This window comes from Phyllostomus discolor, chromosome 2 (genome assembly GCF_004126475.2).
Source record: "Phyllostomus discolor isolate MPI-MPIP mPhyDis1 chromosome 2, mPhyDis1.pri.v3, whole genome shotgun sequence".
Taxonomy (NCBI): Eukaryota; Metazoa; Chordata; class Mammalia; order Chiroptera; family Phyllostomidae; genus Phyllostomus; species Phyllostomus discolor.
The window spans coordinates 148,512,785-148,584,873 of NC_040904.2; the positions used below are offsets into that span (position 1 = coordinate 148,512,785).

Here is a 72,089-nt window from a genome sequence, read left to right on the forward strand (position 1 = left end):
AGATTCACTTAAACAATCTCGGTGATATTCATGCATTGTCCATATCAGTTTTCCTAAAGCTATGCATGATTTTATTTTAAAAATACACACATTAGGTATAATGTGAGGAGAAATTCAAACCAAACATGTTTACATGCATGAAACAGATTAAATTCTCTAAGCTATACAAGAAAGTCAGTCATCTTAATTTAGGATCTTTTGTTAAAATATTTGCAAACCACATAAGTTAACTACATGGGAAGGATAAATGGGTCACATGACCATCTGAAAAATACATCGAATTAGAAGTTTCAACTGATAAAGCATGTTTCTTCTCCAGGCCTCTTACAAGCATGGTAAAACAGAAGTTCTAACTTCCGCGCTAAGCTTCCATAAAGTGAAGTTAAGTTAGTTACAATTGTGTGCTAGAGTGAAATAAGATGAAAATTCAGGAAAGTACAAACAAAATGGAGCTCCTCAAATTGCCCAGAAACATGGATAAATACTTGTAGATCTTCCTCGCAGGGCCACGAGACACTATGCCCCAGCTAACTCCAACATTTGTCTCACACCTCATAATGAGGTTCTTTCACTGCTTCAGCAACTAATTCTTCCTTGGCCTTACATTGCACTTTAGCCCCTTGGATCTACTGACTGTGTATGTACCACACTCCCGACTCTCAAAAAACAAGGCATAAATTTTCAAATGTGCTAGCATTTTCAGTTTACTACCAAAGACCAACAAAGGCAGACAACTGAAATTGAGAGGTCTAACAAATGAGTTCGTAACAGCAGGATGTGAATCCTGACCACGATACTCAAATGAAAACAGTGCAATTGTTTTTTATTTATTTGGATAAACAGACTTGTCTACAAGACTAATAAAAGTGACAACCTGAGGTTATGATTTAAGATAATTTCATGTTTTTTTCTCTTTTCTGTCCATTCACTGTTTCTCATTTGGGGTGCCCCATCAGGCGCTTGCAGAGGTTCCTTTTAGCAGTTCTTGGTATATATGTTAAAATGGCATAAAAATTCATTTGAGTTCATGTGGTGTGAGGATTTGCTTTGAATATCCCATTAAATACACTGCAAAACCAGAAAGCAAAAACAAAACAGCAAAATTATCGTGAAAAATTGAAGAAGCTAAAAACTTAACACATTTTTCTAAAAATGTTTGTCAAATACTAAGAATTTGGGGACACTAACTTCTACCCAGTTTTCATCATTAGGGCAAAAATGGTGAACAGCTCAAGTTCCAGTGTTTTCCAAAAGATAGTAGGGGAATTCATGATAGCATTAGCAAAAATTGTGACTATAAAAAATTTGGAATTCATCATACAAGTGCAAAGTAGCTGGAAGTATCTGTGTAATTTACTGATGAAAGAGAAAGACAACTGAGGGAGAAAGGGAGAGTTGACTCTGGAAAAGATATTAGTTAACCTTGGTAAGTAAAGGTCACAGAACTGATCTCAACCTTCCCTAATGATGTTAAGGCTGCCTTTAAAATACTGTCAGCATAAGGCATTATTAGGCTGATATCCCCAAAACTTCATTATTATTAAACACAAGCTCTTTTTCCTTTTTACAAAAAGCAGTGCTTGGCTTGTTTCTTTAGCACCACTACAAATACTTTGATCCTTTGACATTTTGGATTTTTGGCTATTAATACTCCCAGTCCCATATCAATTTTTATTTCATTGCACCCACCCATATTCCCAGGATTTGCTATCAATAAAAACAGGTAAGAATCATTATCAGATTGTATAAAGCTCTCATTCAACACTACACTTCATCTTAGTTTTGCATTTAAGGAACTCCCCTCAAATTATTGATTTTAGAGAAAGGAAACATGGATTTGTTCTTCCACTTATTTATGCATTCATTTGTTCACTCTTGTATGTGCCCTGAACCAAGGATTGAACACGCAACCTTGGTGCATAGCCAGTGCTTTAACCAACCTAGCTACCCAGCCAGTTCCTGCCCTCCTTCAATTTTTATGAATCATATCCCTGCCACACAATCCATAGATTGTTTGCTTTTATGAGAATTGTGCTTTTATGGCACACAGTGATTACTTGACAAATAACTCTACATCATGTTAGTAATTTTTAAAATTTTTGATCAAAAGACAGCAGTGCTCCTATAGTTCTGACAAAGCAGTGAACCAAATGTTGAGAAATTAGAATTATCAAATGTCACTGGAAGACAACATATCAAAGAGAAGTACTCAGTAAATTAAATGCTGAATCTGACCATCTTCATTCAAGTTCAACCAAAATTATGTCCTTCATCTGTGATTTTTCTTGTTCCACTACTGTTGGCCTTAAAATCTTCGAAGGGAGAAACTATTCATGCCACTTCTTCAGTAAAAGAACATTTTCAGGTTTAAATGCATCAATATGGAATTCTGGGGTGGGGAGGAGGAGGAGCTTAGATTACATATAGTTTTTGGACAAAAGTATAATTTTGTCACCCCGGACACAGCCAAAAATTTTCAAAGCATCTTGCTCTTGCTGTGTTGTTTTTCCTTTACAGGGCTTTTACATTTTGAAAAACTGTCACTAGATCTTTGAAATTATTCACCTTTTATGAATTAGTGCAGGCGAATTAATACAGATAAATTTGTTACTTCTTAGTAACTAGCTCAAGGAATACTTTTATAAAAAAGCCAATGATTTCACTCTATTTTCTGCCCTAAAAGGCCGAGGCGATCTAGATGGTATTACCTATACTAATATGTGGTAATTAAAAAGATATCCTTAAACCATACTGGAAAGATTAGCAGAAGACTCATATTCATTAAGCTATCTTTCTGGCATGTCTCCAATTTCAGGTAGGAAAAAGAGGACCCCAAACTCCCAAACTGGAAGTTTTCTATATTTAGAAAATCACAAATTACACTGTTACACTCTTCCAAACAGTAATGAATTGTTTCTTGGGTTACTGTCTAGTGACAATGCGAAGAAAACATCTTGTCAAAGGCACAGAGAGCTATACAATTGCTTTCTCAAATGCATTTTTTTCCTAGGCTAAAAAAAGATCAGCTGTCTAAATAACCACAAGGCATTTGTTTCTTCACTATTATCACAAAATTTGGAAAAGCAATCTGGGCCTGAGGACCACTTAATTGCCCCCTTGAAGCTAGAAAACAAGTTATTCTATTTTAGCCTGTCTGGAAAATTATTTGCAAGGCTTAAAATCATCTGTCCAGCTTTACCTCAACTTTCATTATCAACTTGAACTACTGTCATCCTAATCACCCCAAGTCTCACTGGCATGTATCTGATCAAATACTGAATGTGAATATGTATTAGTTGACCTCATACCCACAGATAAACTACTCAAATCCTGGACTATGAGCAATGGCTCTCCAATTTTAATCTCTAACTATAAAGGGCACTGGGCACACAGCAGGCACTGGATTAAACTGATAGAAGAGGCATGAAAACCAGAATGTGTTAAGTTTTTTGAAAGACCATCCAGAAATTATTAACAAAATCATGGAGTTGTGCAATTGCTGTTTTCATTAAAAGTCAAATATGAATAAAAGTTTTGTTCTGGAGAACATGGTTAACTTTCTGTCATGGCACTAACATGCTAAGGTACTGCCTTGACAGTGCAGAGAAATACCTAAAGTGAGTGTTGGGGACACGGCAATGACAAGTAAGAAAGGATGCCGAGAATGAGCCCAACCCAAAATTACATGGGCATTAGGAAGCTTCACTTGCAGTCCTTTCTCAGCCCTTTTCCTACAAGGGATAGAAACCAGTAACGGTGTGAGTTTGCCAGAATGTGTTACTCCTTAAGATTAATTTATGATGAACACAAAACATCTTGAGAGTCAGTTCACTTCTAGTTCTTGAACTGTCACCACTAATTTTACTTGCTTTTAAGTGGGACTCTGGTTTGTTCTTGATGGAATTTGACGTAGGGTAAAAGTTGGCTTTCAGGGAGTGAAACACAAAGGTCAGACATAAACAAAAACATTTTTATATAAGAGACAAACACACCTTAATTGTTAACAATGGTTACCTCTAAAGAGATACGTAGGATGGTGGGGAAAGATGAGCTGAAAAGGAACTTTCATTTTTTACTCTGTATTAAAGGTACAGATAAAATGGAAATTTAAATTTTTGGTAGCATGAAGCCTTGCACGACTTAACTACTCCAAGTTGAATCAAGACTTGTTTTAGTTTATACCGTATTTTCCCCTTTCTTCCTTCAAATAAAAACCTATTCTAAATAAATAATCTGTTAAAGTTAACTCCTAAATTTTATATATTAATCAGTCAACAGTAGCCCAGAAGTCATGTACTTCAAATGAATTGTAAGCAGGTACCTTTTTAATTTCCTGATTCACACATTTAGGGAGACTCTGATTCTAAGCAAGCACTGGTTTGCCTTAAAATTTTATGATTCAAATGAAGTCCACTAAACTGACCAGATATCTTATGGGAGGTTTCATGGTCAGTCAGAGGTTATTAAAAAAGGCAAAACATGCCCACAGAAATGTGGGAGAAAATAAAAGTCTGTAATACAGACATAGGAGCTCCTAGGTGGGTTGGTATGAGAAAAAAGCAAAAGTTGCAAAACATATGTATAGTAAGAACACTTCATGTAAAAATTTAAAACCCACAATACTATGTCTTTCTACAGGTGAAAATGTATATAAATGCACAGCAAAAAGGTAACTGAAGAGTATGTATTAGAGACTGAGAGTTATCACTTGGGAGGGGTCCTCAAGGGCATATTTACCATACCTGTATTTTTATTCCCTTTCCTAAAATACATTCTTACTCAGATAATTAAATACAAAATGAAGAACTTTACAGTTCTAGGAAGTTACATATTGTTTCCTTAAAATAGCTCACTGCCAAATACAGTTTAGCAAATACCACCGTTGTCTAGTTTTCAACATTATCATACTTCATTCCTATCCCTAAGCTTTCTCTCATTGCTCCACAAAAATTCAAATTTAAGGAAATCATATTAGCCTTTTCTTGAGTATTTGATAATGAAGAGATGACACAGCTGCCAGGAAGTATTAAAATAAAGGTAAGAACTGATACAATGGGAATAAAGTTCATTTAAGTAGGCAAGCCCATCTTTTGGCTTTAATGTGATGCATTTGGACGTATGTGCAGGCTTCTGAAGGGGGCAAGAGACTTTCTTACTGGGTTTACAATGTAACAGTAACTTGTGATGCTCTTTTATCTACCACAGAGATGTTGTTGCAGTAGAAAAGTTAACACTCAAAAGTACACCCAGCTTTTCAGAAAAGAGATAATATATAAATCCCAGATAAAGTAAAGTGATACTTGTTTAGAAGTGAAGCATTTTTGCTTGGTATTGAAAACTCTTAGGAGTATTTAGAAATTATTTTCTTGAAAAAGGAAAAGCCATCAAAGTAAGACCTATGTGTAGCATGAATTTTGGCCAACAACACCAAATACATTACTCTGTTTTAGTTGATTAAAACTACAGAACAGCAACGTACTAGAATCAATGCCTATTATAAAATCAAATAAATGTATATGTTCAATCATTTCCAGCTTTTAATTATTAAAGCGTAGGTAATGCATTTTGTCATTTAGAAAACAATACTGAAGGATTCATGCAGTCTGTATATTTTTAGACATTATTGTGAGGCTACGGCTGGTCACTACTTCTACTCTCTTGTGTAGAAGACCCCAACATCTTAAACGGTCTCCAATTATGTATTCCTTCTTTATCACATTGTATCTATAAAGGACCTATGAAAACTGTAATGGCAAAGAAGTTAAAAGATAAATTTGAAAAATTAAAGGCATGTATCAAACTACTTCTGAAAATAGGTGGTAAGTATAAGGGAAAATTGTATTATCTGGAGTAAGTCAATGATCTAGACTCTTGGTAGCATTTATAATACAGATAATCAAAAACTATGTATTAAAAGAAATAATCAGCATCACAATTCAGTTTTTAAATCTCTGAATAGTTTGGCACGATGCATAGCTTGCCTTATTTAGGAACTATGTGATAAAAGTAACATATTTTTCAAAATTATTTTAAAAATTGTCAGGTTACAGTTTCAAATCTACTTAACTTCCATTCTACTCTTCACTATCCCTTCCCTAGTTCCCAAATTTTTGTATTTTCTTACTAAGAATCTAAAAATGAATATGACTCATTTTTCTTAATGAATTAAAAGTTCATTACTTAAGTGAATTACTTAAGAAGTAATACATGGCTAACAAAAAAAAGATTTTAAATTAGCTCTAACAGACATAGATCTAGGGTATTTTCAGGAGACATCCCTAGAACAAAACAAACTCAAACACTCTTATTTAATCCAATAACATGATGCTTTTTTCTTTTCAGATTACTGTTTACCCCAAAATTGTTGTGTAATATACATTTTAAAAAACAATAATCTTCTTCTGTAATCACCTAGCAAAACAAGGAGCAGGATAGCCATTAGCATTACAGAAAAGATTATATACTTTTAACATAATATTCAGGTATTTTTAATGACTATCCTAAACCAATTTTTAAATATACTAAGTATATACACTTACCATTTGAAAAATACATTGATTCTACCTACCTATTACTTTTAATACATAACATGGTAGGTACTTTGTGTCTTCTTCCTAATAGCACAATTACAAGGACAGGAACATAAAAGATATATCAGATATGGAGAAAGTATCAAAAGAACTTCCTCATCCTCAGTCTAACATCTCTTGACCTCTCCTTTGGAAACATACTATAATTGATCAGTCTTTCATTACCATTTCACCCTATTGTTACCTAAAGACTTTTTGGGGGGTTTTCAGAGCAAAGACAGGTATACTATATTATCTACTGTTGCTATTGAATTTAATTACAGGATAAAAAATTAATAAAATGCTTGAGGTTAAGAAAGATACATAGAAACCAGGAAAGGAAGGAAAAAAAAAACCCAGCAAGAGAGTGGTTATAGCCCACCAATAATTATGTGGCAACTCTGGAACACAGGTTCCTATTTGGACTTGAGTGTCCAAATTCAGAATACAGTTCTCCAATTATTAGGCTTTATTTTTTTGAATAATGCTCAATTTCATCTCTATGTTAGAAAACCTATTTCACTCCAATGGAAAAGAGCTTATTTCCCATCTACAACAGTAGAAATGGCAAGGTTTTTTTTACTACCTCTGAAAGGCAGCCAAAGTAATTTTCTTCTATCGTCCTCATGATTCCCCGCCTTCCCCAACACCCTGCATAAACACTTATTTCACAGGAAACCCAGAAAGTACACAGAGTACAGTTACCCCATAAAAGACAATTTTAGCTTCTTTTCCCTGACTTTCCCACCCCAGTATCCCAAACACACACACAGAGGTCAGTGTGTTTAGTTTGGCAAGGACAATAATTAAAATGGTAAACCGAGGGCTCATAGAACTCTTATGCTAAGTTAAAATTCTAACATCATAACATTAAGGTGTCAATTCATTCAATTTTTAACTCATTTGGGAAAGTTTAAGCTTGTTAACTTAAAATATGGTAGTAATTCTTTAGTAACTATAACCTCTTTATATCCTCGTAACTGCTCATGCTAACAACTTTATTGCATACTATTGCTTCTTATAAGAAGTAAATCCAGGGACCATTACATTTTATCTTAGACATACATTTACTAGTTTTCCAAGCATGACAGAAATGGAAAAATATATATATTAAAACAAGAACAATTTATGTTAATTTCTACAATTTGTATTTCTTCTGTAAGCTGTGCCTGATTCTACTAAAATGAACAAATTTAAGTTCAGTCCTATGCTTAAGGAAAAAAAATCTAATGAGACTAATTTACGAAGTATATAAGAATATAATTTTATAATAAATCTTTCCAGTGTTCACTGCAACTGCATTAAATGAAATGTTTCCCTTCACAGAAACTCCAAACAGCTCTTATAAAATTAAACATAGCTTTCTGTGTTCACCTCTGGTAAGCACTGAACGAATACAACTTGCTCACAAAGGATCTAAAAGTGCTGCCCTGAGGAGCATAAACTACCACTAACATGCTGCATGAATGAGTCTTGGTGAGTGGCTTCTATCTGGGACCTCCTCTCTTCTCACACCAGTGAACCCATCTCCTATGAAGCCTAAGAGAAACTAAAGCCATTGAAGAAGTGAAACTCAGCATGCTCCATTCAAATACTACTAAGATAACCATTCTAAAGCAAAATTGGCAGAAGTCACCTCTTTTATAATTAGGAGAACAAAACAAAACAAAAAAAAACCCAACCCAAACCAAAAGGCAAATGCTGCTGTTCAATCATCAGATGTACTTACAGAGGCAAAATCGTGACAACAGCAATAATTCAAGTAAAGTATATGTGAAAATTTAAACACGCCACTTTCAAATTAAGACAAAAGTGAAGGGAGCTATGATCTTTATATATCAGAGTCAAAAAGCTTAGGCATTATCATCAAATGTTAATCACTTTATAGTCATCAATGAGACTACTGTATATACTTTTGCACCTTGCGCTTGTAAAAGCAGATAAAATATTTAATATGTAATGTACAATGTATTTTACCAGCTCAGCATACAGGATGTATATAGATTATACCAAAGTAGTAGACAGTTAGGGGCTTGTGCAAACCCTGCAAAAATAGAACTTCAGGTATCTGCTAATTAAAAAAACAAAAACAAAAACAAAAACAGTTTGCTGTTTAGAAGTGATACAATTCAAAACTACCACAAAATACAAAGGGCTGCAAAATGTATACCATTCCAACAACATATATAAGTTATTAAATAAAGATTTGATTTAAAAGAATATAAATGAAGCCTTTAAGTAGGTCTTTTCTACATGCATATTAATCCTTATTAAAGAAAAGAATATGTAAAAAGGCCATTGGTAATTGCTTTGTTAACATTTGTAGAAAATGCCAATTCTCTGGTCACAAACTCCACTAAGTTTAGCACTTAAGGTCTCTGCAGTGTTATAAACGTAATTTAAAATACTGTTAATTCTATTATTCCATTGGTAAAATAACGTGACTTGGAATATGGCAGTCTTCATGTTGAGGGCAATGATCCACAGTTTGTTTTAATTTCTTAGGTGTGAAGAGTTATCCAGAAGAACAGCACCCTCCACCACCGCTCTGGACTTGAGGTTCATCATCAATAATCTGTACACCTCGCCTTGCAGCTCCTGGTTGACTGGAGCCATTGCCTTTTGCCCTCTCATCCACTTGTGCTGTTTCTATCATCCCTAAGAGAGGAAGAAAGCAGAAATTATTTAGGACTACAATCTTTGAATTTTCTCTTTCTGGACCTTCAGTATACCACGACAGCCATTTCTGACTTTAAACCAACAAAGAAACTAAATATAATAAACATTTTGTCAGCTCACTAAATAGCTTCTACTGTAAGTTTAGCAAGTTTATTTGTCCAGATGTATAATGGCCATGATGACATCAACAGTGAAAATTTTCTGCCTTGAACAAATGACTGTATACAAGTATAGTCCTTAAAATGTTCCAAATATACATAGAAATGTGTCAAAGTCCAAATTGTTCTAAGTACAAGTGATATTTAGGGCACAAGATTTATTTTTCAACTAGTAATGCATATTTGAAAGAATAAAAGAATTTTCATGAGGAACAATAAAGCTGGAGAATTCACACTATCTGACTCAAAGATGCAGTGGAGAGTTACTATATCTAATGAAGACAGATATGGGTGAAAGGAGAAATACAGAGATCAGTGAAACAGAGTCTAGACATAAACCCCATATATGTGGAGAGTTACTCTAATGAAGACACATATTGGTGAAAGAAGAAATACAGAGATCAGTGAAAGAGTCTAGATATAGACCCCATATATGTGGTCACTTGAGTTTTGAAATATGTACCAAGATTATTCAATAAAGGGTAATCTTTTCAAGAAACAGTGCCAGAACTAAACATTTACATGTACAAAAATAAACCTCAATTTATATTTCTTACTATATGCAAAAATTAACAAAAAATGAATTCTAGACTTATATGTAAAACAAAATTTCTAGAAGAAAACAGGGTAAAATCTCTACAAAAAATCTTTGTCACTTTGAGCAAAGATTTCTCATATAAGACCCCCCAAAAACTCATAAGAAAAACTAGTAAATCAGATCTCATTAAAATTTAGAACTTCTGCCCTGGCCAGTATGGCTCAGTTGGTTGGAGTCTCATCCCATAAACCTGAGGGTCACAGGTTTGATTCCCGGTCAGAGCATATGCCTAGGTCGTGGGTTCAGTCCCCAGTCAGGGTGCTTATGACAGTCAACGAATCAATATTTCTCTTCGCATCAATGTTTCTCTCCCTCTCTGTCTCCATCTCCCTCCCTTCTCTGCTCCCTAAAATCAATGAGTATGTCCTCAGGTGAGGATAAAAATAAATAAATAAATAAATAAATAAATATTTTAGAACTTCTGCTCTTTGCGAGACACAGTTAGGAAAAATGAAAATATAGTACACAGACTGTGAGTAAATAATTGCAAAATACATATCTGAAAAGGCGAGAAAACAAAAGAAGGATTCCTCAAAATAGAACAAGGTTCTTCAACTCGGGTCCAGAGACTACTCTTAAAAATTCTAACTTCTACTTTGTTTTAAAATGTTCTATTTTCATGTGCTTTACAATGTATAAAATGTATTAGTATTTATATGTTCTTTAATTTTTATTGCTGTTCTATTACAATTGTTCCAATTTTTCCACCTTCACCCTCCTCCACCCAGCCCAACCCCCCGCTCCCAGTCAATCCCCACATTGTTGTCCATGTCCATGGGTTATTCATACATGTTCTTTGACTAGTCCCTTCCCTTTCTTTCCACCATTTGTTCTTTATTTCTTTTAAAGATTTTTATTTATTTATTTTTAGAGAGGGAAGGGAGGGAGATAGAGAGAGAGAGAGAGAGAGAGAGAGAGAAACATCAATGTGCAGTTGCTAGGGGTCATGGCCTGCAACCCAGGCATGTACCCTGACTGGGAATTGAACCTGCGACACTTTGGTTTGCAGCCCACGCTCAATCCACTGAGCTACGCCAGCCAGCTGTTCTTTATTTTTAAATAAACATATGGGGAATATTCAAATTTTTAAATAAAGACATGTGACTGAAACATTTATAAGCCAGATCAAGAGCCTTGGTACTTAAAAGTATGGTCTCAGGAAGGACCAGCACCATCACCACTTGGGTTAGAATGAGAAGCTCAGGCCCACATCAGACCCATTTTAACAAGGTCCCAAAGTGATTAGTATGTACAGCAGTGCTTCTCAAATATTAGTGTGCATCAGAATCATATGGAGGGATTGTTAAAACACACATTCTGGGAACCATCTCCTGAGACTTTGATTCAGCAGGTTTGGGGGAGGGTCATAAGTGATGCTGATGCTGATCAGGGGACCTCATTTAGAAAATTACTCTAGAACAATTATGAACAACTTTTAGGTTTTCATAGAACTGAAATTTATTCCAAAGTTGTATACATGTGCATTCTTCTTGAGAGAAAAACCAGTTTCATCAAATTCTTAAAAGCCTGATGTCCATAAATTCAAGGAATATAATTTGACAAAATCATTTCAATCCATTATTCCACAGACTTTGATTTTCCTAAGTATGGTATGTATCTTCCTGGTGATATGAGAAATAACTTTCAGGTTGTATATACACAATCATTTTCTGCCCTGGCTGCTGTGAACCAGAGGGTCACCCATTCGATTGCTAGTCAGGGCACAGGCCTGGGTTGCAGGCCAGGTCCCTAGTGGGGGCCACATGAGAGACAACCACACATTGATGTTTCTCTCCCCATCTCTCTCCTTCCCCTCTCTCTAAAAATAAGATAAATAAAATCTTTAAACGACTTTTTAATATGGGAAATTTCAAACATATATAAAAGTAGAAAAAAGTTGCATAATGAAAATCATTATGTTCATCACATAATTTCATCCATACCTGGCAAGTATCATTACCATTATTTTGAATAAAACTCCATACACATAAAATTATTCTAATGATCTGTAGAAGGTAGAAACTCTTTTCTCTGGGGCGCGCAAGATCACAGCGGGTGGACCCTGAGTACACAAGAAGCAGCTGGCAGACCCACTGAGGCGGCCATTGTGGAGCAGGGCAGAGCACACAACCCAGGATTCCAGGGAAGGGACTGAGGTCTCACAGAGAACGGAGCTACCGCCATTGTTCCCTCTCGACCCCGCCCCCACATACAACGTCACAATCTAGCGACTAGGGTGCCCAGCCCTGGTGAACACCTAAGGCTCTGCCCCTCACCATAACAGGAGCAACCAGACCAAAAAAAAAAAAAAAAAAAAAAGAGGGGGGGGGGGCCCAAATAGAAGAACAAATCAGTGCCCCAGAACTGATCCTTTTGAGCAACCAAGAGATAGCTAACCTATCAGATGCACAGTTCAAACCACTGGTGATCAGGAAGCTCACAGAATTGGTTGATTTTGGGCACAAATTACATGAAAAAATGCAGGTTACCATAAAAGGAATGAAGGAAAATGCACAGAGAACCAATAGTGATGGGAAGGAAACTGGGACTCAAAACAATAGAGTGGACCAGAAGGAAGAAAGAAACAACCAAACAGGAAAGAATGGAGAAATAAGAATTCAAAAAAACAAGAAGCTTAGGAACCTCCAGGACATCTTTAAACGTTCCAACATCCGAATTGTAGGGGTACCAGAAGGAGAAGAGGTAAAGCAACAGATTGAACACGTATTTGAACAAATAATAAAGGAGAACTTCCCCATTCTGGCAAAGGAAACAGACTTCCAGGAAGTCCAGGAAGCTCAGAGAGCCCCAAAGAAGTTGGACCCAAGAAGAAACACACCAAGGCACATCATAATTACATTAGCCAAGGTAAAAATGAAGGAGAGAATCCTAGAAGCAGTAAGAGATAAGGAGACAGTAACCTACAAAGGACTTCCCATTAGACTGTCGGCTGATTTCTCCAAAGAGACCTTGCAGGCAAGAAGGGGCTGGGAAAGAAGTATTCCAAGTTATGAAAGGCAAGGACCTACATCCCAGATTGCTCTATCCAGCAAAGCTTTCATTTAGAATGGAAGGGCAGATAAAGTGCTTCTCAGATAAGGTCAAGTTGAAGGAGTTCATCATCACCAAGCCCTTATTTTATGCAATGTTAAAGGGACTTATCTAAGAAAAAGAAGATAAAAAAACATGTATAGTGAAATGACAGCAAACTCACAATTATTAACAACCACACCTAAAGCAAAACCAAAAGAAACTAAGCAAACAAGTAGAAGAGGAGCAGAACCACAGAAATGGAGATCACATGGAGGGTTAGCAACAGGAGAGTGGGAGGAGGAGAGAGGGGGAAAAGGTACAGAGAATAAGTAGCATAGATTGTAGGTAGAAAATAGACAGAGGGAGGGCAAGAATAGTATGAGAAATGTAGAAACTAAAGAACTTATAATTATGACACATAGACATGAACTAAAGGGAAGGAAGTGGGTGGGAGAGGGTCTACAGGTTGGAGGGGGGTGAAGGGGGGAAATGGGACACCTGTAATAGCATAATCAATAAAATATATTTTAAAAAAAGAAACTCTTTTCTTAAAGTATAACCACAATACTATAATCACACCTAAAAATTTTACAAGAAAATATTTTTTAAATTTTATTTTTTAAATTGAGGTAACATTATATAACATTATATAAACTTTAGGCGTACAACATTATAATTCAATATATACTCTATTGCGTGCTCACCACCAAAAGCCTAGTTTCCATTGCTTACATATATGTGACCCCCTTTATCCATTTCACCTACCACAGTCGCTACAATTACTGAATGTCATCAAATATCCAGTGAATGTTCATACAGTCCCAATTGTTTCACAAATGTTCTTTTTCATTACTTGGTCAAATCAGGATTCAAATAAGGTCCATCCACTGCAGCCAGTTGTTACCTCTCTCAAATCTGTTTTAATCTGTATACTCCCTCTCCATTTTTACTGTTAATAGTTATACATTTTAATATGCATTTAGCACACATCACATGTATAAAATTTCATAGCCATTAATTACTGCTTGAAATAGGGTTAAAGTAGGTATTTATAAGTAGATATTTACAAGAAATGAGTTAAAGAAAAAACATTAAGTAAATAACAGTAGTGGTAAATGTGACAAATCATCAATATGATCATTAACGGAAAATGTAAAACATCACTTTAGAAATACTACCAATATTTTTTTAAAAGAGCCATTTCTAAATATACTAAATCTGAATATACCTACTTTTACAAAGGTCAAGAAACAGTTCCTCAATTCCTTTATTCTGCTTGGCTGATGTATGATAATGTTTTGCTCCTACAGATTCTGCATACCTTAAAAAACAAAAAAATCAGTGATCAATGTAAAAAAATTTGTTTCATGTTTTTGTCATAACTGCTATTTGAACTTTTCACAGTAGCAAATTTAGTAATTTATTACTAATTAACCCATTGTTAATAAAGTTAAAATTATATAGCCACTTAACACCTCTCTATACATTAAACCAAATTTTAAATGAGCACAAGTTAACAAGACTTAAAGTTTTTGTAAGTTATTCTGGAACCCAAATATTTTTAAAGTTTTTGTGATACACTGACTATTTGATCATGATAGTTTTCTTCTGCATCACTCTATATTTTTTACTGAAATCAAAAAGAGAAGTGAGAGTGGATTATTTTTAAATATGGCCAAAAGTCTAGAAATTACCGATGTTAATATACTTCACTGAGTTCAACAGCTATATTAAGACATCTGAGTAATACCCCTACAGTAAGGCACACTGAGCAAAGAGAAAGACTTCTACTGTGGAGTGACTGTTCGACGGGCGGGGGGCAGGGGAATAATGGGAGGGTGGCAGGGATAACACTTACAATTCTGCTTCTTGAATGGAAACATGTCTCTCCTTTTCCAAGTCTATTTTATTACCTAATTTGAAAAAGTAAATGCCAATCTTTAATATCAATTCATCTTTATAACAAAATTAAGCCAATTCTAAACATACAACTGCCACTCTAATCACTTGGAAAAAAATACAAATCCCCATCAGACTTCTACATGTCCTAAAATTATAAAGGTAACCCCTATGATATGAGGTTTGATCATGGCTATGAAGGTGAATGCCTCAATCTCCCTCAAATAATGCATTGCATTCCTTAAGGGGCAGTCAGTCTGTCAGAGAAAATAACTTTTCCAAAGAGATGGGTACTATCCCTTGATTTAAGATAGAACAGAGACTAAGACTCAGTAGGAAACCAAGGGATAAACCTGTTTCTTAACCAAGTATAAGCAGTCCCCAATCAGCTTAGAGTCAATCAACAATCATGCAAAGCCACCTTATTATCCACAAAAATATATTGGGTTAGCCTCTTGGATCCTAAGAGTATTTTGGTTTCATGGATAATATAAACTGATTAAAGAAAACATTAATTGTATGGCTTTTTAAGCACTTCACCACCACAGAGGAGAAAACTATATTCCTTCTTTTAAAAACATGAGAGAATTTAATATATGCACATTGTGACTGAAAGGGTATTATGCTAAGTGAAAACAGAGAAAGACATATACCATATGATTTATTTCACTTATATGTGGAATCTAAAACACAAAATAAACAAAACAAAAACAAATGCACAGATACAGAGAAAAAAATCAATGACTGCCAAATGGGTGGAGAATTGGTGAGATCAGTGAAAAAGTGAAGGGATTAAGATGTACAAATTGCCAGTTATAAAAACATTCACAGGGATGTAAAGTACAGCATGGGAAATATAGTCAATAATATTACAATAACTATGTATGGTGTCAGATGGGTACTAGATTTATCGAGGTAATCACTTCATAAGTTATATAAATGCCTACTTACTATGTTGTATAGCTGAAACTAATATATTTTATGTTGATGGTAAGTGAAAAATAAAAAAATATAAGATGTACACATCACGCAGACTTAAAATTAATTACTGAAACTAAATGTAGCCCTCCTTAAAGATGGGAAACAGAGGGGGAGGGAAAGGAAACCTTATCAATAAAGCCATTTTTGTTGGGACCTTAGAGAATCTAGAAGACAATTTCAGCTAGAGCACTGAAGTAAGCACCTAATGAAAAATATAATGCTTAAAACTGAGAAGTATAAGCCTTGAGATGTAGAACCATAGAGGTTCTATGTCTATGAAGGAGCTCAAATAATGTGAGCACCTAACTGTGAGCAGCTGCAACCAACCACTTGACCCCACAGCCTAAGGATGATGAGAGGGGGGGAAGCAGACTATGCTAAAGCTCAGTAGGTACCAATGAATTCAGTAATGAACTCTTTCCTCTTTGAACAGTTATCTGTATACCTCAACAAGATGATACATATTAATTCTGATTTCCTACATTAAACTTTGCCAATAAAATTTTAATTTGCTAAATATTATAGCCAATATATGTGACAGTCAACCAGAGGAAAGTTGTTTTATGTATGCTATGAAGAATGCAAAAAGCACCACCTAGTGTCCAGTGGCTCCAACAAATAAAGGCACAATATGTTGCCTCTTAGAAAAGAAACAGCAAGACCTTTCTTCCAATTAACTAAAATCATGAGTTTTTTCTTAGATCTTTTTGCCTTTTTTCAAATTCCACCTGAATTATCAGCATCTATTTAAAAAAAGATGAGGATAGGGAGAGTAGACAATAACCATACTGTCTCAAATGATTACTTGGGGAAAATTATTCAGTTTTATTATTTAATAACATTTTAAACTTAATGAACAATGCAGTTATTAAAATAGCTATTTTAATAACCTTTTATTTTATTTATTTTTCTAGCAACATATCCTTTTTTTAAATTGTTCTATCACAGCTGTCCAAATGTTTCCCCCAGGTGTCTCTTCACTGCCCCATAATTATTATTTTAAACAAAATTTTAAAATCCCTCTATGAAATATTTTTTTGAACAATCAGTATTCATAATGGATTGGTTAAGCACAAACTAAGTCACAGAAACTGCCAGTTAGTGACAAATTTCTAAATCTCAAAATCTTTTTAGTTCCTATACTCTTAAAAGCAAGATAGTTAAAGGATTAAGGCTTTAAGATTCATATCTGTTTTAATACTAGTGTTCAGTTAACATAGAAAACTTTCTAATAGGCTTAAAATGCCTGAAAACAAGGATAACCAACTGGAGTAGGCACCTACTTGAAAGTATAGTACTAGAAAGATCAGGGGAAAAAATTGGCTGAAACTATTGGAAAGGAAGGAAAAAGTCACCCCATTAAGAACAGTAAAAACATTATCTTCTTTAAAAATACATATTTGAATTAGAACATGGAAGGGATATACCTACTGCTAAGAGTAGAGGGCCTAAAAAGAGCTAGAACCATATTTTGCTTAGATTAGATGGTGCCTGGCCTAGTAGTAAAAAACTTTCTTTCAGAAGCCTTTTAAATCTGAAGAAAGCCTGTTTGTAAGTCCAGGTTCATTTCATAACTATAAGACTTTAGGCAAATTACTTAACTTCTCTTAGTCTCACTTTGCACAAATATAGCTAACAAACTTTGCAGAACTGATGTGAAAATACTGCAGAAGGCTTAGCATGTAGCACAAGTTCAATAAAGAGTAGTTATTAGTATTAGCCACATTTATCACAGTGAATGATCAAATGGAAAATCAATCTTGTTATGAAAGAATTAAAGCCCATAATAGATACTTTCTACCATCACCCTTCTGGCTTCATCTAGCTTAACTTAGTTAATACGATGAATGCTCTCGGAAATCTTCCCTTAACCCTCCACTCCCTAAACTTAGTTAGTTTTGCTTCTGTGCTATCACAGCCCTCCATAGTACTCCACCTTCACAGCATTTATCATAATACATAATAGTTTGTTTTTCTCTCTCTCCCTATACAGTAAGCTTTGAGAAGGCAAAGACATTATCTATTTTGTTTACTTATTCACTACACTATTCCTAAAGCCTGATACATAGAAAGCAATATACAGTATTGATTAAGGATATGGGCTTAAAGTAGCTGACAGACCTGAATTAAAATCTCAGGTCTACCTCCAACTAGTCATGTACTTTGGAAAGTATCAAACTCTCTAAGCCCACTTCACTGTGTGTAAAATGAAAATGGCAATAATACCTTCCTTGCAGTGTTGTCTGAAAGCTTAAATGAAATAATAAATGTATAGTTCTTGGAAAAGTACCTGGCACACAATAAACAGTAACTTATTGATAATAAATATTTCTTTAACAAACATACAAATGTTAAGGGCAGACTAAAAGCAAAATACTACCAACTAGAGCAACCACTAACAGTACTAATCAACAGATTAATTAAAACCTAGAAGGAAAAAGTCTGCAGTGAAGTATGGAGTTCTCTATTATTGGTTAACCCATTATCAGAGGTTTAGATAAGGACCTAGAAGGCTCAGTATCTAATTTACACCTGAAAAGCTAGCAGATTATATATCAATCATAAAGATTCTGAGACTTAAGATAAGTTAGAATTCCTACACTGAGGCTGAAATAACTTAATTATGTAAAAACAAGATGGGAAAAGCCTGACAAAAGAGCAATAGTTATAAAAATGGAATTCAAATATTTGTTATCTGTAGTCCAGGGATGTGAAACTCATTTTCACAGGGGCCATATCAGCCTCACAATTGCCTTCAAAGGGCTGAAATAACTTTAGGACTGTATAAATGTAACTTCTCCTTAATTGTTAAGGAGTTGAAATTACATTCAGCCCTTTAAAGACAACCGCCAAGGCTGATGTGGCCCCCGGTGAAAATGCGTTTGACACCCCTGCTGTAATCTTCTATATAAAAGAGACATTGACTTGACATGGCTGACAAGTGTATACAATCTTGGGCAACACTGGTAGAATGACTGTGAGGATTTTTAAAAGAAGAAAGCCATGTAAGTATACACTGGCTCAACAATGTTTGGATTCTTGTGTTCATTTCAAGGGTAGAAGACACAGAGATACACTTAAATAAACCCAGGAAAAAATAATCAGGATGATGAGAATATCTGGAAGTTAGTCCAAATGCAAAAAGTTGACGACCAAGAATTTAGGACTGTAGGTGAATTATCCAAGCTCCAAAGATTTGAAAGGTTGTCTTATGTAAAGGGAAAGAAACAAGTATTTGTCAAATGCCTTCTCTATGCAAAATGTTTTCCAAATCATTATTTCGTCTTTATAATAATCATGTGAGGAATTATTATTTTGAAAATAATAATAAAACAGAAGAACTACTATATATAAAACTACCAGCAATAAAATACTGAACTACTACTGAGAATAAAAATCAATAGGTGAAAAAATAATGTAAATGTTCATCAACAGCAAAAGAATAAACTGTGGAATAATATTCATAGAATAAAGTATTACCAAAGAGAGTAAAATGAACTACAACTAAATACAAGAACATAGGGAAACCTACAAGCATAATGTAAAGTCAAAGAAACCACACAAAAGAGTTCATACTATATGATTACATTTATATAAAGTTCAAAACAAAACTAGTGCATTCAGTAAAAAGTCAAGATAGTGTTTGGTGGTAGGTGATGGTGAAATAAAGGCAGCTGGGTAGTGTTGGGATGAGAAAGAAGCACAGGTGGGCTTCTAAGGTACTAGTGATGAGGCTTTCTTAACTAAAATTTTCTTTTTGTGGTAAATGGGCTGTCCAGATTCTTCAGATTCTGAATTACAACTAAAATTCTATGTAGTATTTGCCAACAGGAAAGAAAAGAGAGTGTGAGCTTTTTATATATTATACCAATCATTAATAAGCAGTATATAACAATTAATAAGAACATTTGACCCTACTTGGGGTAGTAAGCTACAAGACACAATATTCCTGTATCTTCTTATAATATGAACATGAATATAAGCTTGATATTCATAAACTTATTTACCCAGCTAATTTTTTCACATTATATTTTATTGTTTAGGCTGTTATAATTGTCCCAACTTTTCCCCTTTTGCCCTCCACTACCCAGCCGCCCCTCCTCAGGCAATCGCCACATGTTGTCCATGTCCATAGGTCATACATATATGTTCTCTGGCTACTGTATTCCCTATGCTGTACTTTACATCCCCATGACTATTCTGTAACTACCAATTTGTACTTCTTAATCTCTTCCACATTTTCACCCACGCCCCAGATCTCCCTCCCATCTGGCAACCATCAAAACATTCTCTGTATCTATGATTATGTTTCTGTTCTGCAGTTTTTTAGAATCAATTGTTGATAGATATATATTGATTGCCATTTTATTATTCATATGTTTGAGCTTCTCTAAGACCCTTTAACATTTCATATAATACTGGTATGGTGGTGATGAACACCTTTAGCTTTTTCTTGCCTGGAAAGCTCTTTCTCCTCTGATTCTAAACAATAGCTTTGCTGGTAATCTTGGTTGTAGGCCCTTGCTTTCCATCACTTTAAATTTGTCTTACAAATCCCTTCCAGCCTGCAAAGTTTCTGTTGAGAAATCAGCTGACAGTCTTATAGGAGCTACCTTGTAGGTAACTGCTTTTCTCTTGTTGCTTTTAAGATTCTTTGTCTTTAACCTTTGGCATTTTAATTGATGTGTTTTGGAGAGGGTTCATCTTGTTTGGGACTCTTGTTTGGGTTCATCTTGTTTGGGACTCTTCTGTGTCTCCTGAACTTGTCTATTTCCTTTACCAAGTTAGGGAAGTTTTCTGTCGCTATTTTTTCAAATAGATTTCCAATTTCTTGTTCTCTTCTCCTTCTGGCACCCCCCATGATGTGACTTTTGGTATACTTATCCCAGAAGCTCCTACACTATCCTCATTTTTTCTATTTTTTTTCTTGCTGCTCTGATTGGGTTTTGGGTTTTTGTTTTATTTTTTCTTCTTTCTATTCTAAATCGCTGATTTGATTACTGGCTTCATTCACTCTACTGTTGTTTCCCTATAAATAGTTCTTTATTTCAATTACTGTATCCTTCATTTCTGACTGGATCTTTTTTATGCCGTTGAGGTCCTCACTAAATTCCTTGAGCTTCCTTAAAACCATTGTTTCGAACTCTGCATCTAGTAGATGCTTGTCTCCATTGTGTTTAGTTCTTTTTCTGGAGTTTTGATCTGTTCTTTCATTTGGGTCATGTTTCTTCGTCTTCTCATTGTGGCAGCCTCCCTGTGTTTGTTTCTGTGTTTTAGGTAGAGCTGCTATGTCTCCCAGATTTGGTAGAGCGGCGTAATGTAGTAGGTGTCCTATAGAGTCAAGTGGCATAACCTCCCCTACTACCCTAGCTACTCAAAGTGTGCCCAAGTCATGTGGGCTGTGTACACCCTCTACTTATAGTAGAGCCTTGATTGCTGTTGGCCCAGCCAAGGTCAACCACTGACTGTTCTGTCTGATATCATACAACAGTGGCTACAAAGTGATGTACAGATGGCTGCTACTTGTGCTGGGCTTCAAGGTGCCCCGGGGAGGCCAAGCCATGAACCAAGGCTAGACACTGATAGTGCCGGGCCTGAGGCAACTTAGCAAGAGGTATGGGGGTTCGAGAGGTATAGAGGCTTGCTAAAGCCAGAAGCTGCTTATGTGAGAGAACATAGGAAAATCTGAAGCATAGGCCAGAATAAGCCATTCATATGGAAAAATCACTGTAAATAGCCTGGGTGTGCCCGAAAGCTGAGTGGGTCAGGGCCTCGTCATGAGATTGGGGCAAACAGTGTTAGCCACGTTGATGGAGTTTCAGATATGACACCCACCTGCAGGCTCTGTGGTTCTGTTGTGGGAGAGCTCAGGAATGGAAAAATGGCCTCTGCCAGCACTTTTGTGTGGGAGAAACCTGGCCCCCAGCTCTTGCCCTGATGCTGCACAATTCAGTTCCTCCCTATATGTCTCTGATGCCTTTCAATCTGCTATCCCCACACTGGAGCTCAAAAGGAGTGAATCCAAGTAGTCTATGTATGGGTCCTTGAAGAGGAACTGCCTGGGGGTCCAGAAGTTTCTGTCTTCCACAGCCTCAATCCCTACTGGTTTTTACAGCCAGAAGTTATGGGGATTTATTTTCCTGGCACTGGAACCCTGGGCTGGAGAGGCTAGTGTGGGGCTGCAACCCCTCACTCCTGAGATACCCCTCATGATATTTCTAATATATTTATTTATTTTTAGAGAGAGAGAAAGGGAGGGAGGAAAAAAAGGGGCAGAGAAACACTAACTGTTTGCCTCTTGTATGAGCCCTGACTGGGGAATGAATCTGCAACCCAGGCACGTGTCCTCACCAGGAATCGAACCATCAACCCCTTGCTCTGTGGAAAGATGCCCAATGAACTGAGCCACACTGGTCAGGGTTTGCTCCTGATTTTTTATCCACTACATGTGGGTGTAAGACCCGCCTGTTCTATGTCCCCACCCCTCCTACCAGTCCGATATGGTTTCTTCTTTAATTCCATAGTTGTAGAAGTTCCATTCAGCTCGATTTCTAATGGTTCTGAATAATGGTTGTTCTATAGTTTAGCTATAATTTTGATGTGGTTGTATTAGGAGGCAAGCTGTGTTTACCTACACTGCCATCTTGACTGGAAGTCTAACTCCCAGCTATTTTTTTTAAATGTTGTCACTCTAATCAAGTAACAAAACTCTTGAGGCTTCTCTGAGTATATGTTAGTCATTTATTTCTCTGTTCTGAGGGATATCCAGAATATCAAATTCTCAAATATCCAGCTGTTCACTCATCATAGCCACTTCCATTTGCAGTAAGTCCCATATACCACACAAATCCACACTAAACTCACTAATGACTAGCTACAATTGTGGCCTCAAACTCCTATACAGTGTACTACCTCAGTACTCTGATACATTTCTGCCATCCTGCCTAACGTAGCATCTAGACTAAAAATCAGGCCTCCTTGCACTTACCCCAGACCTACACTCTGATCTGGAATTGTAAAGTTTACCAATCATTTAATGGTGACAAACTGCATGAAATATAAGCTCAAATTAAAAACAAAAATTCTTAAGGCTAAAGGTAGAATTTCCCCATACTGAACATTCCATTCTATATCCCTCACTAGAACTCCCTGGTTTCTCACAGGCCATGCTTACTGTATTAGTCATGTAAAAAGGAAGAAAGAAAACAGCATGAGGTTACTCAACATAAGGATTAATAACATAAGCATAGGAGTGAGATGGGATTCAACCTGAATCCCATCTCTGATACCTGTCCAATATTGGTCAAGTTAGTGTACCTTCAGGGCTCAGCTTCCTCTATAAAATGCTCAGAGAGTAATGAAGATTACATGAGATGTCTACTGAATACACAGCACATGTCTGGTATACTTTATTGCTCAATAATTACTTGTTATATCATAGAAATAATAATCTAAAGAAAAAAGGGAACTAAAGAGAAATTCCAGAACTCCAAGAGAGAGTTATAGAGTTCCATTATTTTACCATTAAGAACATCCCTCCACTATAGTATCATGATCTACTTATACCCTTGGAGTCAAATTTGTCCTTAACTCAAGAATGTGTATACTTTAATGTACAGAACAAGAACACTAGTGTAAGTCATTGGTATTAATTTTAGTTCCTGAACTTTTTTTCTAAATAGAATCTTATGGTGAAAAACTAGAAGTCAAACTGAAGCAAGGCTGGGGGCTTAAATAAAGCCTTAAATGTTTAGCTTCCCACTTGCTCCCCAAGGCATTCCTTGAGGTAGAGCTGAAGCTTCTAAAAGAGTACTTCCAAATACTAAATTATTCTAAAACATTATTCATGAAAATGCCATTCTTCTTTTCTCATGTAATTTTAAAATGAGAGTTACTGGTCTATTCTTTTATACAAAATTAAGGAAGTACAAAGAAGATTTAAGAAGTAATACTTACCAACTATACATAAACAGATTTCATTTCCCAACATTTTCCGCAATTCTTTGACCCAGTTTTTTACCTGTGTATACAAAAGAGTTAATGTTTAAACAAATTCTACTACAAGACTACCAATACAACACCCCAAAATTCAATCAATATTGTTGAAATACCTCAAAATTTGGCTAACAGCTCATATATTTAGTTGTTACCAGGAATGATTCACTATTAAGATCATTTATGTCCAGATTACATTGTAAACAACACACATACAAACATCCAATGGAAATATTTCTCTCTATATCTTTATATAGGTACAGAGAAAAGTACCTCTAATTACAAATTTTCATAAATCTTCCACAGATTCGAGCAAAGCTAGTCACCAGAGCAAAAGCATGTCAACTCTGGCCTCACATAATAGGTACTTGTACAGAGTCACTTTGGACTTAGGAACACATGAACTTAACCCAACTGGTTCCAAAATAAAGGACATAGGCGCTTCTGTATCACACATTTACTGGAAAAACTATGTATGGGTACCAAAAAGACAGGGAAAACAAATTTTCAGCCTTCAGTATATGACAAGTGTTTTCAGTGTTGGCACTACTGATATTTTGGCTCAGATAATTCTCAGCTATAAGGGACTGTCCTGTGCAATACATGATGTGTAGCAGCATTCCTGGGCTCCTAGCCACTAGATACCAGGGCCATCCTTCAGTTGTGACAACCAGAGATGTCTCCAGACACTGTCACTCCCTCCTGAAGAACCACTGGTATACAACTACTCCAGAAACCAATTGATACTTCACTATGGATGAAGGATGGCAGTAGGCACAGTTGAGAGTAAACTGGAATTAAGAAATTTAATCTTTTGGAACTCAGGCTTTTAAAAATGTTGACTAGAATAAAACAGGACAAAAAACAAACTTGGATACCCTCCTTTCACTTTTTTGTAATAGGATTTATTCTATATGCAAATTACATAGAACTTACATACCCTTCCAAAAAATACACACACCTATAAGTTACAAAAATTACATTAGATATGTGGTAAGTACTGGCTGTGCATCTGGTTCTATGATACAAACATAACAGGTCTACATTCCTATTCTCTGCAAGAATGTAGAGGAACTAACTCTGTAGTAACCAAAAATCTTTATAAAAGCAAAGGTAATCAATATCACCACCTTATCTTTGTAATTGCATTGAAGCAGTTTTCTCAGTATAGCCGCATCTTTTTGTTTCATTTATGTGTATCAAGTTTTCAGAAAAGCATTTAACTTGCATCCTTAGGTGATTTCACGTAAGAAAAATTTAATAGTGTTGATATAAAATGATGTATTACTCTGCTCTCTATGCATACAGTATCACAACCTACTAAATCTGAACAGTCAAAAAAAAAATGTGTAATCCACCTCCAGTAAGATCCCCCTCCACAGGTATCCTGCTCATTACAGCATACATTCTGTGGTGAGTTAAGGATGATCACAAATTCTTTGCCAATCCTCCTATCAAGAGGTACAATCTATTTTCCCTCCCTTTGAATCTGGGGTAGCCTTGTAACTTGTTTTGACCAAGAGAAAGTAGCAGAAGTAATGCTATGCCACTTCTAGACCTCAGCCTTATGAAGGCCTGGCAGCTATACTTTTGGGATTCAGCTGTCACAATAGAAGCTTAGGCTAGCTGGGGCTGGTGTGGCTCAATGGATTGAGTGCCGGTCTGAGAATCAAAGGGTTGCCGGTTTGATTCCCAGTCTGGGGCACATGCCTGGGTTGTGGGCTAGGTCCCCAGTAGGGGAAGCGCCAGAGGCAACCACATATTGTTATTTCTTTCTTCTTTCTTTTTTTTTTTTAGAAGATTTTTACTTATTTATTTTTAGAGAGGGAAGGGAGAGAGACAGAGATAGAAACATCAATGTGCGGCTGCTGGGGGTCATGGCCTGCAACCCAAGCATGTGCCCTGACTGGGACTCGAACCTGTGACACTACATTGATATTTTTCTCCCTCCATTCTCCTCTCAAAAAATAAATGAGTAAAATCTTAAGGAAATAAAAAGAAGCTTAGACTAGAATATGGAATAATGAGAGAGCATGTGGAGAGAGTACCAGAAGTTGAGATACCAGATAGAGTGAGAAATCATATGGAGAACCAGGCTGCCTTGGATGGTCCCCACCCAGCCAAACTCCCAGTTCAATGCAGCTGCATGAGTGACTCTGCTGACATCAGACAGAGCAGAGGACCCACAAAATTATAAGAAATAAACATTTTAAACCACAGATTTTAGGGGGTTTTATTACGCAGCAAGAGGTAAGTGGTTACTTTTCAAACTATAAGACTCAACTTCCTCTAATAAAATAACTACACCATTTTTTAGTGCAAAAAGGCAGGAAAGGATAACAAATAGCAACAAATAGCACCAAATAGCAGCCCCAAAATAACTTTTAAAAAATATCATTAAATCTGCAAACTGTTCCATTTTTCTACTCTTTGAACTAAGTTTTTCTACATGTCATTCATAAACCAAAGAGTAACATATATCTACTTTATCAGTTAAATACTGGGAAATAAATAAAGAAAAAAAAAACTAGAAAGGCAAGCAATTTCAACATGGACACAATTATAACTCATGGCAAGATAAATTTTTGCCCTGCAAATTACCCCTTTCAGTTACACACCCTTGAAAAATTCCAAAGGGGCTTTCAGAGGAAAGGTCAAATGTGTAATCAGTCACTATCCTAATGGTGATGACAACTGAGAGATAAGTTTAATGGTAACTCATTTTCGGTTTCAATCAACTTTAAAAACTCTGTGTTTTGGTGTGTGTGTAAAGAGGGGCAAAAAAATGGAGGAGCTTTAAAATAAACACCTTTTTATATTATCCTCTAGAAAATTTGGTGAAGAGCTTAAATTTGATTTAGTTCTCCTTTTTTCTCTTCACAATTAGGATGCCTGTGCAACTGTACCAAGATTTCAGGTGTCCAGCATATATGTAATCAAAGAAATGTATGATTTTTCTTTATCAGGGAGGGAAAAAAGCCCCTATGTTTTTTGGAAGTTTTCCTTCAGATTATTTCCCTTTTCTAAGAAAGCCAGGTAATAAACTATTCCTATGGTTAACATAAACATTTATAAATACTCCATTAAAAATTATGAGTGGTCACCATAATTTTTTTTATACACAAACTATACCTTTAAAACCAAGACTAATCACATTAGTAAACAAATGCAGGTAATGGAAACTTGCAAAACCAGTGTTCTACTAAGTCATCTATCCATAAGTAAATAAAATACCTTCTGAAAAGAATCTTCATCTGTTATATCATAAACTAAAATAGCTCCATTTGAATCTCTGTAGTAAATTGGGCCCAATGCATGGAATCTCTCTTGACCTGCTGTATCCTAAATAAAGCAACAAATGCTTATTAGATCAGAAAAAAAAAACCCACATCTGCTATTGCAATTACAGTAAACTTTTAACTAAAAGTTCATGACCACTAAAAGTAGGGCATGAAGGTACAGACAACCCCAAAACACACACAAGAAACAAAGGTTACCAAAATGTTTAAAAATCAAGTTATAATCAATATTTAATGTTTTACTGTTATACAAAGTTTGTATTTCCCCTCCCAACCATCTTCCTCCCCAGAAATCTTCCTACCCCCACTAAAAACACCAGTTCAGTTATATGGGGGCCCAAGATGGCATTATAAGCCAGGAATAGGGTTGGCCCTAAATTTAGGCTCCCACAGAGGGAAGAGGCAAGGAAAGAGAGCATGCTCCAGGACCATCTGCTAACTGCTATGCTACTACATTACCCTCACTCTACTCTTCATTAGCCACTTCCTTGGAAGGCTGGAACAGAGACATGAGAAATAAAGGCCAAGCTGCTATCTACCCACCCTGTCCTTTCCCTTCTCTGACATGAATCCCTCTGAGTTAACCCTCACCCAGCTGAAAAGTTATTATAGAAATATTCATGTATATAACTGTATTCGAGGTATAACTATTGGCCATCTTTTTTTAAAAAAAAAGTTATTAAAAGAAGTTTTGGCTAATCTCCAGTTAATTTAAAAGAAAATCCAAATTTTCAAATTACTATTCCTTGAACCAATTAGTTATTAGAGTACCAATAACAGTAGAGGCCTTAACTCATAAAACTGAAAAGGTTAACTTACCCATATAGCAAGGTTTACTCTCTTCCCACCAATATTTAACTTCTTTGTTAAGAATGATGCCTAAGACAAGAGAGATATACATTAAACAATGTTTCATATAAAATAATGCTTTTTATCTTAACAACTATAGATGAATATATCATCTCAATATAAAACTCAAGTTATCTGGAAGAAAAAGTAATCACTGAGTTTTTATTAATGACTAAACAATTTCAATGAAGACATTACATTATAACCTAATATACGAAAAAGATATCTGTTTTATGAACACATTATGAAAAATACAAAGAAAATTAGTAATAAAATACTTTTTCTTAGTTTTCCCCATAAAAAATTTTGTTACAGCATTGAATTTGATACCACCTTAACTACTCAATAAAGAAAGGCTCTAAGAGATTTCTAAGATGAGATCAAAGAAATGTCTACTGGTAATTTACTTAACTATATGAATACCAATATTATTAAAAAAAATTCCAGCAGTTATTTTATAATTCAATTATTTCATCTGTATCGAATAATTTTCCTAGGTACAAATGTCACAGAAATGAAAAGAAATAGTTCCAGCCTTCAAGGAGCATATAGTCTATTGCAGAAATAAAAATGTGAAGAGAATTATAATACCATATTGTTAAAATGAAGGGTCTTGACAAGTATACTTTGGGAGGAAAAAGGAAATATAAAGCCTGCCTGGTGTGAGTCCAAGACAGTGTAAGAAAAAAGGTGATGATCCTCACTCTACTCATAGTACAGTTTTCCTGACAGATGGCTGAAACCACTGAAGCCTGAAAAACATAGCTGCCCACCCCCTGGGGAACTCCAAATTGTAAGGTCAATGCCAGAGATGAGACATATCTCTATACATATATAGGCAAAGGCTGAATGAATAAAAAAGAGTCCTTCAATTCCTTGTATAGAAGTATGTACTTTACCTTGTGCTTCCTAAGGAAACCTAACATACTAGACATGTATTTTTTAAATGTATACTACAGTCAGTCATAATTGGAAAATGCTTCATATTACTCTGTGTCCCCTTTGTTACATTCATAATGCAAATTAGCACACTAGGATTCTTGCTGCCAAAATGAAGGCTGACTAACCGCATTTTTACAAGCATTCCCCAAACTCATTTGACCTCTTAATCCCTAAAAAAATACCTAATTTGTCCTAAGGAATATATTTTAAGAAGTAATACTGTTGACAATGGAGACTCACCAAAGGGTTCTTTAGCAGTGGGGAAGTATAAAATCTGTACTTTGAGAGAATGACTTTGGGATAGGAAGGAAAGTTGGACTGGAAAGGATGGGAACAGAGCTGAGGCAGTGAGGACATTACAAAGCTGGAGGAAAAAAAATGTCCTGAACTAAGTCCATGAAGACAGAAAAGAGAGAACAGAATCGAGAGTAATTAAAGAAACATATCAGAATCCAGAGTCAGTTGACATGTTTAAAAAGAAATAGCCAAGTTCAAAGCTATGCAGAGACAGTCACATATAGGTATATCTATATAGAAAAAATTGCAGCCCTGACTGGTGTGGCTCAGTGGATCGAGCAAGAGCCTGCGAACCAAATGGTCACCAGTTTGATTCCCAGGCAGGGCACATGCCTGGGTTGTGGGCCAGGTCCCCTGGGCGGGTGCAAGAGGCAACTACACAAACACATTGATGTTTCTTTCCCTCTCTTTCTCGCTCCCTTCCCTTCTCTAAAAACAAATAAAATCTTTAAAAAGAAGAAGAAATTGCATAGAAAAAAGGTAGAACAAATAAAAGCTAGGATGGTGAATTATTACTGAAAGAGAAGGCACCTACATTTCAGTACGGACTTTCTGCTGTATGAATACAAAGGAAAATTAACACTAAGAAAAGGCCACTGGATTTAGTGAGTAAGGAATCCACAGATAGATACAAATGGCAGAGCTGAGACCAAGTCCACAAATGGCTGCCTTAAAGGCTCTAACCATACTAGCCAAGATATTTTATCAAATGAAACAATAAAGCTTATACAGAAAAGGTACAAAATAAATTAAATGGCAAAATACTGAAAGAAATAACTTAAAAAATGAGAAGACCAAATACGCGTTATGACAATAAATGAGAACAAAGGGACTTTTTCCATTCATGGCAGCATTGGGGCTAAGAATACAAATTTTGAGGCAGAATTTACATTTGAATCTCAGCTTTGCCACTTATATTAGTTTTGTAATTTTTTTGAACTCAACCATTCTCATGGTTTCAGTATGAATGCTACAGAAAGAAATTCAAGATCTGAATCCTATCTAAATATTTAATTTATGTAGGTCAACTTAAATGCCTTTCAAACATATTTAAAATTAAACAGATCTTCTCTCGAAAACTGGCTTTCCATTACAACTTTAGTATTTTGACGACATTCTCCAAGTCACTGAGGTTTCAAATCTCAGTAAAACCATCCCTGAATATTCTCCCTCCCTTGTCATTCCATACTTCCCTCCAAACCACCAAACCTTGTGTTCATATTTCCTCTGGAAATCTATGACCACCAGTTTCACACTATGTTCTGGTATAAGTACCTTTAGTCTTACCTCACACTCTGGCCTACATGCCAAATTATCTTCCTAAAGTATCTGTGACTTTATAAAATCTTATCATAACTTATAACAGGGGTCTATAATAAGTTTTTTTTTTTTTTTAGTAAGTATGCTTAAACTACATCCCTACTGGCAGCTAATATAAAATAATTTGTTATGTGTTTTGTAGGGATTTTTCAGCAGAGGGGAGTGAATTTCTACCACCCCCTCTGAAATTTACCGCCACTCTCCCATGGGGAGTTTAAGGGACAAAATTAAGTCTCTCCTAAGAAATCATGAATATACAAAACAATTTAATGGAAAGAGTGCTCATCACAGTATTTATTAATTATAAAATGAAAAATCATGAAATAAATGTTCATCAATAGGCAATTAAAAAAATATAGTCCATCTATACAGTGGAATAAGTCATTTTTACTATTGCTAATACTAGCTAACAGTTATAGAATGTTTACCCTTTGCCAAGTACTGTGCTAAAGTACTTTTTACAAAAAATCATTAAGCTTCTCCTTTATAAAAGTTAGGGAGCCCTAATCTACAAATAAAAAATCTCAAAGCCTTATTTTTTATTCCGAGGACCTTCACAATTTGTCCACACCAATCTTCCTAAAATAGCTTCCAGTATTTCTTCACTTACTCTCCAACTTACCTGGTCCGTATACAATCCCTCCAATTCTGTTTTTCATTAAATTTCCCTCTAATATGGGCCTATTCTTTCTTCTCTATCTGCATTGTATATATCCAAGTTCTGTTCTGACCTATATATACTCTTCTTGCTTGAATTTTTCAGTTTCTCATACCACCCATACAACCCACACAGACTTTCTCTATCCTGAAGAATTTTACAGACCCTAACATTGTACTATACAGCATATAATGCCTTATATGTTGAAAGTTATCTTTTCATAAGTATAAATACTGTGTTAACTAGATTACATATTACTAACTTAACACTTTCACAGTGCTTACAATAAAATGAGCAGTGTTCTAAGACCTTTTAAATATTAACTCACTTAATTCTCATAACACCTTGTGAATTATTTATTACTCAAATATTATAGATATGGAAACTGAGATACAGGAAGGATAAGTATCTTGCCCAAGTCACAAAAGTGTTAAGAGTGGGATTTAAAATTCAGGAGTCTGACCTCAAAAAGAACTCAGACCCTCTATGCTATGGTTCTTCCCAGACTAAGACCAGAACTAACACTTCTCGGGAGGGTGGCACTAACACCTACACAGATGAAAATCGGCATATAACTTTAGACTCCCTGAAAGACTTAACTATTAATAGCCTATTGTTGACTAGAAGTGGTCTTACCAGTAACATAAAGTTGATTAACACATATTGTGTATGTTACAGGTATTATATACTGAATTTGTATAATAAACCAGAGAAAAAATGTTATTAAGAAAAATCATTGAGAAAATAAATTTACAGCACTGTACATATTTATTTTTAAAAATCCACATATATGTAGCCCTGTGCAGTTCAAATCTATGTTGCTTAAGGGTCAAATGTGTTATTATTGAGATAAACACATGTACAATATGTCTGGGTAAATCAATGGAGGTATAACTCTATAAAAGAGGTATGTTCCTGAAAGTTTCCTTAGAAACCAAATTATTTTAACTCAAACAGCTCATACACTAGTAAAGCATATTATCAAAGGTTCCCTATTAGAGCTTTTTTTTCCTTCATAATGAAAAGTGTAAGTACTACTCAATGAAAAAATTCCTTCTGTAACACAAGTCATCTCATTTTATATACATCCTAAGTTTTTAATATTTTGTTTTCTTGAAGAACATATATCTACTTTTAAAAACAAATATAATTATATTTGGGAATAAAATTGAAAAGATTTTATGTAACAGCAATCAATCAAAAGGCTGAAATTTGTCTTAACCTTGTTAATCATTCCTCTATGAGGCATATTTAATTTGTCCATACTACTAATACCACTTGTGATAATAATAGTTACTCTAGGGTAGTAGTTCTTAATTCTGTTACGTGGCAGTGAGAGTTGGTGAAGGGAGTGATCATGGACTTCACTCCCAAGAAAACTGCTTATACACACATGCAAAACAATTTTCACTCTTTCCAAAGGGATTTATAAATCCCTGGCAACATCTCAGTGAAGAATCCCAATCCAGAAAAGGGAAGAAAGACAAAAGTGGCATAAAATACCAATTCAAAAAATTTAGGAATATATGAAGAAAAACAAAATTGTACATATTATTTACCAAGCACTGTCTTTGGGCTTCCTCATTTAATCTTTATAACAATCCTCTGAAGTAAGTAATCATCCCTATTTTACAGTTGTGAACTTGAAATTTAAAGAATACAGGGGCACCCAAGGTCAGACAACTTAGTCAGGTGCTACAGTGCATGGAAGCCTGTCTGACCTCACAGTGCTTTTTCCACTGCTCAATGCTGCCTGTTGTAGAACATGTGCATTCTTAACCGGGTACTCCTGTACTTGGACACTAAGTGGTTCTGGACACCAATTCATCTCCCAAACTATTCTTAGGGTAGGCACAAAGTAAAGAGGATCAAAGTAATGGCATTTCCCACCTTACTCCTCCAAACCCTGAGTTACAGCTCCACTACTTTCAATTCCAATTACGTCATCTTCCAAACCTTAAGGGTATTAACAAAATTAACAATCCTATTATCTCAGGCTGCCATCTGTCATTTGCACCTGATGCTTATTTTGCCCAACATCTTACCTGAAATCATAATGGATAATATTTTTAAATCTCTACTTTAGAACTAAAATGGGCTCTAACTGGTGTGGCTCAGTTGGTTGGGCACTGTTATACAAAGCAGAAGGCCGCTAGTTTGATTCCTGGTTAAGGCACATGCCTACGTTGTGAGTTTGGTCCCCAGTCTGGTCACTTATGAGATCAACCAATCGACGGATGTTTTTCTCACACTGATGTTTCTCTCTCCCTCTTCATCCCTCCCTTCCCCTCTCTCTTAAAATAAATAAATAAAATCTTTTTAAAAATAAGGATCATAAGAAAGAAATAATAGGAACAAATTATATCTGCCAAAAAGTCTTTTCATAACTTCTTTAATCAATTTTTAATTGTTTTTGTTGTTGTTAGCCAGATCACTTGCTGTGCTTGCTAAACACTAACAAAGCAAAACACCTAAAGCAGCACAGTAACACAGTAACTGAATTGTGGACAAATACTTTCCTGTCTGTCTATTATCTTTTAAATTCAACAGACTTTCATTAATGTGTGTCTGTGTGGTTACATTAATTTTTGCTATAAGCACTACCACTGTTTCAGGCTTAAATATTATATTTAAAGTATCTATTACCACTTCCAGACTTAAGACATGAAAGGATTCAGGCAGACAATTTATAAAATTAGTCCTCTGTAGCAAGGCAATACAAATTAGCTATCAGAAAACTAAGTTACATCGCTACAATGGCAATCATATTATAATACATAGGTGTAACAAATTAATGTTGTACACCTTAAATTTACAGTTATATGTCAAACATTTTAATTTTTTAAAAAGAAAACTAAGCTGGGGGCTTGAATACCTCAACATTTCTTGTCCTTAACTTTCTAAAAAGAGGTATTATAATCAGTTTAGAGTCCAAGTGAATACCTTGCAAAGAAGAGGCAGTAAGTCACTTACCTCTAAGGAGTAGTTCAAAATACAAAACAGAAAATGGCAATCAGATATGGAATACTTATATATTAGAAATTCAAAGCCATAATTCTGAAAAAATCTTCTTAAAAAATCACCCACCCTTTTATAGCCCAGATGTTTCTAGTAATATACTGAAGAGGAAAAAGGCTTCAACTATTGAATTTTATAAAGATAGTATAGGTGAATTGACTGAATCAACAGAGATGTGGCTTTAAGAACTACTTGGAAGATATTTCAGACATTCAAACATTAATCTTACAAACAGGGAAACACAGACTCCTACACCAGAGACTGTTGCCAAGTGCAAAACCAACTGCTAAAACCTAAATGCCAAGTATTGCTCAGAAGGTTAAGGCATATAGGAAAAAAAAAAAAAAAGTAGGCTTAGCTTAAGAAAAAATGGCACACCATTACTAACTGTGAGACCTTGAAGTTTAATCCAAATCTCAGTTTCCTCATTTGCCAAAGTGTCAGGAAACTATCTGCCCAGCCAAACTTACAGCACAGCTTTGCTAACCAAATAACAGGCGCGCCTATCCTATACTTCAGGAGGCAGATGGGTGGAATTCCAGTCAGAGCTCTAAAAAGGAAAATGATAGAGGCATTTAAATTAGAGTTCATAATTTTAAAATGCCCTCAATAAAGGAAAAAAGAAGGCACATCTAAAAACAAAGTGATCACTCAAGAGTACAGATATAGAGACATATCAAAAACAAGAAGTGGCTATAATCGAAGTGGCACAGACATTTAAGAATGCATAAAGTCAAGAACGCTAACAGTTAAAGTATGTTACTTATCTTTATATTCCCCAGCCAGCACAACGTTTGCTACATAACAGGTACTAAATAAACAATTCTGGAATTTAATTGCTGAGGTTCAGCAGTATTGCTTTAGTAAATTCTAGAGAAAAGGCAGTCGCTCCTTCACTCCAACTGTCTTTCTTGCTTCTGTCAATTTTATCAAAGCCCCAAATCCACAGGGAAATCACATGAGAGAGCCTGTGGTGTCTATATTAAATTAAGCTTCCTGGGCCAGGTAAAGGATTTTGAATTCTCAGATAGCTCACCTACAAGATTACTTTGTAGTAGTTAGTAACCAAAGAGGAGCTCTGCAAAAAGGGGGCAGTACTAAAGCACCAAAGTATGACAAATGCCACAATTTTCAAAAAGGAAGTGAATTTCCAAAAATATCAATCCCAGCAGAAATGTCAACTCTAGAATGGATAATAAACATTTATGTAATCTATAAAATATATAACATATAAACAATTTTATTTTTAAAAAAATATATTGTATCCTCACCCAAGAACATTTTTTTATTGCTTTCAGAGAAAGAAAGGGATAGAGAGAAACACTGATGTGAGAGAGAAACATCCATTGGTTGCCTTCTCATAAGAACCACAACCAGGGATCAGATGCCCAACCTGGGTATATGCCCTGACCAGGAATAGAACCTGTGACCCTTTGGTCTATAGGATGGTGCTCCAACCAACTGAGCCATGCCAGCCAGAGCTAAACAATTTTCAAATGTAGCTATCCCTTAGAGACAGCATGGGTTCTGAAAATAATTCACTTCAAATTAATTCCATTACCTTTTTCGACAGAGTTACTATGAAAGAATCCAACCCAAATTAAGCACCACCTATTCATTCAACGGCTAACATTTATTAAGCAAACATGCACTAGGCACTGTGCTAGGAGCTTTATACATGATGGCTCTCTATTTAATCCACATAAAAATCCTATGAGTGAGATTCTCCCATTTTATTAAAAAGAACCAGCTTACAAACATTAGAATAACCAACATCCTAATGGCTGTAAGTAGAAGCCAAAGTTCAAACTGAAGTCAAACTTCAGGTTTGACCCCAGGACCACTGTTTTAACCTCATGCTAAACTTCCTCTCAGAGAAGAGTTCAATAATGGGAGTTGCTGCTGTTAAATACAAGGACAACTAGTATTGCAAAATATACAAAAAACAGGGTAGGAAGACAGAACTCAGGGGATGGGTAGCTTGACTCAAGAAACTGAGAAAGAAGTTGAAATTTCATATCCAGGAGAAAACGCAGCAATTTCCTATAGGTTAAATTCAGGGATTAGGGCTGTCAGGGGAGCATCTTGGAGGTTATAAAGCATGAGCCTGACTCAAAGGAATGAGCCTTGCTTAAAATATCATTATGGCCCTGGCTTGTGTGGCTCAGTGGAGTAAGCGCCAGCCTACAAACCAAGGGTCGATTTGATTCCCAGACAGGGCACATGCCTCGGTTGCAGGCCAGGTCCCCAGTACAAGGCACTCAAGAAGCAACCACACACTGATGTTTCTCTCCCTCTCTTTCTCCTTCCCTTCCCCTTTCTAAAAATAAATAAAATCTTAAAAAAAAAAAAGATATCATCATAGTCATACAATATGTCACACCTTCCTTAAGCATGGATGCCAGGCAAGATTTCTTACATGTTTGCCACACTATTGTGTATTTTTTTCAGGGAAAAACCTCTGGCCTGGGACTCCCAGATTAAGTTATAGTTTTTGGCTAGAGAAAATAAAAAGGAGCATTTACCAAAAATAACATATATCCTTTTATCTGTTTCTCTATGTTTTAAAATAGTTTCAAAAACAATTCATGACTCGAGAACCAAGCAGTTCTCGAGTGATCCCACAGTTGGGATGCAAGCTTACAAACATTAGAATAACCAACATCATGATGGCTGTAAGTAGAAGCCAAAATTCGAACTGAAATCTAACTTCAAAGTCTTTTCCCTTTTTATCACATGGTATGGCCTTCTACTGCAGAAACACAGTGCTATCTTGTCTTCTGCAAGAATCTGACAAAGCATCTTGTGATATCCCCTGTGGGCAAGACTAATGTAGCTTTAGGACAAAAAAGATAGGAGATTTGTAATGCTAGAACCACCATTTTCATTAAAGGTTTTGTATACATCAGGCAGTAGCCCACAGAAGTCTTAAGCTGTTGTTTCCTTCTATTATCATTAATACGTACAACACTCCATTAATAATTGTTTCTCACTTAAGGTGAAAGAAGACTGTGGCCCACTCACAGTCTGAAAAAGCTCCTCTCTAAGATTCCAAATGTCTAGCCTTGACCAGTGTGGCTCAGTTGGTTGGGCATTATCCCACCAGGTTCCATTCCCAGTCAGGTCATGTACTTGGGTTGCAGGTTTGGGCCCCAGTCAAGACAACCAATCGATGTTCTCTCTCACACTGATGTTTCTCTCTCCCTCCCTCCTCCTCTCTCTAAGAACAAATAAATAAAGCCTTTTAAAAAATAATTAATTGTAAAAAGATTCAAAATGTCTAAAGAAAAATACATTTCTAGTCATGCATCACTGGGCTACAGTAAGACCTGCCGCAGAGCTTTGACTTGGCCCTCCCCTTTCTTTCAAAATGTTTATCAATGACCTGATGAGACATTACAGATTTTTACCAAATCTTCAGGTGATACAGTTAAAATGAATAGCTAACCCAGACAGTAGGGAGGGACCATGCCTTATTCTTCTTTGCATGCCTAGGACCAACCAAGTCTATCAAAGTCAAATTTAATGGGTCAAACATGTTAGGGACAAAAACAAACAAGCAAAAAACACTTAACTACAAACTCCAAGAAAAAAAAAGTTAAGGGATGTAAAACATTTTTTTACAGCAAGTAACACTAAGATAGCAGTGTGACATTAATATTATGACAACTGCCCCAAAAGATCATAGAATCTTTTCTACTTTAGTGTTAGAAAAGGATTCTCAAAAGGGGAGGTGACAGCCTGCCCTTCTCTGTTCAGTTCAAACCACCCTTGGAATCACTGCAACAGCTGAAGGTATCACATAGTTAAGGAAAGAGGACAATGAGTAAATAGTGAGTGTCTAGAAAATATGTCAAAATACTGAAATGATTGAGAACAGTATCACAGGAGAGCCAGTTAAAGGAACCAAAGCTGTTTATTCAAGAGAAAATAAGACTCAAGGAGATGTGATAGAGGTGTCTTCAACTATCAGAAAGGATGTCATGTGCAACCAAGATTTGCCAGCAGAACTATGAGTGGAAACTACAGGTTAACAGATTTTGGCTTTGCACACAGAAAAAAACTTACTGGAAATTAGACCTGTCTAAAAATAAAACAGGCCCCCTCAGGACAAAGTTTTCCACTTTACATACCAGTTCATCACACCTCCAAGAAAAAACTGGACAATCACTTGACTGAAATATTAAACAAAAGACTGAAACAGAGAACCATGACCTATCTTAGGTTTCTCTTAGTCCTATAATTCTTTGAATGTATGAATGTATGAGAGTATACTTTACAAAACAAATTTTACAAAGACAGGTAATAAGTAGTTTTGTTGACAAGAAAAAAGGGAACTTCCTGTCATCTTCTGATGTGTGATCTATTTGGCAATCAAAAGCATACAAGGATGTGTTTTATTGATCACAATGAAACCAAATTTCTCTGAAAAATTGTTATGATGAGATGAACTGATATCTAAGAGAAAAAGATCAGACATAATACTGTTTCCATACACCCGTAGACAAAATCCTCAATTCTGTAATATCATCCAAACACTTTTGTGATGAGTTATATAAACATGGAAATCTAGACTGCTATGCTCTGATACTGGAGATCTACCATAATTTCATCCTCCCCTGGGGTTGACTGCACAGGACCTTGTGCAGATTCCTGGGATGTGGTAAGGCGAATGTGCCTGGACATGGGCAGAGCTTTTGGGACCTCTTCCTGGAGTTGAGTTGGATGTGAGTGGACCTCCTATGGACAGTCTCCAGTGGTGGTTTTTCTCAGATATTTAAAAATCTTTAGCCTACTTTTACCTTTGAGAGTGTTTTTGGAATATATAATAAAAGTGTAATTTTTAGGCTGAAGGGCTAAATTATTTTTTAATTGAGAACTCAGTTACTATGGTATTCTCTTTTATCTTAGATCTATAGCATAAAGGAAACCACTAAAGGAGTGGTTTACCAATATCCAGAGGCATGTGACTAAAATGCTCAAAAATTGTTCAAATTTCAGCTTGGGCAGCATGACTTGAGGCAACATAATGCCCAGTAAATTACTCAACTTAACCAAGCTTGTTTCCTCATCTGTAAAATGGGGCTAACAAAACTATCCACCTCATAGCTGTTATAAGAATGAAGTGACAAAAGAAAAGTATTCAGCATATTAAGTAAGAACTTGATGTTAGCTATGCTGTTTACCTAAATGAATTTCTAAACTTTCAAATGATCAGAGAGATGTACTTATTTACCCTACAAATCTCACTAGTAGCACTCAACAATAACAACTTGTTAGTAAAATGTGTAACTGGTCTTGTACAAAAATGTAAGGGAAAAAAATAGGAGTTTCCTGGCATTCACTTTTTCAAATACTATGCTTTACCCAGGAGTAAAAAATAGAACATGGAATCAGAACTGAAGCATCTTTGTAAATTCTATACTCCATAGTTTAATAATAGCATCAAGCATCAAATGTCACAACAATTAGAACACTGTGAATTCAATTAAGTGTTCATGCTCTTTATACACTCCACAAACATTAATTAAGATCTATTGTGCAATTTGGGCAAGTAAATAATAAGGATGGAGAGCTTACACTGAACCAGGTCCTAGTCACTTTTATGTGTATTTTTCCTGACAACCCTATGAGCTAGACAGTGGGTCTTATTGTGGCCATTTTAACAGATGAAATAACTTAGATTAATTAACTTGCCCAAGACCACACAACTAGTTAAAAAGGATGGAGGTGGGATATGAACCTACACAATCAGGCTCAAAAGTCCTCTAGACTTCACTGTCTCTAACAACAATGATCAAGTCAGATTAGTTGGGTATTTTTCTTCTAACACGTGCAACCTGATTTATTTGGGAGAAAGGGGAGACTTACTCCTGCCTCAAAAGACTGGTTTTCGTCCCAAGCAATGATTACATTCTAACACTTTTCTGAGTAACCACAATGTACCTGCAGAAGAAAGTCCGCTCTGTATCACAAGCAAAAAAATAAATAAACAGCAGCAGCAGCAGCTGCTATGCTGTTACTTTGGGGACCAATTGTTAGCCGGGATTCACATGACGTTTCCGTGTGAATGTGAGTCGACCGACCTAGCAGAATATAACTGACCCAAAAGTCAGAACCACGCAGGCAGTAATGAAACTGCGTAACACACACCGGCAAGCGGTCATTTCAAAATCCCTCCAGAGATGAATGTTTTGCCAATCTGCACATTACTCGAAGACAGGACAAACTGAACTTACATAAACACTTAGTCATCAGTAGGCACTAAAGTTACAAATCACCAAGTTCGCAAAATCAAATCAGCAGCCAAGTTCCTAATTCCGAAAACAAAACAAAACAACACAAAACCCAAAAAGGCAGATGACACTTGGTGACTGTAGGGTGAGGGCACCTAGGCCCCAAGCGGAAGTGAAACGAAGGGGGAAAACTAGCCCAGCGATGGGGACTCCAAGACATGCCAGCCAGGGCACTGGGGACTTTTCAGGGTCTTTCCACTCCCCTCCCAACAGCCCGTCCTTACGTCTACAGGCTGCCCCGACCCCTCGCGTCTCCAGGGCGAATTTCTAAGTAAAGGCAACTAAAAGGCGTAGGTGCCAGGCCTGAGATGTGTAAGCCCAAATCCAGGGGACCATGGCAGCAGAGTCCTCACTGGCCCCGGACAGGTAGGGGCCCTCGGGCGCCACCTCCCGCTCTCTGGGCCCCGCACCTGCAAAGTGGTGATGTGCTTGTCGTTGAACTTGTTCTCGCAGTAGCGCAGTACCAGCGACGTCTTCCCCACGCAACCTTCCCCCAGCAGCACCACCTTGAACGAATAGGCTCGGCCCGCCGCCGCCCCGCCGCCGGCCGCAGCCATCCCGTCGCTTCCCAGCCACCCGCACCCTAGAGCAGCGCCGAGCTCCCCACAGCCGCCGCAGCGCCTTCACGGTCGCGGCCCTTGGCAACTGGCTCGCCAACACCCGGCGTCGTCTCCACCGCCTGCTGGGGCGAGGCCTCGAAGGGCCGAAGGAAAGTCCGAGAATGAAGGGCCCCAGCAACCACGTCAGGCAACCGACGAAAGGCGAACACTCCCTCTCCACCTCCCTCTAATGGCGTCTCCTTCCTCCTACGTCACACTCTCAGGTCACGTGACCACCGCGGCCGCCGGCGGCCCGGGGATCTTAGCCCGGGAGGACGGGCCTGGGCGTGGGCGGGGCTTCTGGAGCCTCTTTCTCTGGTGGAGTCGGTTTTGCGGGGAGGTGTTACGTGCAGTGCTGGAGCTGGGCTGCTACCGCCGCGCTGCATTTTGCGGGAGCCTTAGGGAGCAAGGAATAAGTAGATTGCGGCAAGTCCAGCTTAGGTGAAATGTCGAAGTGCAGGACGTTATCATTCTTGCTTAGGGAGTGTTCGCAAGGCTAATGACCGCTCTCACACCAGCGTCCCTGTAAGCTAAACTGCCAAGGTGCCCTTCAATATCTTGACAGTATTTTTCTGTGGGATCCCAAATCATAACTAGTGAACTTCTTTTAGTTCCCCAGACTGCCAAGTCTCCTCTTCATTTTTCAGGTCTCAGCTTCAACCGGAAAGGCTTCTCCGACCGCCCATCTTTCTCCCTCTGATCTTCCACCCCTCTCCTACCCCACCCCCCAAGTTAGGTATTTCATAACACGGATGTACCTTCTTTAGCAGTATTTACCACACTTCGTAGGAATTACTTTGTTGAGTATTTGTCCTTCTTAGGCTGTAGATTTGTTAAGGACAAGAAAGACTTGCCCAGCTTTGAGTTTCTGACTCCAAGCACTAAGCATATAATGGGCATTTTATGAATATTTGGGAATGAATGAGCGAACAATTAATAAGTAAATGATACATCTAAAGCCATTATACTTCGGCGTCCCGGCTTTTGTTGTCCGTGAGGCTTCTGACATTCCAAAGCGGCTCCACCTTGATAGACCTGGCTTGTTTGATGATTCCTTAGCTTTCCTCATCCACCTCCCCTTTCTTTCATGAAAAACTCTTCCAAGAAACCGTACTAGTGTTTCTGAAAATTTGCTACTAGAAATCTGGTATTAGTTAGGCAAACATTTTTTCCCACCACACTCCTTTTCCACTTTGAACCAGATAGTCCATTCATTCACTCAAATATTTGAAGATGTCCACCATATGTCGGGCCCTCTGCTGAACAAGACACAATGTCTGTCGAGAGCTCACATTTTAGCAGGGAAGGCAGACATGGTAAAAATATATATATAATAAATTCTTTCCTCTTGACAATACAGTTCAGAATAAGTTGCAAACTTACATGGGGTCCCAAGTAGAGTAACCTAGGCAAGAAAGGAAAGCTTCACAGAGTGAACATCATGCAACAGCCTTGAGGTAGGAAAGAGCAAGTATCTAAAGTTAAGCAGTGTGTGAGAATGCAAAGAGGAAGGAAAGGAGCATCAGATGAGACAGGAAAAGAAGCCAGGGGTCAGTACTGAAAGGATCTTTCAGAGAACGAACCATTTTAATCAAGGGGGCTGACATAATCAGAATTTACTTTTAAAAGGTCACTCTGGCTTTACTGTAATTTGGAAAATGAATTAAGAAGGATAATATTAGCCCTGGCTGGCATAGCTCAGTGGATTGAGCGCGGGCTGGGAACCAAAGTGTCCCAGGTTCAATTCCCAGCCAGGGTACATGCCTGGGTTGCAGGCCATAACCCCCAGCAACTACACATTGATGTCTCTCTCCCTCTCTCTCTCCCTCCCTTCCCTCTCTAAAAATAAATAAATAAAATCTTTAAAAAAAAAAAAGAAGAAGGATAATATTGCCCTGGCCTGGTGGCTCAGTTGGTCGGAGTGTACAGGACAGCACTCCAACCAACTCCGAAAAAAAGTTTGCACAATAGATCCCAGGTCAGGGCACCTACAGGAGTCAAGCGATCAATATTTCTCTCTCACATGGGTGTTTTTTCCTTCTCTCTCTCCCCCTTCCTCTCTTTCTAAAATCAATAAACATATCCACAGGTGAAGATTTTTTTAAGAAAAGATAATATTACCTAGATTTATTTTAAATCAGTCATTAAAGAGACCTTATGTTTTTATTAAATATACTCATGATTATATCTGAGGATATATTCTCTACTTCTATCTGCACTCTTCCTTTTAGGGTCTTTGCATATTCATAAATACTTTCAGAATTAGAAAGGGAATTCATTTTGAAGGGGCACCTTCCACTGTCTTATGAGTTCTTCATATTGAATTGAAATCTGCTTCTCTCTGTCTGCAATTAATTGTTTCTGGTTCAACCAACCCCGCATGTATCTAATCTCTATTCTTTGTGAAACATCTTCATATGAATGAAGAAAGCTATGTGATCTTCCTTTAAACCTTCTCTTTTATTTTCAAATAGCCAATTCTTCCAACCACTCTTCAAATGATACAGATCCCAGATCATTTAATAGCTTGATCATCTTAGAATCTACATGCATTACTTTGCATTTATTACTGAATCAAAAACAGTTAAAATTTTTTATTGTAAAATAAAATAATTTTGAATGATAAAATAATTTTTCAGGTTTAGCTTACATTGGGGTTTAAAAAGTATTACAAATATTCATGGATTGCGATGTCAGTTTGGCACAGTTTTTTTTTTTTTTTAAGACAGAGAGAAACATCGATGTGAGAGAGAAACATCAATGTGTGGTTGCCTCTCACGTGCCCCCTACTGGGGGGATCTGGCCTGCAACCCAGGCATGTGCCCTGACAGGGAACTGAACCAGGGACTTTTTGGTTCACAGGCTGGCACTCAATCCACTGAGCCACACCAGCCAGGGCATTTGGCACAGTTTTGAACAAAATGGGTAAATATAAATGTAAATTATGGCAGATTGATAATGTCCCCTGCAAAGATATCAGGCCCTAATATCTGACACCTGTAAATGTTTTCTTATTTGGAAAAGTGTATTTTCAGATATGATAAATTAATGATTTTGAGATAGGTTATCTTGGATTATCTTGGATTACCTGGGTGGCCCCTAAATGTAATCACAAATACTCATATGAAGAAATCAGAAGGAGATGCTACACACACAAAAGAAAAAGCAATGTGACCATGGAGGCAGAGATTGGAATCAAGCCACAGAATACTGACAGCCACCAGAAGCTGGAAGAGACCAGGAATAGATTTTTCCCTAGACTTTCTGGGAGGAGTGCAGCCTCCAACAGCACTTTAGGCCCTTGAGTATAGCTTCTGCTATCTGGAATGTTCTACCCTCAGTGTTTCTCATGGCTAACTCAATCTCATTCTTCAGGTACTAACTTGCATATCACTTCCTCAGGGAGGCTACACTCATGATACTTTCTAAAGTAACCTTGATTTCTTCATACTTTTAATAACACTCCTAACATTTTGTTTATAGGACCTATGAGAACAGATACCTAGATGTCTGGCACACTATTGAGTTTCCAGAGCCTAGCACTGTGCCCAGAACACAATGGTCACTCAATAAATATTTGTTGCATGAATGGAAGTAGGATAATATTTTAATATTTTAGTCAATGGGTATTTCCTCCTAGTATTTACATGGGACATGTAACAGGGAAGGATAGTGACAACAGAATATAATACAGCAATGATGCTAGTTTTGGGATTTCAATTTTCAGAAGCCCAAGCCACCATCTCTAATACTAATAAACATTAGTCAAGGATTATTAGAAGAAAAGCAAGAGAGCTATACCTTGGTGACTGTTCCTGTGGTAGACTATATGGTGCTCATACATTCCAACTCTTATGCCCTGTCTTCCTGTGCTACAAAGATAAAAAGAGAAATCCTTGAATTCATGGTCTTGGAGTTAAAACAGTCATATAGCAACTATGAGGATTAAAATCATGACTGAGGATGGCAGAGCAGGAAGTTAAACATATTCTTGAGTAGACATCCTAATCGTGGATTACCTATCTCTGGACTTTTTTTTTTCTTCTTTACCTTCACCCGAGAATACTCCATTGCTATTTAGAGAGAAAGGAAGGGAGAGAGAGAAATATCATTGCAAGAGAAAAGCATTGATCAGTTGCCCCCATACAGGCCCAGACTGGGGATTATACATGCCCAGAGCAGGATCACACATGCCTGGATTGGGGGTGGAACTCACAGCCTAGGCATGTGCCCTGACCTGGAATCAAACCTGCAACCCTTCGGCGACAGGTCAACACTCCAACTGACTGAGCCATACTGTTCAGGGCTATCTCTGGACTTTGATTGGAGAAATCAAACACCTAACTTATATAATTCACTATAGTATATGGTTGTCTATTATTTGTAGTCCAATGCATTCATAATGATAACGTCCCAATAATTTTGGAGGATCCAGGACCAAAGGGAACAAATTTCTCTCTTCCTCAAAGAAACCCAAGAAGGTAACAAGCTTGCAAAGTTCACCTGTGTCTAAGATAGACCAGAAGCCATAGAATAGAGGTAGAGTGTCTAGACAGAAAGCCTCTAGTCTTACAGAGTTCCCTCAATGCCAATGCTAAAAGAATCTCCAAATGTTTCTTGCCACCTGCAGAGAAACATTGATATAGAGTTGGATTTAGAGATAGGGTGACCAATCATCCCATTTTGCCTAAGACTTTCCTGATTTGAGTGTTGAAACTCCTACATCCTGGGAACCCCTCATTCCTGGGCAAAGTAGGATTGTTGTCCTACTTAAAGATACCTTTTTTCCCCCCCAGAACAAGTAGGACACAGCAGCACTTGAGTGCCAGCTGGTTATGAGAATTTGGAGAGATGGCAGATGCCAACATATTTGGATGTTGGTAACTGAGAACCTACTGCTTGGCACCTTGGAAGTTCATAGGTCCCTTCAAACATTGATACAGCCTGGGAAAGATGTGGTTCTGAATTGACTAAGACTATCGACATTTAAATTTAGTTTCTATTAGAAGTCAAAAAATTAAGTTCAATTTTTGAAAAAATTAATTTCTTGCATACCTGAGTTTGTGGACCCTCGATAGAATAAATAAATGATCAGAGTATTGAAGGAATAGTAGGAATCAGCCAGGCAGAGAGATTCAGATTTCAGGACACAGCATAGCATCAGAACAAACACCAGGAATGAGATGAACACGGTGGAAGATGAATTCAAAGAAGTAAATAAGCTCACATAGAACCTGAAAGTAATGCTAAGAATTTTGGATTTTATCATAGAAACAGTGAGAAATCCTTTAGGACAGTATGCCTGAAGTGTGGTCTGCAGGCCATCAGCATTAGCTGGGAGCTATTTAGAAATGCAGATTCTCAGATTCCCAGTCCCCTACCAACATTAAATCAGAATTTTAAGAACAGAATCTAGGAATCTGTGTTTTAATAAGCCCTCCTTATGATTCTTATCCATGTTAGTTTGCACTGACTTAAGAGATGGAGTTAATAGGAGTTGGTTATGCAAAGTGAGAGAGGTAAGTGGGAAAGGAAAAAAAAATGTTGGTTATATTCTTTTGGTTTGGGGCATTTTGAATTTGAAGTGCCTGAGGGATTCCCAAGTGAAAACTATCTAGTAGGTAGTTGCCTTTTTGGGCCTATAGCACAGAAGAGAGATCTGGGCTTTTCAGGCAATGATAAGAGAGTCATCGACAAGACTTGGAGGTAGACACAGGAGAGGATGAGATCACTCAGGGAGACTGTATAAAAGTGAGAGGGTCCCATGGCCCAGGACAAAACTCTGCACAACACTGACTTTTAAGGGATGTTCTGACTTTTAAAGTAATTTTAAAAAATAAAATAAATACATATAAACACAAAAAATAAAAATGGTTGATTTAGTCCAGTGGTTTTCAACCAGAGGTAATTATCCTCCCCAAAGGACATTTGGCAACATGCTGTGACATTTTGACTATTGGCATTTAGTGGGAGGAGATTAGGGATGTGGCTAAACATTCTATAATGCATGGACAGCCCCCACCCCAACAAAGAATTATCCTGACCAAAATGTCAATAATGTCAAGGTTGAGAGACCTTGCTTTAGCCTAATGTAGTGTGTATAGTTTTGCAGTGCATCATAATTATCAATCCCTTGTGGATATTCTATTGTAGAGGCAGAGAGAGTATGGCTGAACAAGTAGTAAGAAAATGAGAAACTCAGGAGCTCAGAAGACTATTTCCAATTTTGCTACTATTTTCTATGTATGTCTTTAAAATAATCATTAAAGTATTTTCTCATCTCCATTTCATCGAAGTATTTATAATCCTCCATTGAACATTCCTTATAGCAATTGTTACAGGGAATATATTCTAATTCTAATTAGGTTTCTCTTTTGGGACAAAAAAGGAATTCAAAAACACCTCTATAACTACTTTTTAAAATTCTAGTAGAGATATATTGTTTCTATATTATTTTTTCTATAAATACAAGAACTTTGAGTTTAATACACTATAATATACAATCATTTTAAAAAGAATAAATTGAGTATTAAGAGATAAAGTGGAGAAAAAACAGTAAAACAGATAAAGGAATCTGAGGACAATGAAATAAAACTATTATTCTTACAGCTAGCTGCCAAAATGAGGGACCTGAAATTTGGGGCTTGGTAGAAAGACAGGGATTTTTAATATAGTCTGGTATACTTTCCTCTGGTGGTTGGGACTGTATCCATCTTATTTTTGAATCTCCAGATCCTAGATTGTAGTGCTCAATTCATATTTATTAATTAAACCAAGTAAATAGATAAAAATAAGCCTATAAAATACTGAGGTTTGAGAAATGCTCTTTGACATATGGGGTTACATTAAACAAAATTGTCAAAGCATTTAATATATTAAACATCTAATAAGTGTAGTTAACAATAGAAAGAAAAATAGCTATCATATACTGTGAATTTTCTGCAAACTAAACCCATTTGTTGCTTTATTTGCTCACTTAACAACCTTTACTGAGTGTCAGGCAAGATGTCTCTGCCTTCATGGAGCTCATATTCTATTGTGGGAAACAACACACAAACAATTGTAAGAATGTGTAATGGCCATTTTTTAAATGATTTTATTTTTTAGTTACATGATTTTTAATACAATTTTTTATTTTTTAATTACAATTGACAAACATCATTATATTAGTTTCAGTTGTACATCCAGGTGATAGAACATTAATATAACTTACAAAGTGATCACCCCAATAAATCTAGTATCCATGTGACACTGTGCATAGTTATCACAATATTATAGGCTATATTCTTTATGCTGTACTTTACATCCTTGTGACTATTTGTAACTACCAATTTGTACTTTTTTCTTTAAATGTTTTTATTGTATTTTTTCCATTACTATTTATTCTATACCCCCCTACCTGCCATAATCACCACACTGTTGTCCATGTCCATGAATCCTTCTTTATTTTTGCTCAATCTCTCCATCCTCTCACCTCCCACACTTAGCTGTCATCCTGCTCTCCATCTATGAATCTGTCTCTGTTTTGCTTGTTAGTTCAGTTTGTTCATTAGATTCCACATATGAGTGAAATTATATGGTATTTGTCTTTCTCTGACTGGCTTATTTCACTTACCATAATATTCTCCAGATCCATCCATACCGTTGCAAAGGGTAAAATTTTCTTTCTTTTTTTTTTTACCAAGTAGTATTCCATTGTACACATGTCCCATAGGTTTGTTTTGCTTTTTTTTTTTTTTGCCAAGTAGTATTCCATTGTACACATGTCCCATAGTTGTTTGATCTACTGATCTACTGATGGGCCCATGAGCTGCTTCCATACCTTGGGGATTGTAAATAACACTGCAATGAACATAAAGTTGCTTATGTTCTTTCAAATTAGTGTTTTGGGTTCCTTCAGATATATTTCCAATAGTAGGATCACTGGGTCAAAAGACAGATCCATTTTTAATGTTCTGAGGTATTTCCATACTGCTTTCCACAGTGGCTGCACCAGTCTATGTTCCCACCAAAAGTGCAAATGGGTTTCCCTTTCTTCACATCCTCACCAGCACTTGTTGTTTGTTGACTTACTGATGCTAGCCATTCTGACAGGTTTGAGATGGTATCTCATTGTAGTTTTAATTTGCATTTCTTTGATGATTAGTGATGTTGAGTATCTTTTCATATGTCTATTGGCCATCTGTATGTCCTCTTTGGAGAAGTGTCTGTTCAGGTCCTTTGCCCATTTTTTAATTGAATTGTATGTTTTTTTGGTGTTGAGTTTTGTAAGTTCTTTAATAAATTTTGGATATTAACCACTTCTCAGATATATCAATGAATATGTTCTCCCATTCTGTGGATTATGTTTTTATTCTGTTGAAGTTTTCCTCTGCTCTGCAAAAACTTTCTAGTTTGATGTAGTACCATTTGTTTTTCTTTTGTTTCCATTGCCTGGGGAGATAATATCCAATAAAATATCGCTACAAGCAATATCTGAGATTTTGATGCCTATATTTTCTTCTATTATTTTTATAGTTTCTGGTCTAACATTTAAGTCTTTGATCCATTTTGAATTTATTCTTGTTTGTGGTGTAAGAAGGTGGTCTAGTTTAATTTTCCTGCATGTTATCTGTCCAATTTTGCCAACATTATTTATTGAATAAACTATCTTTAGCCCATTGTATGTGCTTGCCTCATTTGTCAAAGACTAATGGAGTATAAAGGTGTGGGTTTATTCTTGGCTCTCTATTCTGTTTTGTTGATCTGTGTGTCTGTTTTTATGTGAGTACCTTACTCTTTTGATTACTATGGCTTTATGGTACAGTTTCATATTAGGTAGTGTGATTCCTCCAACTTTGGTCTTCTTTCTCAGGATCCCTGTTGCTATGCAGGGTCTTTTGTGGTTCCATATAAATTTTTGAAATATTTGTTCCAGTTCTGTGAAATACATTATTGGAATCTTGATAGGAATTGCATTGAATCTATAGATTTCTTTGGGTAGTATGGACATTTTAATTATGTCAATTCTTCCTATCCATGAACACAGTTATGTGCTTTCACTTATTTGTATCTTCTTCAACTTCTTCCTTCAGTGTCTTATAATTTTCCAAGTAGAGGTCTTTTACATTTGTGGCTAGTTTTATTCCTAAGGATTTTATTATTTTTGAAGAAATTGTAAATGGGATTGTTTTCTTAATTTCCCTTTCTGTTAGCCCATTATTGGTATATTAAAATGCTGGTTTCTGAATATTAATTTTATGTCCTGCTACATTGCTCAATTCACTTATCAGTTTTAGTAGTTTCTTGGTGGAATCTTTGGCATTCTCTATGTACAATATCATGTCATCTGCAAATAATGACAGTTTTACTTGTTCCTTTCCAATTTGGATGGTGTTTATTTCTTCCTGTCTGATTGCTATGGCTAGGACTTACAGTGTTATGTTGAATAAGAGAGGTGAAAACAGACATCCCTGTCATGTTCCTGATCTTAGAGGAACACTTGTAGTTTTTGCCAGTTGAGTATGATGCTGGCAATGAGTTTGTCATATATGGCCTTTATTATGTTTAGGTATGTTCCCTCTATTCCCACTTTGTTGAGAGTTTTTATTATAATTAGGTGCTGGGTCTTATCAATGCTTTTTCTGCATCTATCGATATCATTGTGTGGTTTTTATCCTTCATTCGGTTTATGTGGTGAATCACATTTACTGATTTGCTAATATTGTACCAACATTGCATTCCTGGAATAAATCTCACTTGATTATGGTGTATGATCTTTTTGATGCATTGCTGTCTTCAGTTTGCTAATATTTTTTGAGGATTTTGGCATCTATGTTCATCAGGGATATAATTTTCTTTTCTTGTAGTGTCTTTATCTGACTTTGGAATTGGGATAATGGTGGTTTCATAAAATGAGTTTGGGAGACTTCCCTCCTCTTGAATATTTTTAATTATCTTGAGGAGGGATGTTAGTTTTTCTCAGAATGTTTAGTAAAATTTACCTGTGAAACCATTTAGTCCAGGGCTTTTGTTTGTTGGGGGTTTTTTGATTGCTGCTTCAATTTCACTAGGTTTAATGTATCTATTCAGATTAGAGAATCTCATCTGAGATCTTCCCGATTTAGTTTTAGAAGATTGTATTTTTCTAGGAATTTTTCCATTTTGTCTAGGTTATCCAGTTCATTGGCATATAGTTGTTCACCAACATGTACTTCCTAGTTCCTTAACCTTTTCATCCATCCTCCCAACCTTCCATCCACCTGACAACCATCTTCTCTATGTATGAGTCTATTGCTGTTTTTTTTAATTCCACATATAAGTGAAATAATTTAGTATTTATCTTTCTCTGTTTGATTTATTTCATTCAGCACAATATCCTCTAGGTCCATCCATGTTGTTGCAGATGGCAAGATTTCCTTCTTTTTTATGGCTGAATCATATTCACCACTTCTTTATCCATTCATTTATTTTATTTTTTTAACTTTTTATTTTAATTGTTGTTCAAGTTCAGTTTTCTGTCTTTTACTCCCCTCCTAGCCCACCCCCATCCATTCATTTATTGATGGACACTCAGGTTGCTTCCATATCTTGGCTATTATAAATAATGCTGTAATACACATATGGATTTATATGTCTTTTTGATTTAGCATTTAGGATTTCTTCAGATAAACACCCAAAAGAAGAGTTTCTGGGTCCTTCTTTGTTATAGCCTTTGGTTTAAAGTCTATTTTGTCTGGTATAAGTATTGTTACTCCAGCTTTTGTTGGTTGGTTGGTTGGTTGGTTTCCATTTACATGAATTATCTTTTCCCACCCATTTACTTTCCGTCTGTGAGTGTCATTTAATCAGAAGTAAATCTCTTTCAGACAGCATATAGAAGGTTTTTTTTTTTTCTATGTAGCCACCATATGTCTTTTGATTGGTGCATTTAGTTCATTTGCATTTAAAATAATTGTTGGTAGTTATGTATAAGACCATTTAACATTTCTTATAATACATGTTTGGTGTGATGAACCCCTTTAGCTTTTTCTTTTCTGGAAAGCTTTTTATCTGTCCTTCAATTGTAAATGATAGCTTTGCTGTGTGGAGTAATCTTGGTTGTTGGTCCTAGTTTTTCATCACTTTCAATATTTCTTGCCAGTGTCTTCTGGTCTGCAAAGTTTCTTTTGATAAATCAACTGACAGTCTTATGGGAACTCCCTTGTAAGTGACTAAATGCTTTTCTCTTGCTGCTTTTGAGATTCTCTTTGTCTTTGGCATTTTGATTATAGTATGGTTTGGTGTGGGCCTCTTGGGGTTTTGTTGTTTGAGACTCTGTGCTTCTAAGTTTTATTCTGTTGTTTCATTTGGGACATATTTCTTTGTCTCCCCATTTTGGCAGGATCTCTGTGTTCATTCCTATATATTAGGTAAAGCTTCTGTGTGTCTTGGTCTTGGTAGAGTGCCTTTCTATAGCAGATGTCCTTAGGGCAGCTGGCCCCAACCTTTATGTCACCAGGGATTGGTTTCATGGAAGACAATTTTTCTGTGGATGGGGGTGGGGGGAGATAGGAAGTAGAGCTCAGGCAGTAATGTGAGTGAAGCTTCACTCACTCACCTGCCAATCACCTCCTGCTCTGCAGCCTGGTTCCTAACAGGCCACAGACTAGTAAAGTCTACGGTCTGGGGTTTACGGACCCCAGCTATAGGGCCCAAAGATGCAGCCCTCCCAAGTCACCTGAGTTGGACAATCTGGATACATTCCCAACCAATAAGGGCTTTTACACCCTCCTGTTTAGTTGAGACTTGATTACTGTTGGTATTGGTACATCAATGGTAGGGATTGGCCCCCAGGGCAATCAGCTGCAAGGATTGGCCATGATGACTATGGAGGATCTGCTGTGCAGGGGTTGACCCCATGAAGCAGGACTAACTTCAGTGGGGCTTCTAGCCCTTTGAGTCTGCCCCTTGAGTGTGTCACTTGTGGAGATGGCTGTATGGTGCTTTAGTGTGATCTGAAGCCGTCTACTGGATGTGCTTGCTCTGGGGCCTGAGGTACAGAACAATATGCAGATGGCTGCTATTTGAGCTGGGCTGAGGTTCCCAAGAGAGGTCATGCTGAAAACCAAGTGCAGCTGCCACTACTTCCAAGCCTGGAGTCACTTAGCAGGAGGTACAGGGTACACAGAGGTCAGATGCTGCTTACTTGAAAGATTTTAGGGAAGTCCCAAGCATGAGCCAAGAAAGGCTGTTTGTATGGAAAAGCCACTGGAAATGACTTAGTGGGCCCACAGGCAGGGTGAGATGGGATCTCAGGGAATCACCAGGGCAGAGAAAAGTGTGCTAACTAGGCTGATGGACTCTGATATAGCACTTTCCTGCTGGCTCTGTGGGAAAAGGGCTCAGCAGAGAAACAATGGCCTCTGCCAGCACTTCCATCTGGGAGAAAATTGCCCCTCCAACACTTGTCCTGATACCAGTCAATTCAGTCCCTCCCCATATGTTCCCAGCACTCTTCCAGGTGATGCCTCAGTGCTGGAGCTCAGAGCAAGTGAGTCCAAGTAAATTCATGTGCAGGTCCTCTAAGAAGAGATCTCCAGGCTCCTGCAGCCCTTGGTCTCACTCAGTCATAATCCTTGCTGGTTTTCAAAGCCAGAGCCTATGAGGACTTCTTATCCCAGCACTGAAAACCCAGCTGGGTGTCCTGGTATGGGGCTGGGACCCCTCACTCCCCAGGGGGCACCTCCACAGCTAAGACAATACTCTGAATTCTCATCCGCCACAGTGAATGTGGGACCAGCCCTCCCAATTGTTAACCGCCACATCTGGGTGTAGGACCAGCTTGCTCTACATCTCTACCCCTCCCACCAGTCTTGATGCAGCCTCATTTTCACATCCCCAGCTAGAACACCTCCTTTCAGCTAGATCTCAGGCAGCTCTGAATGATGGTTGTTCTGCAGTTCAGCTGCAGTTCCTATGTGGTCATTAGAGCATGTGAGTGCTGCATTCACCTACTCCACCATCCTAACCAGAAGCCCTGTAATTAGCCATGTTTGATGCCAAACTGGAATGCACACCTCCTCTCCTTTCCATCAGAATTCTGTTCTTGCTCATGTATCCACTCTCTACTGCATCAAAGGCTATGTCCCTAGCTTCCAGTTGGCTCTAATCTCATCTCCATGTGGTTCTTAAATGTGAAGCAACATTTCAAATGCTTCTTGCTGGCAAGCAAAACTGAGCTGTATTTATAAGCATTGGCCACAAAGGGGCACAAGCAGCTTGATGAAATTTACCAGGTTGGCCGGGGTACATTCAAGACAGGGACTCAGAAATCCCTCAACAGTAAACAAACAAACAAACAAACAAACAAACAAAAACCATTAGGAGATTGTTCTTCATACTTATAGAAAACAAGAACATTCCAAGAAACATATGGGCTAGAGAGGGAGAAAAGGACAGTTCCCAAGCCATTTATTCCCAAAGTAACAATGTTCACTACAAGTGTCTCAAGAAACTTTACATATTCTTATCAAAGAAGAAATTTAAGCTAAACTTTCATATCTCAGAACTTATCAATTTATAGAAGTTCAAAGGTTAAAGGGAGAACAAGAAGTCAGTTTGTTTAATTACAATGTGTTTTTTATATTTCCATAAAATTGTGTTTTGAAATAACTAGAGCATGAGGTTGTATCAGATGGAAGTATATATTTGCCATGATTGACGATAGAACTGTGTAACTGTGCCCTGACCATTGTAGCTCAGTTGGTTGGGGCATCATCCCATGGCTGAAAATTTCAGTCCCCAGTCTGGATGCATAGGGGAGGCAACCAGTCAATGCTTTTCTCTCACATTGGTGTTTCTCTTTTCCCCTTTCCTCTCTGTCTAAAAAGCAATGAAAAGAATGTCTTTGGGGAGGAAAAAAAAGACAAAGAATTGTGTGGCTGCAATTTCTAAATTACTAAAAAAGGTTCAATTCATAATAGTAGCAGTCTCACTGAGTCAGTCTAATATGCTCACTTTTAAAATCTAGATGCCAGGAGTTATATGAAACTGAAAATTCGAGAGATTTGTTCACTTAAACTAGGCCCAAATGACTATATTTTCCATCTTTTTGAAAAATAAATCAGTGTGAAGATGGAAAACCCTCTCCAAGAAATTGTTTTGCACTTGTGAAATAATTTGGTTGAGGATTCTTATGGGAGATTTGTGATGTTGAGATTGGAGAGCTTTTCGATAGCTGTGGATGGTCTAATGGAATGTTTGGCAATACACATGTATACAGAGGATTTCAGCATTCAGTATCACTTGCTTGAGTGTTGTCTCTATCGACTAATCATTCCTGTTTGGTAAGGTCTCATTTAAAATGTTACCATTTCTCATGCCACTTTCTAAGTATTTCCTAGCATGGACCACTGAATATGACAATTACCTATTTATTTACCAGTACTAGAGCTCTAAGTTCAAGGGTACTGAAGACCTGCATAGCTCACCATTATATTCTGTGTCCAGAATAATGTCTGGATCATGGTAGATGCAAAATAAATGACTGCACCACCCAAGTACCAGCTCTCTTATTCCTTCATTTCCAAAAAATCAATCTCTCTCACACGTGCATCCGTGTGCCCCTTTGTACAAACCTCCTGTTATCTAAATATCCATCTGCTGTCAACTCCCCCAAACCCTCATTTTCATAGGGATCTCTCTCTTGAATCATTTAGACTAAATTCCAATCTTGTGGGCAAAGGATAAAGCTCCCTGAGGCTATGCAAAGAACACCTGCTGAGGAAAAAACATTTATGGAGGAGCCATAATACAGAAAATCACCCCTGCCCCAGTTCATCTATCAATCCCTCTCTTGACCTCTCCATCCCTCCTATTTTTAGCTTCCTCATACCATCCTTCTCCATCACTAGGTTTGAACTCCATATTGGGCACTTCAACTCTGTCTTACCAGCGTCCTTGATTCTCTTATATCCTTATATTTCAAGTGCATCAACCCAAAACACCAACCTTCAAGTAAAGTTCTGTAAAAATTATCTTGAGCCAACTAGATTTTGTGCATCAATACAAACTTACAGTCATCAGCATCATCCTCAGGACTACCTGTCTGTCCCTTTATTTTTTTTCGATTCAGCTTCCTCCTGTGTCCTTTTACTTATTCTGGGAAACTTTCCCAGTCTACTTATGATCCTAAATCAAGTCGTTCACAGTAGTCCCTTATTATCCTTTAGTATCTATGGGTCTGTAGTTATCACCCCCTCTTTTATTCTTAAAATCGGATATTACATATGCTCTATTTTTTTCTTGGTCAGGATGGCTAGTGATTTACCAATTTATTTTTCTAAGAGTCAGCTTTTGTTTCATTGATTTTCTCAACTATGTTTCACTTCTCAATTTCATTGATTTCTACCCTTTATTACTTCCTGCCTTCTGCTCGCTTGGGTTTAATTGCTGTTTTTTCTAGTTTCTTAGAATGGAAGCTTGGATTGCTAAATTAGATCTTTATTCTTTTTTATTATAAATATCTGTAGTAGCTGCATCCAATATTTAAAATGGTATATTTTCATTCAGTTAAAAAGAAAATATATATTTTTCATTTCCCTTGAGACTTCCTCTTTGATTCATGGGTTATCCTAGGAGGCAAAATAATGTCCTTCTTTTCCTCTCCTTCCTCCATCCCTCAAGATGTCTATATCCTAATTGCTGGAAGATGTGAGTATATCAGTTTACATCACAAAGGGTTTAAGGTTGCAGATGGAATTAAGGTTGCTAATCATCTGACTTTAAAATAGTGAGATTATCCTAGATTCTCCAGGCTGGCCCAAAGTAAATTACAAGTACTCTTAAAAATAGAAGACCAGAAGCAGAGCAGATGTGATGATGAATACAAGGTCAGAGTGATGTGATCCACCATTGCTAGCTTCAAAGATGTAGGAAAGGAATCATGAACTAAGGAATGCAGGTAGTCTCTGGAAGCTGGAAAAGGCAAAGAAACACACTCTCTTCTAGATCCTCTAGAAGGAAATGCACCCCTTCCAACACCTTGATTTTAGTTCAGGGAGACCCATTTTGGATGTTTTATCTATAAGAACCGTAAGGTTCCAGGGACTTCCAGCCAAGATGGAGGCATAGGTGGACACACCGTGCCTCCTCACACATCCAAGAGAGTCAACAACAATTTAGAAAGAGGATAAAAACCAGAACTGACAGAAAATTGATCTGAATGGAAGTTGGACAAACAAGAAGTTAAAATAGACACGTTCATCCAGACCCATAGGAGGGGCAGAGTAGGGCAGTGGGGCGTGGGGCTCAGCACAGAGAGCAGAGAGCCTTGGGACCGGGCGCATAAGGTAACCAGGGTGCTTGAGACTGCAGTGGGTGGACCCTGAGTGCGCAAGCAGCAGCTGGCAGACGCTGGCCAAGGGATGGCACCAGCGAGGCAGTGATTGTGAAGCAAGGCACTGCGCACAACCCAAGATCACAGCGCTGGGAAATAGAGCCTTGAGGCACTGACTAAAAACACCTGTGGGGGTTGAGGTGCAGAGAGAGACTCCCAGCCTCACAGGAGAAGTTGTTGGAAAGTCCCATGGGGTGCACAAGCCCGCCCACACGGGAACGGGCACCGGAGGTGCCCAGTTTGCTCAGGAGAAGCAGCGAAAGGGCCTGAGGTCCGACAGAGACTGGAACAGGCACCATTGTTCCCTCTCAGACCCCGCCCCCACATACAGCATCACAACCCAGCAACTGGGCTACCCCGCCCTGGTGAACACCTAAGGCTCCAACCCTCATATGTAATAGGCGAGACCAGACCAAAGGAAAAAAAAAATGGTTCAAACAGAAGAACAAATGAAAGCCCCACAGTTAGTACTTTTAACCGACTGAGAGATAGCCAACCTATCAGATCAAAGCACTGGTGATCAGGATGCTCACAGAGTTGGTTGATTTTGGTTGCAAATTAGATGAAAAAATGAAGGCTACAATAAGCGAAATGAAGAAAAATGCACAGGGAACCAATAATGATGGAATGAAAGCTGGATCTCACATCAATGGAGTGGACCAGAAGGAAGAAAAAAAACATACAATCAGAAAAGAATGAAGACACATGAATTCAAAAACAAAACAAAACAAAACAAGGAGAGGCTTAGGAACTTCCAGGACATCTTGAGACGATCCAACATCCAAATTATAGGGGTACCAGAAGGAGAAGAGGAAGAGCAACAAGTGGAAAACTTATTTGAACAAATAATAAAGGAGAACTTCCCCATTCTGGCAAAGGAAATAGACTTCCAGGAAGTCCAGGAAGCTCAGAGAGCCCCAAAGAAGTTGGACCCAAGAAGAAACACACCAAGGCACATCATAATTACATTAGCCAAGGTAAAAATGAAGGAGAGAATCCTAGAAGTAGCAAGAGATAAGGAGACAGTAACCCACAAAGGACTTCCCATCAGACTGTTGGCTGATTTCTCAAAAGAGACCTTACAGGCAAGAAGGGGCTAGGAAAGAAGTATTCCAAGTCACGAAAGACAAGGACCTATATCCCAGATTACTCTATCCAGCAAAGCTTTCATTTAGAATGGAAGGGCAGATAAAGTGCTTCTCAGATAAGGTTAAGTTAAAGGAGTTCATCATCACCAAGCCCTTATTTTATGAAATGTTAAAGGGACTCATCTGAGAAAAAGAAGATAAAAAACATGTATAGTGAAATGAGAGCAAACTCACAATTATTAACAACCACACCTAAAGCAAAACCAAAAGAAACTAAGCAAACAAGTAGAACAGGAGCAGAACCACAGAAATGGAGATCACATGGAGGGTTAGCAACAGGGGAGTGGGAGGAGGAGAGAGGGGGAAAAGGTACAGAGAATAAGTAGCATAGATTGTAGGTAGAAAATAGACAAGGGAAGGGTAAGAATAGTATGAGAAATGTAGAAGTTGAAGATCTTGTAAGTATGACACATGGACATGAACTAAAGGGGGGTTAGTGGGTGGGAGAGGGTATACAGGGTGGAGGGGAGTGAAGGGGGGAAATGGGACAACTGTAATAGCATAATCAATAAAATATAGTGAAAAAAGAAAACAGAAAGAAATCAATGAATAATTGAAAACTCTTTACTGATAATGAGTATGGTATTTGTTGTCATTTCTGTACAGGCAAACAAAGAAATCTCTCAAAGGCACAGGTTTTATGATCTCCATTATTTATTATGATTGAATAAGAAGAAGGCAAAGGTTGGCAGAGACACAACTATTCTTTTCCTTCCCAATGAGATCCCTGGATCCTCTGTGGAAAAAATAAATGGACAATATTTGTCTTCTTTATGTCCCTACAAATCCCAAAATGTGGTTTACATTAGAGAAACAACTTTCAGTAAACTACAAACTTGACAGCATTAATAGATCTTTATTGTTTCCATCCTCATGTGTTTTCTCCACATTTAGGATCAGAGGAACTATCATCAACTATTTTCAGATGTTGTCTTACCTTAACATTCAAGAACATCAGGGGCTGCTACAAGGAATCAGTTTGATTATTAAGTCAAAGCTAGATTTCTGCTGCTCTGGTACTCCTCTTCTCCTAACTGTAAACAACTGGAAAGCAGGGGTGGGGAATGAAACAACTGAACAACAGAAAGCACAAGATTTTGTTCTTTGAGCAAAGGAAAACAAACTAGGAGAATACTAGAATTGCCCTGGCTTTCTACTTGTGGACAATTTTCAGCCACAATGCAAGAAAGTCTCATGAGGAGATACAGACTGAGATTCAGGAAAGCTAAGACAGCTAAAATTATTGGGACAGTGAATAGGAGAGAAAAGAGCTGGGAAAAAAAAACTCCAGAAATGTTCATTCGTGCTCCTCCTTTGAATCTTTGAGACTAAATTCCAATCTTGTGTGTGAAAGGTGAACCTCCTTGAGGCTGGGCAAAGAACAACTGCTGAGGAAAAAATATTTCAGAGCAGGTGTAATGCAGAAAATTCTGGGAGCTCACACACAAAGTTTGGCATCATTCTAGTGCCCATCAGATGCTGGCAAGAGACCTCACTGAATTAATGGGCCATTCAATAGAGATCTCAGAGGTACCATCTTAGTAGTGGAGCTGAACTGGCTCAACAGTAAAGGCTATCTAAACACACCTAGAACACTTGAAATCAAACCTCAGAAAGATGAAGTTGATGCAAAAGTAACTTCCAGAACAATGTTCAACACTCTTTAAAGAAATACTGAAAAATATTTTCAAGGAATGTTACAAAAAACTTGGGGAGGCAAAAGTCAGTTCAGGGAGGTTAAAGCTATAAATACTAGAACTTCTGAGACAGAACAGGAGAGTAGAGCAGTGCACAGAGAGAGGCTTCTGGAGAACTGCAGAAGACTTCCTCAAATATTTGACTCAGTACTGATTTGCACATGAGTGAGAGGTATCTTAGAAATAGTCACTGCAAAGGAGTAAGAACAGTTTCTTGGAGTCCATGCAGGGCAGGGAATAGTTTGTGTTCCCACCAGTCACAGTAGAGGGGTTGCATCATACCCAGGCTGTACATTGAGTACAGCCTTCAGAAGAGTCAGGCCTTATTATCAAGGATGTAAAACCCAGAGTAAAGTCTTCTCTAGACCTGCCATACTATACTTTAGTGATAAGGCTTATTTAAGTGGATCAAGCTGATCCTCAAGTAGATTTAATAAAATCAATACTCTTTAAAAGGATAACCCTCATGCACTGATTGTGGAAATGTAAAATGGTGCAGCCATTATGGAAAACAGTATGCATGTTCCTCAAAAAAATAATTAAAAATTAGCCTATGATTCCAGCAATCCCATTTCTAGATACACAGCCAAAAGAATTCAAAGCAGGCCCTAGCCAGGTATTATGGTTGGTTAGACAGTGTCCCAATATGCCAAGGTTGCAGATTTGATCCCCAGTCAAGGACATATAAGTATCAACTAATGAGTGCATAGGTGGAACAACAAATTGATTTTTCTCTCCCTCCCCGCTCTCCCGTCTCACTCCTAAAAAAAAGTAATTCACAGTTCTGGCCAAGATGGAGGCAGGCATAGGTAGAAACCCTTTGCTTCCTCACATAATGAAAAAGAGGATAACAACCAATCTGAAAACAATGAACAACCAGAAGTGCCAGAATATCGAACTGCACAGAATTCCAACAACCAAGGAGTTAAAGAAACATTCTGCAGACCAGTAGGGGGGATGGAGACGGGCTGCCAGGCGGGTGGAGAGGAACAGCTACAAGGTGGCAGACCATGCAAGCGAGGCAGGGCTGGCTGAATGGGGAACTAAAGACTCAAGCTAGCTGTAAACTACCATGGGGGTTGCCACAGCAGGAGAAACTCCCAGTCTCACACACAGAGTTCATTGGAGAGCGGGGCTAGAGCCGAGCAAGTAAGCTGCATTGTTCCCTCTATGACCCCTCCCTTACAGGCAATGTCACAATACAGCAAAGAGGGTTGCCTTGCCCAGTGAACACTTAAGGCCCCACCACCCTACAACATAACAAGTGCACTGAGACAAAGAAATATGGCCCAAATGAAAGAGCAGATCGAAACTCCAGAAAAAAGCTAAGCAACAAGGAGATAGACAACCTATCTGATGCAAAGTTCAAAACACTGGTAATCAGAATGCTCACAGAACTGATTGAGCTCAGTCACAAAATGAAGGAACAAATGAAGGCTACCCAAAGTGAAATAAAGTAAAATATCCAGGGAAACAACAGTGAAGGGAAGGAAACCAGGACTCAAATCAATGATTTGGAACAAAAGGAAGAAATAAAGATCCAACCAAAACAGAATGAAGAAAAAGAATTCAAAAAAAATAAGGAGAAGCTTAGGAACCTCTGGGCCAACTTTAAATTTTCCAATATCCTAATCATTGGGGTGCCAGAAAGAGAAGAACAAGAGCAAGAAGTTGAAATTTTATTTGAACAAATAATAAAGGAAAACTTCCCCAATCTGGAGAAGGAAATAGACTTCCAGGAAGCCCAGGAAGCCCAGAGAGTCCCAAAGAAATTGGACCCAAAGAGGAACACATCAAGGCACATCATCATTAAGTTACCCAAGATTAAAAATAAGGAGAGAATCTTAAAAGCAGCAAGAGGAAAGGAAAGAGTTATCTACAAAGGAGTTCCCATAAGCCTATCAGCTGATTTCTCAGAAAAAAACTTTACAGGCAAGAAGGGGCTGGGAGAGAAGTATTCCAAGTCATGAAAGGCAAGAATCTACATCCAAGATTACTGTATTCAGCAAATCTACCATTTAGAATGGGAGGACAGATAAAGTGCTTCCAAGATAAGGTCAAGTTAAAGGAGCTCATTATTACCAAGCCCTTATTATATGAAATGTTAAAGGGACTTATCCAAGAATAGAAGAAGATCAAAAACTATGAACAGTAAAATGACAACAAACTCACAACTATAAACAACTGAATCTAAAAATAAAAAAAAATGAAAACAAAAACTATGCAAACAACTAGAGTAGGAACAGAATCAGAGAAATGAACATCACATGGAGGGTTTTCAGTGTGGAGATGGAGGGGGAGAATGGGAAAGAAAGGTAGAGGGAATAAGAAGCATAATTGGTAGGCATAAAATACATGGGAAGAGGTTAAGAATGGTATAGGAAACAGAGAAGTCAAAGAACTTATATGTACAACCCATGAACACGAACTAAGCAGGGAGAAAGCTGGAGGCTTTGGGGGTCCAACATAGATGGTGGATAAAGGGGACAAAATTGTGAAAATTGTATTAGCATAATCAATAAAATATACTTAAAAGTAAAATATTTTTTAAAAGAATTCAAAGCAGGATCATTAAGAGATATTTGCATGGCCACATTCATTGAAGCATTATTCTCTATCACCAAGAGACTGAAGTAACCTGAGTGCCCACTAACAGAGTAATAGATAAAGAAAATGTAGTATATACATACAATGAAATGTCATGCAGCCTTAAAGAAAGAAGGAAATCCTGTCACATGCTACAACATGGAGGAACCTGAAAGATATGCTAAGCTAAATAAGCCAATCACAAAGGATAAATACTGTAGGATTCCACTCAAATGAAGTACCTAGTCAAAATCATGGATACATAAAGAAGAAAGGTGTTTGTAAAAAGCTAGGGAGAGGGGGAAAGAATGTAGGTAAAGTTTCAGTTTTGCAAGATGAAAACGTCCTAGAGATCTGCTGCCCAACAATTAACACTACTAAACTTAAAAATGGTTAAGATGGAGGGAATTTCAGGGGAAAAGGAGAAGGGTTTACAGGAACAAGTATAAAGGACACATGGATAAAAAACTAGGGGCAGGTGGAAATGGGAGGGATGAGGGGATGGCTGGGTGGGTGGGCTAGGGTGGGAGTAAAAGATAGAAAATTGTACTTCAACAACAATTAAAATAAAATTTTAAAAAATGTAAAAAAAGGAAAAGAAATAAAAAATGGTTAAGATAGTTAAATTTAATGTTGTATGCTTTCTACCATAATAAAAACAAAAGCATCCTCTCTCTGGTTAATCTATCACCTAAAATTCCTTTGTATATGTCTTTTTATCTTTCAGTCTATTGACCTTTTTAGCCTTTTCTATTATAGTATCATATTGATTTCATAGAGTATTTGTATTAAATGTTCAAAATTTAGTAAGATAAAATTCCCCTTCATTGTTGTTGTTTTTTTTTAATCCTTGCTCAAGGACATGCTTATAGATTTTAGGGAGAGGGGGAAGGGAGGGAGAGAAACACTGATGTATGAGAGAGACATCAATTGGTTGCCTCTCCTATGTGCCCTGACAGGGATCAATCCATGATCCTTTGTTTTACAGGACCATGCACCAACCAAGCCACACTGGCCAGGGCCCACTTTATTGTTCTTATATTTCATAATATTCTTTGCTCTTCTGTAGCATTTAACTTTTTGTATCAATGTTAAAATTTTATCCAATTCTATAGTAACCATAATCAGGGTGACAAATAATTAATATATTACTTTTGGGAAAAATGCTATTTTTATGCTAACTTTTCCCATTGAAGAATATACTGTGTCTTCCTATTTTTTCAGGTCTAATATTTTTATATTATGGCTACCAAAAACATTTTATAGGCTTATTTTTATATTTTTAATTAATTTATTCCTAAGCATTTTATAGTTTTTTTCACTATTATGAATGGAATACAGAGTATCTTTCTCATTTTTCATTTCTAGGTGCTTGTTACCAGAAAATGGAAAAAACTACTGAATTTGGTATATCGCTTTGCTATGTAGCGAATTTAGTAATTTCTCGTTGTAATTCTACTAGCATTTTATTAGATCACTTGGGTTTTCTGGGTACATAATGTCAGCAACAGAAGGAAACCACTTAAAATGTTCTTTTAAAAAAATTTATCACAGCTTATTGTATTTATCAGTACTTCCAAGATAATGTTGAATAAAGCTGGTGATATTATAGTTCTATGCTCATTCTGATTTTAATTTAAATCGTTCACTTAGTTGGCTATTTAGAACACTACTTGCACGTTTTCTAATAATGTTTTCTTTGTTTCTGTTATACTTTGGTACTCTCCTTGGACATCTATTATACTTATGAGACAGCATAGGATTTAGGCACAGGCTGAAGGATTGCCAGATGGCCAGAAGGAACTCCAGATAAGCTGACCACAAGAATGCAACCACCTCACCACTTCCTATGAAAAATGCAAAAGTAGTTATTCTTATCTCCTTTCTAACTACTTACCCCACTGCAGATATTAAGACCACTGCTCCCCACATGCTTTGGAATAAGGTTTGATGGCACACACCTTCCTGGGGTAGCTATAGTAAGCAAAATCGCCATCTTGCCCTAACAGTGCAGTCTCAGAGACTGGTGCTAAGCAACTCAAAGGTAGGAGGAAGTGGTGTGGCCCTGACACAGAAAACAAACCCATGCCCCACCCAGTCTTTATGTAAGCCAGCCTTATCCCCAGCCTATTAAAAACAACTCAACACAGCCCTTCAGAGAGCCAGTCAGGAACCCTGTCCTTCTGCACTGTCCCCCACAGTTCCTCTTGATGTCTGCCCATCTTGGGGGACCCAAGAACTCAACACTTAGAGTTTTTATTGGGATGTCTATTAATTTAATCAGATAACCTTTTTGCATTAATTCCTGTTAATATATATTTTTTACTCTTTAATTGTTATAGTAATATTTTGTGTTGGTAGATTTCTTGATGTTCAAACACTATTGCATTCCTGAAACAAATCTTGTTTGAGCTTCTTTTATATGTATGTATATATCATATATACATCATATATACATGATTCTGTTTGCTAAGTTTTGGAAGAGAATTATGCATCAACATTTGTGAGACAGAACTAAAAATATATTTTAAATGTACTAGAACTATTGAAGAGAAGGGAAAGTAGAATAAATAGTAACATAATCAACTCTGTTAAAATATGGAAAAATACTTGTAGAAAAGTAAAACATAAGCATTACATATAAAGTATGAAGGAGGAAATAAAATGTAGTATATGCTAGGTCTCATGTCTCTCCTCTTATTGCATAAGCCTTCTGTCTCTTCATTGCCATTTCTCCTTATTTTTATGTTGCACTTTGGGAGAGTTCTTACACTTTCTTTACTTTTTAGGCCATTGCAGTGACCGATCTCTTTCAATGTATCTACCAACATATTTAGCTGGCGTTTCCTGTGTTTTATATCTCTAGCAATTTTTCTTTATTGCACTTGAATTTCAGTAAGTGTTTTTCTAATATATATTATTCGTTCTCTTTGGGGGTGGGTTATTGTCTGTTTATGATCTCCCCTCCGGTACCTATATAGGCTGTTTCTCTTTTAATTCATTTCTTTTTTTCTCCCTTCTTCCTTCTTTTCTTCCTCCCTCCCTTTCTTTTTTTTCCCTTATTAGGGCTCAGATCAGGTTTTCTGGAAAACCTGAACTCCAACAAGCATTTTTCTACCCCTTGAGCTGGCAATGTGGAAAGCAGGCAGGTTGTCACTTATCTTCTCACTCCATAAGTAAAAGTCTTATAGCAAAGCAGATAACAATGAGGACTTTGGAACCAGGCTGCCTCAGTTCAAATAACAGCTCTGCCATTCCTGTGATATAGCCTTGGGCAAATTATTCAAAGTCTGTGTCTCAATTTTCCTATTTATCCAGTGGGGAAAATAGTAAGAACATTGTTGTGGAGTTATTGTGAGAATTATAAGGAATCTACTTTTGTCAAGTACTGAGAACAGTTCCTGGCAAGCATACTGACTGTTTTTAAGAACTCCTTCTGAAAATGGATGCATGCATGGTGGAACAAAAACTGTTAAAACTTAAGAGCTTTCTATGTTCTGTCCCAATTGTTCTTAATTTTGGCTGCACATGTGAATTACTGAGAAGCTTTTAGAAATACTCTTGTTGTACTTCATACTAGTTACATTGAATCTCTCAAAAGGGGGAACAAAGCAATAGGGGAGTAATAAAATGGAATGCTTGCCCTCTCTGACTCTATCCTAATTCTAGCCTGCATTTCTCCCATGACCTTCAGGCTAATAGCTCCAGCTACAGATTTGTTCTTCAACTAGAGAAATCCTGCTTGAGGCTTGAGTTGTTGCAAGAACAGCCCCTTGTCTGAAGGCACGTTTCCAGAAGTAGAGAAATATGTACAAAATAATGACTATTTGAAAAGATATGTAGGAGCTTTAATGCTGGACTCAGATCAGTGAGGGTCAACTGACCAGCCAGGAACAAAGAGATTTACTGATTTTCCACTCTTCCTTCTGCACTTAGCTGTCTAAGATCCTCACCCACCTGTCACCCCAGCCCTCTACTCTTTCATTGACATAAAAGATGCCTAAATTCTAGGCTCTCTTGAGATAGATTTGTGGAAGCTATGAGGCAACCCCACCTTCTTTATCAAAAAAACCTTTCCTTACTTCAAACTCACATTTGGATATTGGCCTTTGAAGCATCAGGCACAAGAACCTTGAACCAGTAACAGTAATTTTCCAAATGTCCCACATCACTCAATTCTGTAGCCAACACTGAGAACCAGTGCCTTAACCCCTACACCAAAGAAATGCCTTACTGGCTATTGATCTACTATTCTTGTCACAGGTGGGCATAGGTAACCAAGTTTTTGGTGCTCAGGACAAAGAATTGAACCAAACACAAAGTTTACAACAGAGAACATGGGAGCAGGCCAACTCCAAGCAGAGATTGACTTTATAGGCTGGAAGGATTCTATTCTTATAGGGCAGATCTTTTCTGGCTAGTTGGCAGGCTTTTATTGCACATGTACAAGTAGTTGTATTACTTTAAAGCTACTGTGCATGCGGTCTCCCATGACTTGCCTTGATTGACCACTGGAGAAGGGGTCTCCCTTCTGAACGGACCTCCCCTTCTCCTGGGGTCCCTCTGTAATAGGTTTGCCTTGCCTACTGCCAGGGAATTATAGCTCTTCATGTCAGAGATTGGTGAAAAGGAAAAGAATTATTTATTCAAAAGTTATACAGACTTAAGATTAATGACTTAATGTCTTCATTAAAATCCCAAAGTTCCTTAAAACACCCACAAACACACACAGTCCTTCTTTGCCCCCTTTGCCCAGTCAGGGGCACCATATCTCAGGAAAAGAAATAGAAGTCCATGGCTCAGGAAGCCCCCAGTTCTTCCCAGTAATCTGTGCTCGGCTGGCAGGCTTTCCTCGGTTCCCAGCACCATCAGCTGTGTCACCAGGATCTCCAGTTCTTAATCCAAACCCACGTGGCACCTTCTCCTGGCCCACCAGCAAGAGTCCTTTCACCTCTTTCCTTCCCACAGAGTCTCTCTTGCATTCTTCCAAACTACTAAGAGAGAGCTTGGCATCAGTGCTATATCTTGCTTTCCAGCTTCCAAAGCTGCATGGCAAAGGGAGCCCCAAAGCCATGTGGTTCACCCTAGCCAAAGCCACATGGTTCTTCTTGTCATGGCTGCTGTGCCTGGGTTTGAATTCCAGTGCCAATCTTCCTCTGCAGCCCCATTTCTGACTCCTCCCACAATCGGCTACCCCTGCCAGTATTCCCATATTTTCCCAGCTTTTGTGGTCTGCCATAGTAAGTCTGGACAGGCATGTCCCTGTGGTGTGGAAGCAATCAGCTCCAAGCTCTTACTCAGGCTCTGTAACCAGAGAGAGTTGCCTCCCAGTTATATCCTGGGTAGAAGTCACTCCCATCTTCCTGGCTCAAAGCATGGCCACACCTATTTAATATATCCATGAAACCAGTTAAAGGTTATAGATATGTTAAATGACCATTCCTGAGTTTATTTGCAAAACTGGTACTACGCAAAACAACTCTCAATGGCCCTGCTCTGTGTGTCCCATCCCCCAGTTCAGACTTGTGTGGGTGAGGACATCCTATATTTTTAGTATTTCTTGTACACCCTGAGTTCTGGACCCCATTACAAATTCCACTTTGTGGGGGTCCCTTGGTGGCACCCTCTTACACTCATGCATTTGTCAGTGTAAATGAATTCCTCAGATAGTTTCTTTTGCTTCACAGACTGCAGATCTTAAAGAGAGGACTACAGAATGAAGCCAAATATTAGATTCAAGGAAATTTGAAGAAACTTTGAAGTCATTTTCTATTGCACTAAGATAAAACCCAAATTTGGACAAGGCAAGGTTCTTTGGGGGTCCAGTCCCTGCCTGTTACTCCAGCCTCCTTGCATCATTCTCCCTACTGCTCACTGGGCTCCTGCCCAACAAGCCACCTTCGTATTTCTTTAACAAGCCAAGCTATTTTCTGCCTCAGGATTTTTCTACTGACTGATTCTTGTTCCAGACATGCTTGCTCTCCCTATTTGTTCTTTACCTGGCTAGTGCTTACTGTCACTTCCTCAGAAAAATATTTGTCAAAAAATTTTATTTATTTATTATTAGAGAGAGGGGAAGAGAGGGAGAAAGAGAGGGAGAAAAGTATCGATGTGTGAGGACCTGATAGATTGCCTCTCGCACAGATGCTTTGATGGGGGACCCAGCCTGAGACCCAGGCATGTGCCCTGACCAGGAATCAAACCAGTGACCTTTGCTTTGCAGGGCAATGCCTAATGAACTGAACTATACCAATCAGGGGCAGCAAAATATTTTTTAATATATTTTATTGATTATGCTATTACAATTGTCCCATTACCCTCCCTTCATTCCCCTCCACCCTGCACACCCTTTCCCACCCACATTCCCCCCCTTTACTTCATTTCCATGTGGCATAAGTTCTTTAGCTTCTACATTTCCCATACTATTCTTGCCCTCCCCCTGGCTATTTTCTACCTACCATCTATGCTACTTATTCTCTGTACCTTTTCCCCCTCTCTCCCCCTCCCACTCCCCTGTTGCTAACTCTCCATGTGATCTCAGTTTCTATGGTTCTGTTCCTGTTCTACTTGTTTGCTTAGTTTGTTTTGTTTTTGTTTTTGTTTTAGGTGTGGTTGTTAATAATTGTGAGTTTGCTGTCATTTTGCTATACATGTTTTTTATCTTCTCTTTCTCAGATAAGCCCCTTTAACATTTCATAAAATAAGGGCTTGGTGATGATGAACTCCTTTAACTTGACCTTATCTGAGAAGCACTTTATCTGCCCTTCCATTCTAAATGAAAGCTTTGCTGGATAGAGTAATCTGGGATATAGGTCCTTGTCTTTCGTGACTTGGAATACTTCTTTCCTAGCCCCTTCTTGCCTGTAAGGTCTCTTTTGAGAAATCAGCCAACAGTCTGATGGGAAGTCCTTTGTGGGTTACTGTCTCCTTATCTCTTGCTACTTCTAGGATTCTCTCCTTCATTTTTACCTTGGCTAATGTAATTATGATGTGCCTTGGTGTGTTTCTTCTTGGGTCCAACTTCTTTGGGGCTCTCTGAGCTTCCTGGACTTCCTGGAAGTCTATTTCCTTTGCCAGAATGGGGAAGTTCTCCTTTATTATTTGTTCAAATAAGTTTTCCACTTGTTGCTCTTCCTCTTCTCCTTCTGGTACCCCTATAATTCAGATGTTGGAACATTTAAAGATGTCCTGGAGGTTCCTAAGCCTCTCCTTGTTTTTTTTTTTTTTTTTTTTTTTTTTTTTTGAATTCATGTGTCTTCATTCTTTTCTGATTGTATGTTTTTTTTCTTCCTTCTGGTCCACTCCATTGATGTGAGATCCAGCTTTCATTCCATCATTATTGGTTCCCTGTGCATTTTTCTTCATTTCGCTTATTGTAGCCTTCATTTTTTCATCTAATTTGCAACCAAAATCAACCAACTCTGTGAGCATCCTGATCACCAGTGCTTTGATCTGATAGGTTGGCTATCTCTCAGTCGGTTAAAAGTACTAACTGTGGGGCTTTCATTTGTTCTTCTGTTTGAACCATTTTTTTTTCCTTTGGTCTGGTCTCGCCTATTACATATGAGGGTTGGAGCCTTAGGTGTTCACCAGGGCGGGGTAGCCCAGTTGCTGGGTTGTGATGCTGTATGTGGGGGCGGGGTCTGAGAGGGAACAATGGTGCCTGTTCCAGTCTCTGTCGGACCTCAGGCCCTTTCGCTGCTTCTCCTGAGCAAACTGGGCACCTCCGGTGCCCGTTCCCGTGTGGGCGGGCTTGTGTACCCCATGGGACTTTCCAACAACTTCTCCTGTGAGGCTGGGAGTCTCTCTCTGCACCTCAACCCCCACAGGTGTTTTTAGTCAGTGCCTCAAGGCTCTATTTCCCAGCGCTGTGATCCTGGGTTGCATGCAGTGCCTTGCTTCACAAACACTGCCTTGCTGGTTCTGGTGGTTGCCATCCCTTGGCCAGGGTCTGCCAGCTGCCGCTTGCACGCTCAGGGTCCACCCACTGTGGCCTTGCACGCCCCGGATGCCTTACGTGTCCAGTCCCAACGCTGTCTGCTCTCCTGGAGGAGACCCGCTGCCTGACTCTGCCCCTCCTACAGGTCTGGATGAATGTGTCTATTTTAACTTCTTGGTTGTCTGACTTCCATACAGTTCAATTTTTTGTCAGTTCTAGTTGTTATTCTGCTTTTAAATTGTTGTTGTCCCTATCTTGGTTGTGCGAGGAGGCACAGTGTGTCTACCTATGCCTCCATCTTGGCCAAAAGTCCAGAAAAATATTTCTTGAACTCCCAATAAAATTGGTCCCTCTAGGCCCCACTATTCACCTATACCTATCACAATGTGCAACTATTTATCTATTTGTGTAATTATTGGCTTATTACCTAACTCCTAGCTGGACTATCAGATTTATATTTATTTTGTTCTACTTCCTTATCTTACTGACTTGTGCCTAACATTATGCAATATACCCATTGCTCATGACTAAATATTTATAAGTGAATAAGTAAAAAGCTGTTAGTTCTAAATTTTGATCAGTAATTGATGAAAGATTAACATTTTTGAAAGGGGTTTTTGATCATCTATTTCAAAGAGTTTATGGTTTGGATGAAGAAACTAATAACCAAGTATTTAAGTGATTAGGCCAAAATCACTTAATGGTTCAAATAATTAGTGATAGAATTAGGATTCAGTCTCATTTCTTCTACTTCTCAGTCCAGTGGACTTTCCAGTACTAAGTAATTTGCTACTGGAGGTATAAAACAAAAAAATCAAGAAACTAATTTAGATATATGGGATGAATGCAGGCTTAATGCAGTTATCCACAAAAACAATATTTGATATAAAGTGTTAGAAGATATTGAAAAATGAACTGAGTTTTAGTTTTCAAATGAAAGCAGAAGTGAGTAAATATAGGCTCATTATGAGAGGTTGCTAATCCTAAATCCATTTTAGATTATCATTTGAAACTTGCCCAGTTCCTCAGAAAAGCGGGCAATCAATCAATAATAATGTTACCACTCATCAGAATCTTAGCGATGCTATACGAGCAATGGTGGAACCACCCAGTCTCTCCTGCACACTTACAGTCGAATGCCCTTCCCCAGGAGGATGTGGACTGACTGCAAA

At 37.6% G+C, this 72,089-nt stretch overlaps 1 protein-coding gene across 1 annotated transcript; it reads right to left on the reverse strand.

Annotated features, from left to right (window-relative positions):
• Positions 1–297: 297 nt before the first annotated feature.
• Positions 298–41,419, reverse strand: RAB21 (RAB21, member RAS oncogene family). The gene is made up of 7 exons (XM_028531949.2): positions 41,002–41,419; positions 28,031–28,090; positions 27,147–27,254; positions 23,874–23,937; positions 14,896–14,950; positions 14,270–14,358; positions 298–9,227 (listed from the first exon to the last, which is right to left on the reverse strand). Exons 1-7 carry the CDS (start codon positions 41,146–41,148, stop codon positions 9,085–9,087), a joined length of 666 nt encoding a protein of 221 aa, XP_028387750.1. The 5' UTR covers positions 41,149–41,419; the 3' UTR covers positions 298–9,084.
• Positions 41,420–72,089: the final 30,670 nt, after the last annotated feature.

Coding starts and splice junctions, on each gene's coding strand:
- RAB21 (XM_028531949.2), bottom strand. CDS start 41,148: ATGGCTGCGGCCGGCGGCGGGGCGGCGGCGGGCCGAGCCTATTCGTTC. Junction 14,951..23,873: donor AATCTGTTTATGTATAGTTG/GTAAGTATTACT, acceptor TTTTCAAATTAG/GTAATAAAATAGACTTGGAA. Junction 14,359..14,895: donor TCCATTCAAGAAGCAGAATT/GTAAGTGTTATC, acceptor TTGTTTTTTAAG/GTATGCAGAATCTGTAGGAG.